This window comes from Triticum aestivum, chromosome 4D (genome assembly GCF_018294505.1).
Source record: "Triticum aestivum cultivar Chinese Spring chromosome 4D, IWGSC CS RefSeq v2.1, whole genome shotgun sequence".
Taxonomy (NCBI): Eukaryota; Viridiplantae; Streptophyta; class Magnoliopsida; order Poales; family Poaceae; genus Triticum; species Triticum aestivum.
This window is the reverse complement of record NC_057805.1, coordinates 141309961-141382049: the sequence shown is the minus strand read 5'-3', so window position 1 is coordinate 141382049 and position 72089 is coordinate 141309961.

Below are 72089 nucleotides of genomic sequence, written 5' to 3'. Positions count from 1 at the left end.
GTGGATCGCCTCCTCCGTTAAGGAGAAGGACATCGCCGAGCTTCGGGAGGCCGGGTATCTGGCGAAAGAGATCGCCCGCCGGCTTCCGGCCAAGCGGCAAGTCGTCCCTACACCGAAGCCCAGTGAGAGGGTGGTGTTCCTCCCTCATTTTGTCCGCGGGTTAGGGTTCCCACTCCACCCTTTCGTCCGCGGAATTATGTTCTACTATGGGCTAGATTTCCATGATCTAGCCCCGAACTCTTTCCTCAACATCTCGGCATTCATTGTCTTGTGTGAGGCTTTCCTCTGCATCCAGCCCCACTTCGGACTGTGGCTCAAGGTCTTCAACGTGAAGCCGAAGGTGGTGGATGGCCAACACGCGGATTGCGGAGGAGCCATGGTGAGCAAGATGCCCAAAGGCACGTTTGTGGAGACTGTCAAGGAGTGGCAGAAGTTGTGGTTCTATATCACAGAGCCCCACGACGCCACCTGGGCCGCGGCTTCCGAATTCACGTCCGGAGATCCAATCCGGCTGACCTCCTGGATGGAGAAGGGCCCAAATTGGTCTTCGTCGGATGAGCTGATGGCGCTGCAAACGCGCATCCAAAGCATGGTGGACAGAAACATCAAGCTCGTCGACGTGATCCAGATGATGCTAGTTCGCTGTATCCCCCTGCCAAAGCCGAACCTCCCCTTTATGGGAATTCGATCCGGAGAAGCACCAGACCTTGGAGAGGCTCTTCGGAACCACTCACAAAGATGCCTGAAAGCTGCTCTTCAAGGGCGACGAGAAGCTGCCGGCCATAGACTCGGACCGTGGGCACGATCTTGCCCATCCCGCCAATGCGGCAAGTCCTTCACATCTCAAGGCGTACCCTCTACTTGCTTGTCCAAGGAGGGTAACTAAACTTTACTAATTTATCCTTTCAGGTATGAACAGAGAAAGCGGAGCGAATTCAATGTTCGGCTCCGCTGCCCAAAGAGCCAGTCATCCCGCTCCTGGCGAAGATGCTGGTCCCGGCGCCCTATCAGCCGCCGGAGAAGAAGGCCAAGGGGGGCCGAGGTGGCCCCCGCCGTAAGGGCGCTTCGGACGTGCTGTCTGAAGACAAGAATCACTCCTCTGCAGCCGAAGATGAGGATGAGGAGGAGGAAAGCAACTCTCCCCCTGATGGGGGAGGAAGAAGAGGGCGGCCTCCGCAAATCTGGAGGCGGAGGTGCCCAAGAGGGGGAAGGGGCCCCTCGCGGATAACTCTACGTGGGACGTTTACAGCAGCCCAGAGCGACCCCCCCCCCCCGAAGCAAGCCCCTGGCCGCCTCGTAAGTACTAAAAAAGCCCAGATGCGTCCCTGTATCCGGCTTCCCCTCTTTATGGTATTAATATGGTTAATCATGTTATTGTTGTCCGGCCCACGACAGCTCCCAGCGATCCTCATCAAGAGGCTCGTTGGATTCAAAGGTGATGGCCAGCGAGTCACCACCGGCAGCTCACTCTCCCTCGGCCAAGGGCGACGCCGAGGTGCTGTCACGAAGGATCTTCCCAGGCCAGGGGGAGTCTCAGGAGGCCGTCAGGGTGGCGCCACAGGGAGAAACCTCGACCGCCGGACACATGGGGGAGCAGATCCCCATGGAGACTGGCGATGGGGGCCATGTTCAGTTTGGCCCCCATCCGGATACGGTTTTAGAGGCCTATACGGCTCCGGAGTCCGGCATGCAGCCTCCTTTGAAAGAAGGAGGTGTGCCTATCCCACGGGTGACCTCTGTCCAACCAGGGGCACTGGACAATCTTCTGGAAGCGCTACGAGACGCTTCCATTGTGGAGGAACACCGTATCCTTATGGGTACGGTGATTGAGGATTCAGTCCGTCAAGAGCGGACTGACCGAAGCCTGCAGCGGCCTGCTGACAGGTATTGAGGTAAGCAACGCAAAAGAGAAAATCCCAATATAGACAGTAGCCCCTGAGACACTGTCCGGTGTTCGGAAAGCAAGGCCGGACAGAGGATCAATTCATTTTGCAGGAAACTAACTAAATGTGTCTTATATGAATGGGCAGGCGTCGTTGTTGGCTGCGACCTCGCACACTGCCGAAGTCTCCGGACTAAAGCAAAGACTGGAATGGGCCGAGGCGGAGCTCAGCCAGGCGAGGAAGTGGCTAGAAGACCAGCAAGGTATGTAATGACTCGCTATATATTCGGAAAGAATAAATGATGTGTATTGACCATAGTGTCAGGTCGAGGCCCTTAAAAAGGCCCTGGCCGAAGCCGAGGAGAAAGCTGCAAAGGAGCAAGCCACCCGTAAGAAGGTCAAGGCCAGGCTTAACGAGGTCCAGCAAGAGCTCCAGGACGCTGTGAAGAAGTGTGAGGCCTTGGAGTGCGATGTTTCGGCTCAAGAGACCGAACTCGCCAAGGCTCGCCAAAGCGGGGAAGAAGCCCGGGTTGAGGCCCAGGGCACCTGTCGACGTTCTAGGAATGGGGGTCCCCGGACTTGCCAGGCTGCGGCCCATGGTGTGGCTGTGCTAGCAGGCCTGTACGACCCATCTTCATCAACAAGGCATTCCAGACCCTCGCGAGGCGGGCGACACAAGACCTCCTCAGGAGTGTCCTCACCAGGTTGGCTCGTGAGGGGCGGAGATATCAAGGCAAGGCAAACCTCGCGAGGTTCTCGTGACATGAGCCATGACGATCAAGATCAGGCGGGCGCCAGCGCACGCACGTCCTTGTTTCCTCTTTGGTGCTAAGGAGGCAAGCGCAGGCGCGGAGTACCGAGGCATCAAGCAAAGGTTTCCATATCAGTGCAACGAGACCAAGACCAGCAGGATGGCAAGGTGGAGGTCACCATGGAGCCCAAGGCGGCGTCACCACCATAGCCTTTTGCAGGCAAAGACCACTTTTGTCAGGATAAGCTGTACTAGCTGTCCCCTTTCAAATTGGCCGTTGTTTGCTCCCTTCCCACTCAATATTTGGGAAGAGGACCAGGGCCTATATAAGTAGAACTAGCCACCACCATAGGAGATAACTCATTCAGAGGCATCTCATCTGATCCTTAGCCACACACCAAGCACAAGAACACCTCAACCTCAGGAGGTTGTTCTTCCCCTTGTACTATTCATCATCCGCCCAAGAGGCAATCCACCACCACCACACTGGAGTAGGGTATTACACCACGACGGTGGCCCGAACCAGTATAAATCTTGTGTCCCTTGTGTTGTGAGTTCGTTGAGTTCCTCTCCGAGATCTTAGCAAGCTAGGGCGTGGATCGGTAGGGGGAAGAACTTCGCGCGCACCCCAGAGTTCGAACCTTAAGGGTTTTGCCGGAACTCGTGATCCGACATTTGGCGCGCCAGGTAGGGGTGCGCCGTAGCCTTCCCTTCACCAATCTACGCTCCGCCGCCACCACGCTCCGCCCTCATGGCAGGCGCCTCGCTACCGGCTCCGATGGCCGGTGCTGACGACGGGGCCAGGGGGCTTCGAGCCCTGGCCCCCGCCTTACGGCGGGTGCAGTGGCCACCCAAGTTCAAGCCAGAGATGCCGCCGCGCTACGACGGCGTGGTGGACTCGACAGCTTTCCTGCTGGCATACGAGGAGGCCGTCCTCAAGGCTGGGGGCGATGACAAGGTCATGGCCAACTGGTTTCCCATGGCCCTCACCGGCGCACCACGCGCCTGGCTGCTCAACCTTCCTGGATCCACGGTGGCATCTTGGGAGGTGTTGCGCGACCTCTTCACTGCACGCTACGCGGCACCAGTGCACCACGCGGTCGCAGCCCTGCTAGGCAGCTCTGAAGCGCCGCCTTCAGATAGCCATGTCAAGCCATTCCTTCGCCAGATCGGCGCTGCCTCCAAGCGCTCAGGGGCTCCGCTGGGCTGGGCTGCGCCCAAAGCCTCACCTTCGACTCAGAAGACCACCCCGTCACCACCGCCGGCTCGGGTATGCTCCCGATGCTCTGCACGCCCACCATCTGCAACGTGACCGTCACCAAGACCCTCATCGACGGCGGCGCCGGCCTCAACGTGCTCTCCATGGAGACCTTCAGCCTTCTTCATGTGTCGCTCGAGCGGCTCAGCCTCAGGAAGCTTTTCTTATGAGTTGGCGGTGGCACCGCCCACTCCTTGGGGCAGATCCGCCTCCCCGTCACCTTCGGCACGCGCGACAACTACCGCACCAAACTGGTCGACTTCGACATCGCCCGCATCAGCCTTCCGTACAACGCCATCCTTAGGTACCCAGCACTGGCCCAGTTCACGGCAGCAACCCATCCGGCCTACAACCTCATGAAGATGCCTGGAAGCAAGGGCGTCCTCACCATCAAGGGGGACACCAAGGAGGCCCTGGCAGCGCTCAAGCTTACCTTCAAGACCGCCGTGGCGGCGCAGCCCGCCGACGCATGCACCTCCGAGCCCAAGGGAGCGGCACCAACCAAGAAGAAGCAACTGTTCACCCAAGACAAGGCGGAAACCAAGCAGGTGTCGGCCGATGAAGACGGATCCTCGGGAGCCACCTTCACCATAGGTGCCGACCTCGACCCAGGCCAAGAGGAAGCGTTGGTGAAGTTCTTGCGTGCAACCAAGGAGATATCCGTGTGGGAGCCCAAGCAGCTGGTGGGGATCCCGAGAGAAGTGATTCAACATCACTTGAGGGTGTGCCCCAATGTGCGCCCGGTGAAGCAGCGGGTGAGACGGCGGTCCACGGAGAAGCAGGCCTTCATCGTCCAAGAAACCTGCAAGTTCGAGGCGGCGGGCACCATTCGCGAGGTTCGGTACCCCGAATGGCTAGCGAACCCCGTTGTAGTGCCGAAGAAAGGCGGGAAGGAGCGAATGTGCGTCGAATTCACCAACCTCAACAAGGCCTGCCCCCAAGATCCGTTCCTGCTCCCACGCATCGACCAGATCGTTGACTCTACCGCCGAGTGCGATCTGCTGTGCTTCCTGGATGCGTTCTCAGGGTATCACCAGATCAAGATGGCGGTAGAAGATGTAGAGAAGACAGCCTTCCTAACCCTGTGTGGGGTGTACTGCTACACCTGCATGCCCTTTGGACTGCGCAACGCGGGCGCGACCTTTTAGCGGTTGATGCACATCGCCTTAGGACAGCAGCCCGGGAGAAATACGGAGGCCTACGTCGATGACATTATGGTGAAGTCTCGGGAGGCAAGAACCCTGATCCAAGACCTGGAGGAGACCTTCGCGAGCCTGCGCCAGGTGAACTTGCGACTTAATCCAGAAAAGTGCGTGTTCGGTATCCCTTCTGGCAAGCTGCTAGGGTTCCTCGTGTCCCATAGAGGGATCAAGGCTAACCCGAAAAAGATCAAGGCCATTGAGGACATGAGCCCACCGCAGACCCTCAAGGAAATGCAGAAGCTGGCTGGTCGGGTAACTATGTTGGGACGCTTCATCTCCAAGCTGGGAGAGCGAGCCCTACCCTTCTTCAAGCTGATGAAGAAGAAGGGCCCATTCGAGTGGACCCCGGAAGCCGACCGAGCTTTTCAAGACCTCAAGAGATACCTGACCAGCCCTCCAGTGATGGTGGCGCCACGACCTCTCGAGCCTCTAGTACTCTATCTAGCCGCCACCCCGTACTCCACCAGCGCGGCGCTGGTGGCGGTTCGGGAGGAACACCAAGCCAAGGGTGTGCCGCGCCAAGCTACGCCGCCAACCGGGATGACGCAAGATCGGGAAGGCGCAGCAAGAGCCGTAGCGGCATCAATAGAAGACCAAGCTCGGTAGGACGACGTCGCCGAGATTCCCGCAAGCGATCAGGCAGCAGGAGTTCCACCACCTCAGGAGACGTCCTAGCTTCCGCAAGACATGAGCCTCACCGACGCGCCAGCCCTCGTCGAGCACCGGGTGTATTTCGTCAGCACGGTGTTGTGGGACGCAAGGGCACGATACCTCATGCCCCAAAAGCTCCTTCTCGCGCTCTTGGTGGCCTCGCGCAAGTTGCGGCACTACTTCCAGGGCCACCCCATCAAGGTCATCTCAGCCTACCCTTTGGAGAGTGTTCTCAGGAGCCCCAACTCTGCTGGAAGGGTCGCTGAGTGGAACATCGAGTTGCAGGCATTCCAGTTGGAGTTCAGCACTACCAGGGTCATCAAGGGAGCTGCACTCGCTGATTTTGTGGCAAAATGGACGGATGCCCCGATGCTGGAAGTAGGAGAGGACCGGTCCACCTCGCCAGGAAGTGAGGCGCCCGACGGCTGGGTCATGTATTTCGATGGGCCCTTCGCGCACCAGGGCGCAGGGGCTAATGCAGTCTCGTCTCGCCCACTCAAGACAAGCTCTACTACGCTGTACAGCTCTGCTTCCAGCAGGGCGAGAAGGTCTCCAACAACATCGCAGAATACGAAGGCCTCATAGCTGGCCTGAAGGCCGCGGCAGCTCTGGGGGTGAAGCGCCTCACCATAAGGGGCGACTCACAGCTCCTCGTCAACTTCTCCAACAAGATATACGAGCCGAAGGACGAGCACATGGAGGCATACCCCGCGGAGGTGCGCAAGATGGAGAAGCAGTTCCTGGGCCTGGAGTTGCAGCACGTGCCCCGGGGCACCAACAAGGAAGCTGACGACATCGCCAAGAGGGCATCCAAGCAGCAGCCCCAAGAGCCCGTCGTCTTCGAGGAGCGGCTCTTCAAGCCGTCAGCAACACCACCACTTTCGAGAACAGCTCAGCCTCGAGAGGAGCTCCCGCAGCCGCCTGCCACAGGAGCCCCAGCCTGTGGCCCGACATCGGGAGCACGCCTACTCTTGGCGCTCGAGCCCCAGGAGGGACGTTGGACCAAGGAATTCAGGGAATATCTGATGCAAGGGGCACTGCTGGAGAAGGAGGAGGACGCAGAGCGCGTGGCCCGGCAAGCCACGGCATACTGCATCCAGGACGGTGAGTTATACAGGAAGCGACCGAATGATGTTTCACTGCATTGCATTTCCAGAGACCATGTGAAGGAGTTGCTAACTGACATACACGGTGGGGACTGCGGGCACCACTTGTCATCACGGACCCTCGTCGGCAAGGTATTCCACAGCGGATTCTACTGGCACACGGCGCTCAACGACGCGGCCGAGCTGGTGACGTCCTGCGAAGCCTGCCAGCTCCAGGCCAAGCAGATCCACCAGCCAGCTCAGGGCCTCCAGACCATCCCGCTCATGTGGCCATTCGCGGTTTGGGGGCTGGATATCTTGGGCCCGTTCCCTCGAGCGCCTGGGGGCTACCGCTACCTCTACGTCGTCGTCGACAAGTTCACCAAGTGGGCGGAGGTGGAAGCCGTCTGCACGATCCCCGCTGGCTCCGCAGTCAAGTTCATCAAGGGTCTCATGAGCCGCTTCGGGGTCCCCAACTGCATCATCACCGACAACGGCTCACAGTTCACTAATAACATCTTCAAAACATATTGTGCTAACCTTGGAACGCAGATCTGCTACGCTTCGGTGGCGCAGCCCAGGAGCAATAGTCAGGCCGAACGCGCCAACGCAGAGGTCCTGAGGGGCCTCAAGACCAGGACCTTCAAGAAGAAGCTCGAGGCCTGCGGTAGGGGCTGGCACGACGAGCTCCAATCCATGTTGTGGTCCATTCGCACCACCGCCACCAAGCCAACGGGCGAGACCCCGTTCTTCCTCATCTACGGAGCCGAAGCGGTCCTCCCTCACGAAGTCAAGCATCGCTTCGCACGGGTCCTGGCGTTTGATGAGACGCAACAGGACGCCACGCGGGGGATGGACCTCGTGCTGGGGGAGGAATGTCGCCGCGAAGCTGCACTGAGGGCGGCAAGGTACCAGCAGGCGCTGCCGCGATACCACTTCCGCAACATCCGCTCCAGGACGCTCGAGGCGGGCGACCTCATCCTGAGGCGGGTCCTCTCCAGGGAAGGGCTGCACAAGCTCTCACCTATGTGGGAGGGCCCGTTCAAGGTCGTCCATGTCTCCAGGACTGGCGCTGCGCGCCTGGAGATGCAGGATGGGGTACCCATCCAGAACGCCTGGAACATCCAGCACCTCCGGAAGTTCTACCCATGAAGCAAGGCCCAGCGCCTGTGAAGAAAGGCCCAGTGCCTGTGAAGAAGGCCCGGTGCCTATGAAGAATCGCCGCCCGTGACACTCTCACATAATAATGAGTGGGGCTGTACACGCCCCGGAGTCTCAGGAGTGCCGCCCTCGGGCCTCGGGGGCTCCCTCCCACGTCTTAGTGGCAGTACTTAGCTCCGCGCTGGTGAGAAGACTTGAAGACTAGACTAGGTGCCGGACGCGGCTTTTTCATTTGCTTTCCGTAGTTGGCTCCCCTTCTTTTAATCAAAGTTTGCTTCTGGTGTTCCTTGCTGATTTGGCTCCGTCGCCTTTTGCCGCTGTTTCCGACTTCAGTTCACTTGCGTTCTCTCTCTTGCATACCTCGCAAGGGGGCTAGGCAGGTGCCCTCACGAGCGCGTTTCCTTCTCTCTGCCTTCCGTCTGCTTTCTCGCGAGGCACCCTCATTCGAGCCCACAAGCAGGTGCATCTCTCCTAATCCGTGCCCCTCGGGTACCGCAATATGAAGCGCTGGATCTAGGCTTGGGTGAACGATAAGTCTCCTAGTGAGCTTCCTAACGAATTTTCTGCAGTTCCTGAGCGACCACTAAGTCAAGACGGGCACGAGGAAACAAGTGCCTCGTGAAGAAGAGGCTGCCCCGAACTCGCCAAGCTAAGTTATCTCTGCACAAAATAACGACACAGCACGGAAACAACAAGCATAGCATAATGATTGAGGAATCATAGTTCGATACACGCCCCTCCGGGCCCATACTGGTTTCATTCTTGATGCAGGATGGAAAAGAAGAACAAAACAAAAGCGGCGCTCGCCCCTGCAGCGGTCCTCGGGGGCAGGCCCTTGGCGACTGCTACCTCTTGAGCACTGCGTTGGTTTTCCCTTGAAGAGGAAAGGGTGATGCAGCAAAGTAGCGTAAGTATTTCCCTCAGTTTTTGAGAACCAAGGTATCAATCCAGTAGGAGGCCACGCATGAGTCCCTCGCACCTACACAAACAAATAAATCCTCGCAACCAACGCGATAAGGGGTTGTCAATCCCTACACGGTCACTTACGAGAGTGAGATCTGATAGATATGATAGGATAATATTTTTGGTATTTTTATGATAAAGATGCAAAGTAAAGAAAGTAAAATAAAAACGGCGCAGGAAATAGCTTGTTGTCGGAAGATTAATATGATGGAAAATAGACCCTGGGGCCATAGGTTTCAGTAGTGGCTTCTCTCAAGAGCATAAGTATTTACGGTGGGTGAACAAATTATTGTTGAGCAATTGACAGAATTGAGCATAGTTATGAGAATATCTAGGTATGATCATGTATATAGGCATCACGTCCGAGACAAGTAGACCGACTCCTGCCTGCATCTACTACTATTACTCCACACATCGACCGCTATCCAGCATGCATCTAGAGTATTAAGTTCATAAGAACAGAGTAACGCTTTAAGCAAGATGACATGATGTAGAGGGATAAACTCATGCAATATGATATAAACCCCATCTTGTTATCCTCGATGGCAACAATACAATACGTGCCTTGCTGCCCCTACTGTCACTGGGAAAGGACACCGCAAGATTGAACCCAAAGCTAAGCACTTCTCCCATTGCAAGAAAGATCAATCTAGTAGGCCAAACCAAACTGATAATTCGAAGAGACTTGCAAAGATAACCAATCATACATAAAAGAATTCAGAAGATTCAAATATTGTTCATAGATAAACTTGATCATAAACCCACAATTCATCGGTCTCAACAAACACACCGCAAAAGAAGATTACATCGAATAGATCTCCACAAGAGAGGGGGAGAACATTGTATTGAGATCCAAAAAGAGAGAAGAAGCCATCTAGCTAATAACTATGGACCCGAAGGTCTGAGGTAAACTACTCACACTTCATCGGAGAGGCTATGGTGTTGATGTAGAAGCCCTCCGTGATCGATGCCCCCTCCGGCGGAGCTCCGGAACAGGCCCCAAGATGGGATCTCACGGGTACAGAAGGTTGCGGCGGTGGAATTAGGTTTTTGGCTCCGTATCTGGTAGTTTGGGGGTACGTAGGTATATATAGGAGGAAGGAGTACGTCGGTGGAGCAACATGGGGCCCACGAGGGTGGAGGGCGCGCCTGGGGGGGTAGGCGCGCCCCCCTACCTCGTGGCCTCCTGGTTGATGTCTTGACGTAGGGTCCAAGTCCTCTGGATCACGTTCGTTCCTAAAATCACGTTCCTGAAGGTTTCATTCCGTTTGGACTCCGTTTGATATTCTTTTTCTGCGAAACTCTGAAATAGGCAAAAAACAGCAATTCTGGGTTGGGCCTCCGGTTAATAGGTTAGTCCCAAAAATAATATAAAAGTGTATAATAAAGCCCAATAATGTCCAAAACAGAATATAATATAGCATGGAACAATCAAAAATTATAGATACGTTGGAGACGTATCAAGCATCCCCAAGCTTAATTCCTGCTCGTCCTCGAGTAGGTAAATGATAAAAACAGAATTTTTGATGTGGAATGCTACTAGGCATAATTTCAATGTAATTCTTCTTAATTGTGGTATGAATATTCAGATCCGAAAGATTCAAGATAAAAGTTCAATATTGACATAAAAATAATAATACTTCAAGCATACTAACTAAGCAATCATGTCCTCTCAAAATAACATGGCCAAAGAAAGTTCATCCCTACAAAATTATATAGTTTAGTCATGCTCCATTTTCTTCACACAAGAATGCTCTCATCATGCACAACCCCGATGACAAGCCAAGCAATTGTTACATAATTTAGTAATCTCAAACTTTTTCAACCTTCACGCAATACATGAGCGTGAGCCATGGATATAGCACTATGGGTGGAATAGAATATAATGATGGGGGTTATGTGGAGAAGACAAAAAGGGGAAAGTCTCACATCAACGAGGCTAATCAATGAGCTATGGAGATGCCCATCGATTGATGTTAATGCAAGGAATAGGGATTGCCATGCAACGGATGCACTAGAGCTATAAATATATGAAAGCTCAACAAAAGAAACTAAGTGGGTGTGCATCCAACTTGCTTGCTCACGAAGACCAAGGGCACTTGAGGAGGCCCATTGTTGGAATATACAAGCCAAGTTCTATAATGAAAAGTCCCCACTAGTATATGAAAGTGACAAAACAAGAGACTCTCTATCATGAAGATTATGGTGCTACTTTGAAGCACAACTGTGGAAAAAAGTATAGTAGCATTGTACCTTCTCTCTTTTTCTCTCATTTTTTGGGCCTTCTCTTTTTTATGGCCTTTCTCTTTTTTTATTTCCTCACTTGGGACAATGCTCTAGAAAATGATGATCATCACACTTCTATTTATTTACAACTCAATGATTACAACTCGATACTAGAACAAAGTATGACTCTATATGAATGCCTCCGGCGGTGTACCGGGATATGCAATGAACCAAGAGTGACATGTATGAAAGAATTATGAATGGTGGCTTTGCCACAAATACTATGTCAACTACATGATCATGCTAAGCAATATGACAATGATGAACGTGTCATGATAAACGGAACGGTGGAAAGTTGCATGGCAATATATCTCGGAATGGCTATGGAAATGCCATAATAGGTAGGTATGGTGGCTGTTTTGAGGAAGATATAAGGAGGTTTATGTGTGAAAGAGTGTATCATATCACGGGGTTTGGATGCACCGGCGAAGTTTGCACCAACTCTCAATGTGAGAAAGGGCAATGCACGGTACCGAAGAGGCTAGCAATGATGGAAGGGTGAGAGTGCGTATAATCCATGGACTCAACATTAGTCATAAAGAACTCACATACTTATTGCAAAAATCTACAAGTCATCAAAAACCAAGCACTACGCGCATGCTCCTAGGGGGATAGATTGGTAGGAAAAGACCATCGCTCGTCCCCGACCGCCACTCATAAGGAGGACAATCAAAGAACACCTCATGTTTCAAATTTGTTACATAACGTTTACCATACGTGCATGCTACGGGACTTGCAAACTTCAACACAAGTATTTCTCAAATTCACAACTACTCAACTAGCACAACTTTGATATCACTACCTCCATGTCTCAAAACAATCATCAAGCATCAAACTTCTCTTAGTATTCAACACACTCATAAGAAAGTTTTTACTAGTCTTGAATACCTAGCATATTAGGATTATTTAAGCAAATTACCATGCTATTTAAGACTCTCAAAATAATCTAAGTGAAGCATGAGAGATCAATAGTTTCTATAAAACAAAAGTTACCACCGTGCTCTAAAAGATATAAGTGAAGTACTAGAGCAAAACTATATAACTCAAAAGATATAAGTGAAGCACATAGAGTATTCTAATAATTTCCGAATCATGTGTGTCTCTCTCAAAAGGTGTGTACAGCAAGGATGATTGTGGTAAACTAAAAAGCAAAGACTCAAATCATACAAGACGCTCCAAGCAAAACACATATCATGTGGTGAATAAAAATAGAGCTCCAAGTAAAGTTACCGATGGAAGTAGACGAAAGAGGGGATGCCTTCCGGGGCATCCCCAAGCTTTGGCTTTTAGGTGTCCTTAGATTATCTTGGGGGTGCCATGAGCATCCCCAAGCTTAGGCTCTTGCCACTCCTTGTTCCATAATCCATCAAATCTTTTACCCAAAACTTGAAAACTTCACAACACAAAACTTAACAGAAAATCTCGTGAGCTCCGTTAGCGAAAGAAAACAAAAGACCACTTCAAGGTACTGTAATGAACTCATTATTTATTTATAATTGTGTTAAACCTACTGTATTCCAACTTCTCTATGGTTTATAAACTAGTTTACTAGCCATAGATTCATCAAAATAAGCAAACAACACACGAAAAACAGAATCTGTCAAAAACAGAACAGTCTGTAGTAATATGTAACTAACGCAAACTTATGGAACTCCCAAAATTCAGCAAACAACTGACGGCCTAGACAATTTTTTTATTAATCAGCAGCAATTGGAATCAATATTTTATCACGTTCTGGTGATTTTTAACAATTATTTTCGTGAACAGAAAGTTTCTGGAATTTTCTGCAAGATCAAATAACTATCATCCAAGAAGATCCTATAGGTTTAACTTGGCACAAACACTAATTAAAACATAAAAAAAATCTAACCAGAGGCTAGATCAAATATTTATTCCTAAACAGAAGCAAAAGGCAAAAAAATAAAAATAAAATTGGGTTGCCTCCCAACAAGCGCTATCGTTTAACGCCCCTAGCTAGGCATAAAAGCAAGGATAGATCTAGGTATTGCCATCTTTGGTAGGCAATCCATAAGTGGCTCTCATAATAGATTCATATGGTAATTTTATTTTCTTTCTAGGGAAGTGTTCCATGCCTTTCTTAATGGAAATTGGAATCTAATATTCCCTTCCTTCATATCAATAATTGCACCAATCGTTCTAAGGAAAGGTCTACCAAGAATAATAGGACATGAAGGATTGCAATCTATGTCAAGAACAATAAAGTCTACGGGCACATAGTTCCTATTTGCAACAATAAGAACATCATTAATTGTTCCCATAGGTTTCTTAATGGTGGAATCCGCAAGGTGCAAGTTTAAAGAGCAATCATCAAAATCACGGAAACCTAGCAAATCGCACAAAGTCTTTGGAATCGTGGAAACACTAGCACCCAAATCACACAAAGCATAGCATTCATGATCTTTAATTTTAATTTTAATAGTAGGTTCCCACTCATCATAGAGTTTTCTAGGGATAGAAACTTCCAACTCAAGTTTTTCTTCATAAGATTGCATCAAAGCATCAACGATATGTTTGGTAAAAGCTTTATTTTGACTATAAGCATGAGGAGAATTTAGCACGGATTGCAACAAGGAAATACAATCTATCAAAGAGCAATTATCATAATTAAATTCCTTGAAATCCAAAATAGTGGGTTCATTAATATCTAGAGTTTTGTTTTCAATCCCACTTTTATCAATTTTAGCATCAAGATCTAAAAACTCCGAATTTCTGGAACGCCTTCTAGGTAAAGGTGGTTCATATTCAGTCCCATCATTATCAAGATTCATATTGCTAAACAAAGATTTAATAGGGGACACATCAATAACTTTTAGATCTTCATCTTTATTTTCAAAGTTTTCCGGCTTAGCGGCCATCTTATTAACTAAGGTGGCTTGCTTATCCGATATTTCAGCTATTAACTTCTCAAGATGAGCAATTTGGGATCTCAAACCATCAAATTCTTTAGACATATCATCGAGCTCTTTATTCATATAACCCATAAAGCTTTTTTGTTCCTTGAGCTCGTTTCTAAAGAAATTATTATGCTCAAATTGCAAGACCATAAAACTCCTGACGTTGCTTTCGATCTCTTCTAACCTTTTAAGGTGAAGATCACAAAATCTAGGTAGAGGCATTGTGACAAGCAAGCAATCCAACACACGAGCAAACAAGAGACGGGCAAAAAGAGGCAAACAGAAAAGAGAGGGCGAATAAAACGGCAACGGTGAAGTGGGGGAGAGGATAACGAGAGGCAAATGGCAGATAATGTAATGCGGGACATAAGGGTTTGTGATGGGTACTTGGTATGTTGACTTTTGCGTGGACTCCCCGGCAACGGCGCCAGAAATCTTTCTTGCTACCTCTTGAGCACTGTGTTGGTTTTCCCTTGAAGAGGAAAGGGTGATGCAGCAAAGTAGCGTAAGTATTTCCCTCAGTTTTTGAGAACCAAGGTATCAATCCAGTAGGAGGCCACGGACGAGTCCCTCGCACCTACACAAACAAATAAATCCTCGCAACCAACGCGATAAGGGGTTGTCAATCCCTACACGATCACTTATGAGAGTGAGATTTGATAGATATGATAGGATAATATTTTTGGTATTTTTATGATAAAGATGCAAAGTAAAGAAAGTAAAATAAAAATGGCGCCAGAAATAGCTTGTTGTCGGAAGATTAATATGATGGAAAAGAAACCTGGGGGCCATAGGTTTCACTAGTGGCTTCTCTCAAGAGCATAAGTATTTACGGTGGGTGAACAAATTACTGTTGAGCAATTGACAGAATTGAGCATAGTTATGAGAATATCTAGGTATGATCATGTATATAGGCATCACGTCCGAGACAAGTAGACCGACTCCTACCTGCATCTACTACTATTACTCCACACATCGACCGCTATCCAGCATGCATCTAGAGTATTAAGTTCATAAGAACAGAGTGACGCTTTAAGCAAGATGACATGATGTAGAGGGACAAACTCATGCAATATGATATAAAGCCCATCTTGTTATCCTCGATGGCAACAATACAATACGTGCCTTTGCTGCCCCTACTGTCACTGGGAAAGGACACCGCAAGATTGAACCCAAAGCTAAGCACTTCTCCCATTGCAAGAAAGATCAATCTAGTAGGCCAAACCAAACTGATAATTCGAAGAGACTTGCAAAGATAACCAATCATACATAAAAGAATTCAGAAGATTCAAATATTGTTCATAGATAAACTTGATCATAAACCCACAATTCATCGGTCTCAACGAACACACCGCAAAAGAAGATTACATCGAATAGATCTCCACAAGAGAGGGGGAGAACATTGCATTGAGATCCAAAAAGAGAGAAGAAGCCATCTAGCTAATAACTATGGACCCGAAGGTCTGAGGTAAACTACTCACACTTCATCGGAGAGGCTATGGTGTTGATGTAGAAGCCCTCCGTGATCGATGCCCCCTCCGGTGGAGCTCCGGAACAGGCCCCAAGATGGGATCTCACGGGTACAGAAGGTTGAGGCGGTGGAATTATGTTTTTGGCTCCGTATCTGGTAGTTTGGGGGTACGTAGGTATATATAGGAGGAAGGAGTACGTCGGTGGAGCAACATGGGGCCCACGAGGGTGGAGGGCACGCCCCCTACCTCGTGGCCTCCTGGTTGAAGTCTTGACGTAGGGTCCAAGTCCTCTGGATCACGTTCGTTCCGAAAATCACGTTCCCAAAGGTTTCATTCCGTTTGGACTCCGTTTGATATTCTTTTTCTGCGAAACTCTGAAATAGGCAAAAAACAGCAATTCTGGGTTGGGCCTCCGGTTAATAGGTTAGTCCCAAAAATAATATAAAAGTGTATAATAAAGCCCAATAATGTCCAAAACAGAATATATTATAGCATGGAACAATCAAAAATTATAGATACGTTGGAGACGTATCTGCGACGTCCCGAGCTTAGCTGGATCCCTCCTCGCACTTCACGGAGGTGCGACGACGAGACGACCCGCTACCACCTTCGAAGCGAGTGCGGCGGCGTGGCGGCTGGTCGTAGCCGCCGCTGCTGGAGCTGTCACCGAGAGAAGAGCCACCATAGCTGGATGAGGCGTGGCCGGCGGGCTCGCCCTCGCCCTCGTCGCGGCTGTCGCCAAGGCCGAGCACCTCCTCGTCGTCGTTCACCTTGGGGTAGCACCCAGCGCGGCAACGATCTTCCCCAAACACCCTCACGTAGAGAGTTGCATTACCGCCATACTTGAAATGGAGGGTGCACCGCCTACCCAGGCCGCGCGCGCGGGCGAACGTCTGCCAGCCGTGGGCCAGAGCTATGTTGCCCGCGACAGAGATCTCGATCACAACCCAAGAAGCCCTGCTGCAGCAACCGTCCCCCTGCAGCCAGAGCCCACCTGGACCGAAGGCCGGCAGCTCATCGGCAAAGAAGCGCAGAAGCTGAAGCCAGTTGCCGGCCGGATCCTCCGACCAGACAACGAACTCCGGTAGCACCTCAGCCGAGTGGAAGCGCGACCGAGGAGGCCGCGCAACCACGGCATGCCTCCCTTCATTGACGAGGCTGCCGCGACCGGAGCGACCCCGGCCACGCGCAGCGGCGCCACCCCGGGAGCGGGAGGCCGCGGCGGGGGTCGCGGTGTGCTTACGGGGACGGCCGCGTCCACGCTTGGGCATAGGGGAGCCAGGCCCCTCGCGGGGGGCCTTCCCCTTCTCCACGGTAGAGAACCTCTTCGACGGCGCCATTTATAGCGGGAGAAGGCCAACCGGTGCCTCCCACGATCACAGGTAATGATGGTTTTCCCTTGCATGTCGCAGGGACTTGTCAAGTCAGGAAGTTGCCGAGGCAGCGTGGGGAAGCGGAGACGCCCACGTCCAATAAACCGCCACGCGTCGACCAAGGCCGCAAGCTTTTGGGGCCCGCGGCGCTCCGCACTTGACCTTTGGCTTCGCTTCGAAGCCAAGCCCGAGCGTGCCTTGGGCCCGGGGGCTACTGTCGGCGTTCTGGGAATGGGGGTCCCCAGACTTGCCTGCCTGCGGCCCACGGCGTGGCTGTGCTAGCAGGCATGTACGGCCCATCTTCATCAACAGGGCATTCCACACCCTCGCGAGGGGCCAAGCCTCATGAGGCGGGCGACACAAGACCTCCTCAGGAGTGGCCTCACCAGGTTGGCTCGTGAGGGGCGGAGAGATCAAGGCAAGGCAAACCTCGCGAGGTTCTCGTGACATGAGCCATGACGATCAAGATCAGGCGGGCGCCAGTGCGCGTAGCGTCCTTGTTTCCTCATTGGTGCTAAGGAGGCAAGCGCAGGCGCGGAGTACCGAGGCATCAAGCAAAGGTTTCCATATCAGTGCAACGAGACCAAGACCAGCAGGACGGCAAGACGGAGGTCACCATGGAGCCCAAGGCCGCCTCACCACTGGAGCCTTTTGCAGGCGAAGGCCGCTTTTGTCAGGATAAGCTGTACTGATTGTCCCCTTTCAAATTGGTCGTTGTTGGCTCCCTTCCTGCTCAATATTTGGGAAGAGGACCAGGGCCTATATAAGTAGAACTAGCCACCACCGTAGGAGATAACTCATTTAGAGGCATCTCATCTGATCCTTAGCCACACACCAAGCACAAGAACACCTCAACCTCAGGAGGCTGTTCTTCCCCTTGTACTATTCATCATCCGCCCAAGAGGCAATCCACCACCACCACACTGGAGTAGGGTATTACACCACAATGGTGGCCCGAACCAGTATAAATCTTGTGTCCCTTGTGTTGTGAGTTCGTTGAGTTCGTCTCCGAGATCTTAGCAAGCTAGGGCGTGGATCGGTAGGGGGGAAGAACTTCGCGCGCACCCCAGAGTTTGAACCTTAAGGGTTTTGCCAGAACCCGTGATCCGACAGCGCCCTCCAGGAGATCCAGGAGGCCAAGAAGATCGTGGCGGGTAAGGCATTTGGTATGCAAAGCAAGTATGTGAAGAAGAAGTATTTCTTACTAACCCGGATTCAGAGTTCCCCAGGGGCGTTTGCGGATCTGTCGCGCAGTGTGTCAGACGCTGCGGAGTTCTTCCGAGCCGAAGAAGGAAGCTCAACGGAGAAGCTGTTCTGGTCGCAATACCTTGTGCCAGAGCATCCGGTGCCCTTCACCGATCAGCTAAAACAGTTGGTCGAGCTGCATAGGGTGGCCGAACTGGCCATGAAGGATTTAGTAATCCGGCTGTGGCCTGCCGAAACTATACCCAGCAGCTACTTCGGCCTCGTGAAGCAGCTGGTGAATGCCTGTCCTCGGCTAGACGTCGTCAAGTGATCGGTCTGCATCAAGGGCGCGCGCATGGCCTTCGCCCACGTCAAGGTCTAGTGGGCGAAGATGGACACCGTCAAGCTTGTGACCGAAGGGCCGCCCGAAGGCAAGGAGCACCGCATGCCCGAGCGGTATTTTGAAGACGTCCTGGAGGGTCTCGCATTGTGGCGATGCAATGTGCGCAAGGCATTATCTTTGCATGAATACATTCATGTCGTCTCTGCCTTGTATGATGAAACAAAGTTGTTATGTAATATAATTTTTGCTATGTTTAGAAAATTTTACCTCCTGTGCGGCCGTGTTGTATGAAATCTGAGAGTTGGCCAGTCGTCGGCTTCTGCCCCCACATAGGTAGTACGGGGGTGTTCGGGATGGAATCTAAACACTATTGATCCAATTGTTTGGTCCTTGAAGGAGGTGTTTAGCGCAACGAACCAAGCAATCGGACTATACGGCTTTAGACTTAGCCATAGGAGTTTGACAATAAAAATGGAGGCGCAACCCCTAATATCTGAACTAGAGTTCTATAAGCGCCTGATCGGGTAAGTACCGATCCCTCGCGTAATGCGGAAAAAATCTCTAACGATTTGAAACCTCCGAAGAGCTGACCGGCTCTCGCCGCATCATGACAGTCAGTTTTCGGCTTTCTCTACTGAGGTGCTCCTTCAGGTAAACCAGGGCACAATCACAGTAGTGCTCCCTTTACTACCTTAGCCGATATAGCGGAACATAAGGTAGTAAGCACAGGAGCCGGGCAACCCAACTATTGACCAAAGACATGATTCGGAGCCAATGCATATAGTGCTCAATTCAGGGTGCCGAACCATACTGTAAAAAGTGTTCGGACTTTGTTGCCATAGTGTGGGGCGCTATGAAGCCCCTGGCGAATTGAAACGTACCATAGTGTACGGGTGCTATCTGATAAGGTTATTAATAGAAAAAGGAAAACAGAAAAGGAGCAAAGGTAATGAGCAGGGGCCTAAAATTTGGGCCGCAAACTGTTTCCATTATAATTTGATAAATACGTCAAAGCGCATTGATACAAATAGTGTGATAAGAAACAGGCTATTTAACATGCCGCAACCAAGGGAGAGCTACGTGTGGGCCTTGAAAACAGGTAGAGTGGTCGTTAAAGAAACCACCTAGAAATTCCCCTCTACGTCCAAGCTGACTGCCGGCTTGGTGTATTTGTCCTTCGAAAGGACCAGCGATCAAGCCATCAGGGAACGCCTGTGGAAAAGAAACCTGAAAAGGAGAAAAGAAACAATGAAAGTATATGTGTCCGGGAGCAGTCGAGTCATATTGTGGATCACAAGCTAGTTATGCCTCCGCCTATGCCCCATGGTATTTTGAGTGCGTAGCTATGTACGCGCGTTGCGAATGCCGCCACTTGATCGGGACTGGGACGAAGGCCAAATTGCTAGACGAGCTCTTGACGAGCCGAGCTGTCCTGCTGCAGAATAGTCCGGGCCCTCTTGATAGTGTCCAGGAGCTCGGCCGCCGAATTAAGGTTCTGCTTGAAAAGGCCGCTCTGTACTTCCGCTGCTAAGGCGACGGTGTGCTCCTTGGTGCGGAGGGAGCATTCCATGTTTCCATTGACTGTTATGACGCCGCGTGGTCCGGGCATCTTGAGCTTGAGATAAGCATAGTGAGGCACCGCATTGAATCAAGCAAATGCGGTTCGTCCGAGCAGTGCATGATAGCCGCTGTGAAAAGGGACGATATCAAAGATTAATTTTTCGCTTCGGAAGTTGTCCGGAGATCCGAAGACGACTTCTAGCGTGATTGAGCCCGTACAGCGAGCCTCTACACCTGGTATGACTCCTTTAAAGGTAGTCTTCGTGGGCTTGATCCATGATGGGTTAATGCCCATTTTGCGCACTGTATCCTAATAGAGCAGATTGAGGCTGCTGCCACCATCCATGAGGACTCGCGTCAGGTAGAATCCATCAATGATTGGGTCGATGACCAGTGCGGCTAAACCGCCATGACGGATACTGGTCGGATGATCCCGACGATCAAAAGTGATCGGGCATGACGACCATGGATTAAATTTTGGGGCGACTGGCTCTATCTCATAGACGTCCCTTAGCGCGCGCTTGCGCTCCCTCTTGGGGATGTGTGTAGCATATATCATGTTCACCGTTTTGACCTGAGGGGGAAACTTCTTTTGTCCCCCTGTGTTCGGTTGCCGAGGCTCCTCGTCATCGTCCTCGCTTTGCGATCCCTTTTCCTTATTCCCGGCATTTAACTTGTCGGCCTGTTTAAAAACCCAACAATCTCTGTTGGTATGATTGGCTGGTTTGTCTGGGGTGCCATGGATCTGGCACGGACGATCGAGTATGCGGTCCAAGCTGGATGGTCCCTGATTGTTTCTTTTATATGGCTTCTTCTGCTGACTGCACTTGGAGCCACTAAATCCGGCGTTGACTGTCGTGTCATCGGTGTTGTTGCCATTGCTTCGGTGTTTGTGTCTGCTGCGCCAGAGCTTGCCGTTGCTATTTTTGGCCTCGGAGGTGCCCATTTCACTTGCTGTGTTTTTGCTACGGGCCAGCCAACTATCCTCACCCGCACAAAAGCGGGTCATGAGTGCCGTGAGGGTTGCCATGGACTTCGGCCTTTCCTGGCCGAGGTGGCGGGCGAGCCATTCATCACGGATGCTATGTTTAAAGGCCGCTAGGGCTTCGGCTTCCAGATAGTCAACGATCTGGTTCTTTTTAGTTAGGAACCTAGTCCAGAATTTCCTGGCTGACTCTCGAGGTTGTTGAACTATGTGACTTAAGTCATCGGCATCTGGTGGCCGGACATATGTACCATGGAAGTTGTCAAGGAAGGCTTCTTCCAAGTCCTCCCAGCTGCCAATGGAATTTTCAGGCAGACTGAACCAGTGACGAGCTGGCCCTTTTAGTTTTAGTGGGAGGTATTTGATGGCGTGCAGATCATCTCCGCGGGCCATATGGATGTGGAGAATGAAATCCTCGATCCATACCGCGGGATCGGTTGTTCCATCGTATGATTCGATATTTACGGGTTTAAACCCTTCTGGGAATTCTTGATCCATTACTTCGTCAGTGAAGCAAAGAGGGTGTGTGGTGCCTCTATATCGGGCCACATCGCGACGTAGCTCCGATGGAGTCCGTCCGCGGTTTTCGGCCCAGGCGTGACTAGGTTTGTCACATCCGAATAGGTAGCCGTCATCGCGCGTCAAGGCACGTCCTCGCGATCCATAGATTGATCTTGTATGTCCTGCTCTACTGTCCAGGTCCTATCGAAGTTCATATGTGTAACCCCGAGCTGTTTTACCGCTGCCTTTATGGTGGGGTGGGGCGGTCTGGTGTTCAGCTTGAGTTGCCGCTTTATCCCGACCGCGTGGTGGCCGGTCAGCCGCATTGCGCGATGATGGTACGGGCTCCGGCGCCTCGTCATCGAACTGAGGTAGCAATTTGCGCTTCGGATAACTTTTGGCTGGGCGCTTAAGGCCGTATTCTTCGGCTGCCAGGACATTAGTCCATCTATCATTGAGCAGATCTTGATCAGCTTGAAGCTGCTGCTGCTTCTTTTTCAGGCTCCTTGCAGTGGCTATTAGCTGGCGCTTAAAGCGCTCTTGCTCGAGAGGTTCCTCAGGCATGATAAAATCCTCGCTGCCAAGGCTCATCTCATCCTCGGAGGGTGGAAGATAAGTGTTGCCCTCCGAGTCGTCGTTTATGGCCTCTTCATCAGGGCTAACTTGCCCATCTTCCCGATCGTCCTGTTCGGCCGTTTGTTCGTCGGGATCTTCTCTGTCTTCAGCACCGTCCGGAGTGTGATCGTCTCCTGTGCTGGTGTTGCTTTCCTTGCTACGGCAGGATTTAGAGCGGCGCCACTGACGCCGGCAGTTTGGTTGTGTCTTAGGAGGCTCATCCTCAACTGGATTTTCCTTGTCCTCGCCGTTATTCTCTTTGGGTGTATCCACCATGTATACGTCGTACGAAGAAGTGGTCGTCCAGCATCCGGTAAACGGCGGGTTTTGGCCGTGCTCCTCATCTGCATCGTCATCCATACTGTCGATGTCTTCGGAGCCATAATCGAGCATGTCGGTTAAGTCCTCGACAGTGGCTATGTAGTGAGTGGCGGGTGGGAAGCGAAATTCCCCGCCGTCGACCTCCAGTTCGAACCGGACATAGTTCAGCTGTGAGTCCCTGGCTAAGGACAGATTTTTTAATGAGTTCAGCACGTCGCCTAAAGGCGAGTGCCGGAAGATGTCCGCGGTGCTAAATTCGGCGATCGATGACCTATCCGGCTCGACATAAGCGGACGCACATGGTTCGGAACTTATCGCCGGAAATGAGTCCGAGGTTCTGGTGACACAGACATTACTCGAGGTTAGGTCTGTGTGCGGCTCCAATGCCGTGGAATCTGCGGCTTCCGTGACGGGGTTGAGCTTCCCGTCCTCGGATGGCGCGGTCTGCTCCGGATCTAAGGCCAGAGCGGTTACCGGTACAATTTCCTGGGTATGGTTCGATGACAGATTTAAGTAATGTTCATCGTGGAGAAGGGGAACGACTGCCATGGTCTCGAATCCGTCGAAGATAAAGTCTCCGCGGATATCCGCGACGTAGTTCAAGCTCCCGAATCTGACCTGACGGCCAAGGGCGTAGCTATCGATCTGCTCCAGATGGCCAAGCGAGTTGGCCCGCAGTGCGAAGCCGCCGAACACGAAGATCTGTCTAGGGAGGAAGACCTCTCCTTGGACAGCATTGTTGTGGATGATTGAAGGGGCCATCAAACATTTTGGGGATGGCACAGTGGAACTCTCAATCAAAGCACCAATGTCGGTGTCAAAACCGGCGGATCTCGGGTAGGGGGTCCCGAACTGTGCGTCAAAGGTAGATGGTAACAGGAGACGGGGGACACAATGTTTACCCAGGTTCGGGCCCTCTCTATGGAGGTAATACCCTACTTCCTGCTTGATTGATCTTGATGAATATGAGTATTACAAGAGTTGATTTACCACGAGATCATAATGGCTAAAACCCTAGAAGTCTAGCCTATATGACTGTATCCGTTTCCGGACTAAGCCCTCCGGTTTATATAGACACCAGAGGGGACTAGGGTTGTACAAAGTCGGTTACAGAGAAAGGAATCTTCATATTTGGTCGCCAAGCTTGCCTTCCACACCAAGGAGAGTCCCATCCGGACACGGGAGAGAGTCTTCGGTCTTGTATCTTCACAGCCCATTAGTCCGGCCCATGTCCAACAGGCCGGACGCCCGAGGACCCCTTAGTCTAGGACTTCCTCACATACCTACTCAAATCATCTGTGAAGGTCGGAAAATAACGATACCCGCCGCGTGCTTCAACACTCATTGGACCGCATACATCGGTATGTATTATTTCCAACAAGTCATTAGCTCGCTCCATTGTTCCGGCGAATGGAGTTTTAGTCATCTTGCCCATGAGGCATGGTTCGCAAGTATCAAATGATTCATAATCAAGTGATTCCAAAAGTCCATCATGGAGTTTCTTCATGCGCTTTATACCAATATGACCTAAACGGCAGTGCCACAAATATGTTGCACTATCATTATCAACTTTGCAACTTTTGGCATCAATATTATGAATATGTGTATCACTAAAATCGAGATTCAACAAGAATAGACCATTCTTCAAGGGTGCATGACCATAAAAGATATTACTCATTTAAATAGAACCACCATTATTCTCTAATTTAAATGAATAACCGTCTCACACTAAACAAGATCCAGATACAGTGTTCATGCTCAACACTGGCACCAAATAACAATTATTCAGGTCTAAAACTAATCCCAAAGGTAGATGTAGAGGTAGCGTGCCAACGGCGATCACATCGACCATGGAACCATTCCTGACGCGCATCGTCACCTCGTCCTTAGCCAATCTTCGTTTAATCCGTAGCTCCGGTTTTGAGTTACAAATATGAGCAATAGAACCAGTATCAAATACCCAGGCGCTACTACGAGCATTAGTAAGGTACACATCAATAACATGTATACCAAATATACCTTTGTTCACTTTGCCATCCTTCTTATCCGCCAAGTATTTGGGGCAGTTCCACTTCCAGTGACCAGTCCCTTTGCAGTAGAAGCACTCAGTTTCAGGCTTGGGTCTAGCTTTGGGCTTCTTCCCGGGAGTGGCAACTTGCTTGCCATTCTTCTTGAACTTCCCTTTCTTTCCCTTGCCCTTTTTCTTGAAACTAATGATCTTGTTAACCATCAACACTTGATGCTCCTTCTTGATTTCTACCATCGCAACCTTAAGAATTGCGAAGAGCTCGGGAATTGTTTTGTTCATCCCTTGCATATTATTGTTCATCACGAAGCCTTTATAGCTTGGTGGCAGTGATTGAAGAACTCTGTAAATAACACAATCAACTAGAAGATTAACTCCCAGCTGAGTCAAGTGATTATAATACCCACACATTTTGAGTATGAGATCACTGACATAACTGTTCTCCTCCATCTTGCAGCTATAGAACTTGTTGGATACTTCATATCTCTCATCCCGGGAATTTGCTTGAAATATTAACTTCAACTCTTGGAACATCTCATATGCTCCATGATGTTCAAAATGTATTTGAAGTCCCGGTTCTAAGCCGTAAATCATGACACACTGAACTATAGATTAGTCATTAGATCGCTTGCCAGATGTTCATAACATCAGCTTCAGCTCCTGCAGCAGGCCTTTCACCTAGCGGTGCATCAAGGAAATAATTCTTCTATGCAGCAATGAGGATGATCCTCAAGTTACGGACCCAGTCCGTGTAGTTGCAACCATCATCTTTGAACTTAGCTTTCTCTAGGAACGCATTAAAATTCAGGGGAACGGTAGCTTGGGCCATTGATCTACAACTGGATATGAAAAACTATAAGACTAAGTTCATGATAAAGTTCAATTAATCAAATTACTAAAGAACAACCACTTAAATAGACATCCCTCAAGTCATCTAAGTGATATGTGATCCAAATCAACTAACCCATGTCCGATCATCACGTGAGATGGGGTAGTCATCAATGGTGAACATCTCCATGTTGATCATATCTACTATAAGACTCGCATTCGACCTTTCGGTCTCCAGTGTTCCGAGACCATGTCTATACATGCTAGGTTCGTCAAGTATAACCCAAGTATTCTGCATGTGTAAAACTTTCTTACACCCGTTGTATGTGAACGTAGAGTCTATCACACCCGATCATCATGTGGTGTATCGAAACGACGAACTGTAGCAACAGTGCATACTCAGAGAGAACACTTTTATCTTGAAATTAAGTGAAGGGATCATCTTATAATACTACCATCATTGTAAGAAAAATAAGATGCATAAAAGATAAACATCACATGCAATCAAAATATGTGACATGATATGGCCATCATCATCTTGTCCTTTTGATCTCCATCTCCAAAGCAACGTCATGATCTCCATTGTCACCGGCTTGACACCTTGATCTCCATCGTAGCGTTAGTGCGTCGAGGTCGTCACGCCATCTAATGCTTCTACAACGATCGCTAACACATAGTGATAAAGTAAAGAAATTACATGGCGCTTTCACTGTTGGGGAACGTAGTAATTCAAAAAAATTCCTACGATCATGCAAGATCTATCTAGGGGATGCACAGCAACGAGACGGGAGAGTGTGTCCACGTACCCTCGTAGACCGAAAGCGGAAATGTTTAGTAATGCGGTTGATGTAGTCGAACGTCTTCACGATCCAATCGATCCAAGTATCGAACCTACGGCACCTCCGTGTTCAGCACACGTTCAGCATGATGACGTCCCTCGAACTCTTGATCTAGCAGAGGGATGAGGGAGTGTTCCATCAGCACCACGGTGTGGCGACGGTGATGATGAAGTTACCGGCGCAGGGCTTCGCCCAAGCACTACGACGATATGACCGAGGTGTTAAACTGTGGAGGGGGGCACCGCACACGGCTAAGAGATTGTCTGTTGTGCTTTGGGGTGCCCCTCCCCCCGTATATAAAGGAGGGGAGGAGGAGGCCGCCAGCCTAGGGGGCGCGCCATGGTGGGGAGTCCTACTAGGACTCCCAAGTCCTAGTAGGATTCCCCTTTCCTTTCCGGAGTAGGAAAGAGGGAAAGGGAGAGGGAGTAGGAAAGGGCAAGGGGGCCACCGCCCCCTTCCCTAGTCCAATTTGGACTCCATGGGGGGGTGCCACCTCCCCTTGGCATGCCTCCTCTTATCCCCTATGGCCCAATAAGGCCCATTACTTCCTCGGGGGGTTCCGGAAACCTCCCGGTACTCCAAAAAATACCCGAATCACTTCGGAACCATTTCGGTGTTTGAATATAACCTTCCAATATATCGATCTTTACCTCTCGACCATTTCGAGACTCATCGTCATGTTCGTGATCTCATTCGGGACTCCGAACAAACTTTGGTCATCAAATCACATAACTCATAATACAAATCGTCATCGAACATTAAGCGTGCGGACCCTAAGGCTTCGAGAACTATGTAGACATGACCGAGACACATCTCTGGTCAATAACCAATAGCAGAACCTGGATGCTCATATTGGCTCCTACATATTCTACGAAGCTCTTTATTGGTCAAACCGCATAACAACATACATCATTCCCTTTGTCATCGGTATGTTACTTGCCCAAGATTCGATCGTCGGTATCTTCATACCTAGTTCAATCTCGTCACCGTCAAGTCTCTTTACTTGTTCCGTAATGCATCATCCCGCAACTAACTCATTAGTCACATTGCTTGCAAGGCTTATAGTGATGTGCATTACCGAGAGGGCCCAGAGATACCTCTCCGATACACGGAGTGACAAATCCTAATCTTGATCTATGCCAACTCAACAAACACCTTCGGAGACACCTGTAGAGCATCTTTATAATCATCCAGTTATGTTGTGACGTTTGATAGCACACAAAGTGTTCCTCCGGTATTCGGGAGTTGCATAATCTCATAGTCAGAGGAATGTATAAGTCATGAAGAAAGCAATAGCAATAAAATTAAACGACCATTATGCTAAGCTAACGGATGGGTCTTGTCCATCACATAATTCTCTAATGATGTGATCCCGTTCATCAAATGACAACACATGTCTATGGTTAGGAAACTTAACCATCTTTGATTAACGAGCAAGTCAAGTAGAGGCATAATAGGGACACTATTTTTGTCTATGTATTTACACATGTACTAAGTTTCCGGTTAATACAATTCTAGCATGAATAATAAACATTTATCGTGATATAAGGAAATATAAATAACAACTTTGTTATTGCCTCTGGGGCATATTTCCTTCAGTCTCCCACTTGCACTAGAGTCAATAATCTTGATTACATAGTAATGATTCTAACACCCATGGAGTCTTGGTGCTGATCATGTTTTGCTCATGGAAGAGGCTTAGTCAACGGGTCTGCAACATTCAGATCGTATGTATTTTGCAAATCTCTATGTCTCCCTCCTTAACTTGATCGTGGATGGAATTAAAGCATCTCTTGATCTGTTTGGTTCTCTTGTGAAATCTGGATTCCTTCGCCAAGGCTATTGCTCCAGTATTTTCACAAAAGATTTTCATTGGACCTGATGCACTAGGTATTACACCTAGATCGGATATGAACTCCTTCATCCAGACTCCTTGATTTGTTGCTTCCGAAGCAGCTAAGTACTCCGCTTCACACGTAGATCCCGCCACGACGCTCTGTTTGGAACTGCACCAACTGACAGCTCCACCATTCAATATAAATACGTATCCGGTTTGTGACTTAGAGTCATCCGGATCAATGCCAAAGCTTGCATCGACGTAACCATTTATGACGAGCTCTTTGTCACCTTCATAAACGAGAAACATATCCTTAGTCCTTTTCAGGTATTTCAGGATGTTCTTGACCGCTATCCAATGATCCACTCCTGAATTACTTTGGTACCTCCGTGCTAAACTAATAGCAAGGAACACATCAGGTCGGGTACACAACATTGCATACATGATAGAACCTATGGCTGAGGCGTAGGTAATAACTTTCATTTTCTCTCTATCTTCTGCAGTGGTCGGGCATTGAGTCTGACTCAACTTCACACCTTGTAACACAGGCAAGAACCCTTTCTATGACTAATCCATTTTGAATTTCTTCAAAACTTTATCAAGGTATGTGCTTTGTGAAAGTCCAATTAAGCGTCTTGATCTATCTCTATAGATCTTGATGCCCAATATATAAGCAGCTTCACCGAGGTCTTCCATAGAAAATTCTTATTCAAGTATCCTTTTATGCTATCCAGAAATTATGTATTATTTCCGATCAACAATATGTCATCCACATATAATATTAGAAATGCTACAGAGCTCCCATTCACTTTCTTGTAAATACAGGCCTCTCCAAAAGTCTGTATAAAACCATATGCTTTGATCACACGATCAAAGCGTATATTCCAACTCCGAGAGGCTTGCACCAGTCCATAAATGGATCGCTGGAGCTTGCACACTTTGTTAGCATCTTTAGGATCGACAAAACCTTCTGGTTGCATCATATACAACTCTTCTTTAAGATATCCATTTAGGAATGTAGTTTTTACCTCCATTTGCCAAATTTCATAATCATAAAATGCGGCAATTGCTAACATGATTCGGACAGACTTATGCATCGCGACGGGTGAGAAGGTCTCATCATAGTCAACTCCTTGAGCTTGTCGAATACCTTTCGCAACAAGTCGAGCTTTGTAGACAGTAACATTACCGTTAGCGTCAGTCTTTTTCTTGTGGATCCATTTATTCTCTATGGCTTGCCGATCATCGAGCAAGTCAACCAAAGTCCATACTTTGTTCTCATACATCTATCCCATTTCGCGGAATCTGGGCTCATCATTGCTTCCTCATAGTTCGTAGGTTCATCATGGTCAAGTAACATGACCTCTAGAACTGGATTACCGTACCACTCTGGTGCGGATCGTACTCTGGTTGACCTACAAGGTCCGGTAGTAACTTGATCTAAAGTTTTATGATCATCATCATTAGCTTCCTCACTGATTGGTGTAGGAATCACTGGAACTGATTTATGTGATGAACTACTTTCCAATTCAGGATAAGGTACAATTACCTCATCAAGTTCTACTTTCCTCCCACTCACTTCTTTAGAGAGAAACTCCTTCTCTAGAAAGGATCCATTCTTAGCAACGAATGTCTTGCCTTCGGATCTGTGATAGAAGGTGTACCCAACAGTCTCTTTTGGGTATCCTATGAAGACACATTTCTCCGAATTAGGTTTGAGCTTATCAGGTTGAAGATTTTTCACATAAGCATCGCAGCCCAAACTTTAAGAAATGACAACTTAGGTTTCTTGCCAAACCACAGTTCATACGGTGTCGTCTCAACGGATTTAGATGGTGCCCTATTTAACGTGAATGCAGTCGTCTCTAAAGCATAACCCCAAAATGATAGCGGTAAAATAGTAAGAGACATCATAGATCGTACCATATCTAATAAAGTACGGTTACGATGTTTGGACACACCATTACGTTGTGGTGTTCCAGGTGGCGTGAGTTGCGAAACTATTCCACATTGTTCAAATGAAGACCAAACTCATAACTCAAATATTCACCTCCACGATCAGATCGTAGAAACTTTATTTTCTTGTTACGATGATTTTCCACTTCACTCAAATTCTTTGAACTTTTCAAATGTTTCAGACTTATGTTTCATTAAGTAGATATACCCATATCTGCTCAAATCATCTCTGAAGGTCAGAAAATAACGATACCCGCCGCGAGCCTCAACACTCATCGGACCGCATACATCAGCATGTATTATTTCCAATAAGTCAGTTGCTCGCTCCATTGTTCCGGAGAACGGAGTTTTAGTCATCTTGCCCATGAGGCATGGTTCGCAAGCATGAGGTGATTCATAATCAAGTGATTCCAAAATCCCATCAGCATGGAGTTTCATCATGTGCTTTACACCAATATGACCTAAACGGCAGTGCCACAAATAAGTTGCACTATCATTATTAACCTTGCATCTTTTGGCTTCAATATTATGAATATGTGTATCACTACAATCGAGATTCAACAAAAATAGACCACTCGTCAAGGGTGCATGATCATAAAAGATATTACTCGTATAAATAGAACAACCATTATTCTCTGATTTAAATGCATAACCGTCTCGCATCAAACAAGATCCTGATATAATGTTCATGCTTAATACTGGCACCAAATAACAATTATTCAGGTCTAAAACTAATCGTGAAGGTAGATGTAGAGGTAGCGTGCCGACGGCGATCACATCGACTTTGGAACCATTTCCCACGCACATCGTCACCTCGTCCTTAGCCAATCTTCATTTAATCCGTAGCCCCTATTTCGAGTTGCAGATATGAGCAACAAAACCAGTATCAAATACCCAGACGCTACTACGAGCATTAGTAAGGTACACATCAATAACATGTATATCATATACCTTTCACTTTGCCATCCTTCTTATCCGCCAAATACTTGGGGCAGTTTTGCTTCCAGTGACCAGTCCCTTTGCAGTAGAAGCACTCAGTCTCAGGCTTAGGTCTAGACTTGGGCTTCTTCACTTGAGCAGCAACTTGCTTGTCGTTCTTCTTGAAGTTCCCCTTCTTCCTTTTGCCCTTTCCCTTGAAACTAGTGGTCTTGTTAACCATCAACACTTGATGCTCCTTCTTGATTTCTACCTCCGCAGCCTTTAGCATCGCGAAGAGCTTGGGAATTGTCTTATCCATCCCTTGCATATTATAGTTCATCATGAAGCTTTTATAGCTTGGTGGCAGTGACTGAAGAACTCTGTCAATGACACTATCATCAGGAAGCACTACTAGGGAAAAGCCTAGCAGCAGCGCGGGTTTTAGACATAGCAGTAGCGCGGGGTCCCGCACTACTGATACGGTGCTACAGCTAACCTGTAGCAGCAGCGCATGTCTGCCCACGCTACTGCTAAACAAGCGTAGCAGCAGCAAGCAATATGGAAGCGCGCTACTGCTAATAGCTCTAGCGCTCTTTACTACACCGCATTACTTCCTGTGGCACGCTGCTGCTAACTTTTCTCCACTCGCTACTGCTAATTTTATTAGTTTTTTTTGCATATTTGTTTTGTATTTGAACAGGCTTTATACAAGAATCTTTAGCACATAGAAATGTCATCATCATACACATACAAATGGCTGTGAGACCACAAATGTAATCATAGCATATACATACAAATAGTCTCATCATAATCATCATCCAACACAAAGTGGTCTCTCGTCATCATCTCGAAAATAGCGATACATGCAAGTCTCGAATACTTGCAACTACAACGTCATCCATCTAAACAATGATATACACGAGAAGTGCTATCACTATGAGTGATAGCGGAACTATGCAGTACATGAGGCGGCGGTTATGAGGCCTCTCTCGCGCTAGCGTGTACCTCAAGTAACTAGCTTGTGCTTCTTGTCTGCTTTTGAAGCCTTTATGGCTGGCGCCCGAGACCCCCTCCACTTGCGCCTGACACTCATACCACTCGTCGTACACTCCCGGAACCTTCCCTTCATACACGAAATAGCACTCCTTCACCATCAAGAATCTAGGTACCTGTTAGAGATGCATCTTCATCAAGAGAATGTATGATCATATGCAACAAAATATACTAGAGCAACACGAAAAAGAAAGGGTCAGCAACTAGATGCAACATATAGTATGCAAAATAATTAACTAGAGGTACTCATGTCATCGTACCCAAACTAACAAAGTAGCGTTATGCAATTTTGGCTGGGACCATGGACATCACAAAGTTTAATCGCTACAGAAAGCATACAAGTTCAACCGACACATATCATCATCATCGGCATCGTAAATCACTAGAAGTTTCGTCCTTCCATATCATCAAGGATGGAACCTAGCTTCTTGAACGGCGTGAGGTCATGTTGTTGCATGCCTATGCGAGTTCAGATGTCAGATCGAGATATAGGGCCGTGGTGGAACATCCCCTTCTCATCGACGACTTCTTTCATGATGATCATCGCAATGTCCCTTTGGATACGAAAGAAGTCATCTCAAAGTTTATAATCCGCTTCTCCATGAGATTCTACCCACTTGCGGATATGATCATCGCTTCTGGTTGTCATACGAAGCTTTTGGTGATCCATGTTGAAATCAATCATGAGATGGAGGAGGTAGAATCCATCTTTCTTGCTTGGTTTTGGGACATGGATGCAGCAGAAGTTAGTTTTATGTGAGAAACCCAACTTCTTGTTCCTTTGTTTCCTGATCTGCAGGTGGCCACCCCTAATGTTGAAGCCTTGGAGAGCATCATCTAGAATATTCATTATGTGGGTGTAGTCCTTCTTCTCGTAGTCTCTGGTAGGGTCGAAATACACGGCGTGGGAGACTCGCGGGTAAAGAACGATAAGGACGGCGCGCCCGTTGCTGCAGGGAAAAGACACCTCAAATTATTCTCCATATGAGCGAGAAGGAATGATTGAAATCTACGAAAGGATTGTCCGGAATTGACTTACTTTGGATGATAAGGCAGGAGGACAATTTCCTGGTCCTTATTTTGTACCATGAAGTTTTGGAGGTAGTCCCTAGCAGTTTCACGCTCAAAGTCGCCGAGACTCAAGAAAGACTCATGCATGTAGTACGGATCCGCCACACAGATTTGCGAGACTTCTTCTCTCTTCATGACGGAGCTCATATGTAGCGCAAAAAGGCGGACGATTGTAAAATCGAGCCTCCTTGTCAGAAACATCTCAAAGATATGGTCAAACTGCAGGAAGAACACCTCCGCGGGTCGTGGGTCGACGTAGCACTTCCCCTCAGGCACACGAGCCGCGTATGTCAGATATCCTGGATCCTTCGAGGCTAGTAGGCTTTTCTTAATCGACAGCACATGGCCGGGCAGTCTCCTGAGATCCCATGATAGTGCCTCCAGCGGTTTCGGCGGTAGCATCGGCTCGCCCGTGAGATGGAACATAGCCGCACCTTTCATGGGTACACGCTCTTCAGAATCCACCGTCTGGCTGCTATGTGCTCTGGCTTGTTTGGAGGCAGGTATCTTCCCCGGTCTCTTCCTCTCCTTTTTCTTGGGCACACCTTCCAGACCCTTCCATAACCCCTGCCCCAGTGTTGCCGGGCTAAACACTGTACAACCCCTGGCTAGTTGAGCCTGTGTTGAGGCGGCATCTTCAGGCACGTTCCTGCCCGGGCAGATCATCCATATCCTCATTAGCATGTTGATAGCCCGATTCGTCATAAGGTTGACTCATCATATCTAAGTCACCCTCATGCGCGTTTGTATTGAGGAAACCCATTTGGTCCTCCGTCTTATCATCCATTCTTGTTCTACGGGACCTATTACATCAGCCAGTACTATTGCACCCCCTTCATCACGTCGTCCGCCGCTCTCACTCCGCACTACATGAGCTGGTAATTGCGTAGGTGGGGTGGTGGTCTCCATACATGCTTGTTGATGTGTGGTTATTGGTGTGCTCTCGGCCGTCTCCAGACAAAGAAGATTCTTCAGCCATGGCAGCACCCAATCCTTACAGCTTCCAATCCGCGGCGGGGTCTCATCATCCTCTTCCCCTAGGCGTAATAGAGGAGGCAAATCATCGTGCCCCGATGTCACACTCGACAAGGTAACCCTGAAGTGCCCGGCGGGCATCGGCTAGTTGTGCAACATGAGATCCAAGGGCTTCGTTATCACCCCCTTTCCCACGTCCACCTTCTAGCCTTTGATCAAGTAGAGTATGGTGCACGGGGTTTCGTCGGCCTGCAAACACATGTCTGCGGTGTAAAACATCCGAAAGGCAACGGAAATGGAATATCATAGATATATATGTTCGTGCGACATGTAATTACCATGAGGGCGTCGAGCTTAGCCAAAGACGAAGGCCCTCCTAGCGCACCAGAGACTGAGGACGGGCTGCTATGAGCGGGTGCGGGTGCGAGAGGAGGCCCGCTTGCGTGAGCAAGTGATGGTGCGGTGGTGTTGTTGTTCACGGAGTTGCTCGCGACGAAACTGGGCAACAAGAAATCATGTACCATCTTGTCTGGATTTTCCTTCGTCCAGTTGATGATAGCCGGCATCAAGTTAGTAGCGAAATAATTTCTGCAGGCAGTTACAGCGGCATTGACTACCTGCTGTAGCAACTCATTTTTCTCCTCGGCTATTTTTTTCGCGTCCTCAGCTGCTTTTTTCTCGAACGCAAGCTTCACCTTCTCATCGATGTCCGCCTGACTAAACTTATTTTTCTGCTTCTTGGCCTCCGGGCCCTCGTTGTAAAACACCTTCCACATGGCACCGTCTCAGGCGCCGTGCACATGACCATATTGCGGCCGCTGGCCCAAAGGGAGTCCCTTAAGTTCGTTCAAGGCCCAGTTGAGAGGGGTGTCCCACTTGGGCCTCATCGGAGAAGTACGGCTTTCGGCTGCTAGCTGGTGTTGCTTCTCCTGCAGAAGGAACGTGAACCGTTTACGAATGTGTAATCGACTAGATCTGGAGCTAAATGTAAGGTGGTAAAAGAATAATTACCAGTAGTCTAATCAATTTCCTCGTGATCTGGTCCATGTAAAAAACCTTCTTTTCCTTGTCCCACTTGTAGCGGGCCCTGATGAAGTCACGCTCCAAGGGGTTGGTGAACTTCGCGAAGGGGTCTGGGAGACCCGCGGCTTCACGTTCCGTGTCCTCCTTATCCCATATGGGCCTTTTACCGAGGTAGCCACGGCTTCCGAGGCGATGCTTCCCCGTGTTCCTTTGCTGAAGGCTCTTGAATTTCGCAGCCTTAGCCTTGGCTACCTCGGTAGAGCAAGTGTCATTGAACTTTTCGAACTCCTCTTCCGTAAGTGTCGGATTTTCCTCCAGAATCTTGGACAGCGGTTCCTCAGCCTCAATAGCTCGTTTCACACTCCCTTTCGAAGATTCCAAATCATTGCTGAACATGCCCATGGCGTGATTGTTAATCTTTTTCATCTTCGGATCATCCCACGGTTGTTCTATGTTATCATCCCGGTCAGGGAACTTGAATCTCTTGTGCAACATCATCAGGAGTAACTGCCTCAAATGTTCTTTACTCCTTAAGTCATCGTCGTTGATGCTCGCGCATTCTTGTAGGATGCATCCGACTTGGTTCCCATAGCACTTGCGAGGTTCTTCCGGCTCTAATGGCTCAAACTTGCCAGGTGCCATCTTTGTGATCACCAGTCATCCAATGCCTAGTTTCTTAGGTTTTCGTATCCTCTGCTTCTTCTGCTCCTTCTTTTCGGTAGCGGCATCAGCGCCGGTACCTTCCCCGTCGGTATCTTCCCCGCCAGTCCCGGCGCCGCCATCGGTGCCGGCGCCGTCGGTGTCGATGTCGGTGTCAGTACCATCATTGAGGCCGACCTGCAAACCTGGACTGTGCTTAGCAGACAAATAGTTGAGGTACTCTTGTTCACCCTCATAATCCATCTTGTCTGCATCTTGGTCAGAAGGCCCGGTTTCTTCGTTGTTCGACATCTTTCCTATGATTAAGTCTCCTCGTTTAATTATAAAACTATGAAAAAAAATGAGAAATGACATAAAAAGATCTATGTTTGCTGGAATGTCCTTTCCCAGCAACTCCTGGCACTCGATATGCCTACTATCTAGCACAAGTCATGCCAAAATTCACGGAAAATTTCGGCATGACCTTTGCTAAAATGAATCAACATTCCGGCGTAAATTCACCGGCGGAAATGAATCAACATTCCGGCGTAACATAGACCACTCGGATCATTTACCCTGCACATAATCATCATTTTCCAGATATGACATGTCCAAAACATCACATGTCCAAATGACATATCCAAATTCCAAATATGACATGTCCAAAACATCAGATGTCCACATATCACATGTCCACTTCAAATTTGCATATAAAAGGAAGAGAAATATAGAACTTGAAGAAAAATGCAAGAACAATATTTGAAAGTAAAATTCAAGTTTGCTTAAACTAATTTGCTTTAACAAGGGATGCTGATTTGGAAAATTGCTTAAACTAATTCTTTTTTTAATACTAATTCAAATTAACTAACTAGCACTATAAAATTTAAATAGCAACACTATAAAATTTAAATAGCAAAAATTACTTAAACTAAAAAACCTAGCTAAATTCATAACTAAATAGATAACCTAATTAACCTACTGCCCTAACTAAAACCAAACTAAATTAACCAAAGAACCCTAGCTAGCAGAGAGAGGAGGAGCGGTGGGGGGCTTACAGAGGGTGCAGGCCCGACGACGGCCGAGGTTGGGAGGGGTCGGGGTCGGGGCCGGGGTCGGAGTCGCTGTCGAGCGCCGGGGCCGGAGCCGGGGTCGGGGTCGCGGTCGGGGCCGAGGCCGGGGCCGGGGGCGAGCGCCGTGGTCGGGGCGAGCACAGGGGCGCGGCGAGGGCACGGCTCCGGCGGCACGACGGGGGAAGAGAGAGTGGGGATTTGGGGGGAAAGAGGCGGGCTGAAGCAGAGAGAGAAGGATTTGGGGGTTAAGTGGACATAGCGGTAGCGCGTTTAAACCAAACGCGCTACTGCTATTACATGTAGCTATAGCGGTTTTATAAAGAAACCGCTGCTGCTACCTTGACTAGTTGTAGCTCTTTTTCAGAAAAGCGCTACTGCTATTACCAGTACCGATAGCAGTTTTCCTATTTGTTTTCTTCTATTTTCTTTTTCCTTTATTTTCTCTCACTTTTCTTTTCTTTTTTCTGAGAGCAGTGAACGAAGGGAAGGTGATATATATTGCATCATTTGACGGTTAAGTATGTATACAAAATAGGAACATATATATTACATCATTGGGCCCATGCATAATGGCTAAGTGTGTATACAAAATAGGAACATGTATATTACATCATTTGACCGATAACATTAGGTTCCTCAACGTTGACGGAACCCCCCGGGGAAGTAATGGGCCTTATTGGGCCATAGGGGATAAGAGGAGGCAGGCCAAGGGGAGGTGGCGCCCCCCCCCCCCCATGGAGTCTGAATTGGACTAGGGGAGGGGGCGGCGCCCCCCTTGCCCTTTCCTACTCCCTCTCCCTTTCCCTCTTTCCTACTCCAGAAAGGAAAGGGGAATCCTACTAGGACTTGGGAGTCCTAGTAGGACTCCCCACCATGGCACGCCCCCTAGGCCGGCGGCCCCCTCCTCCCCTCCTTTATATACGGGGGCAGGGGGGCACCCAAAGCACAACAGACAATCTCTTAGCCGTGTGCGGTGCCCCCCTCCAAAGTTTAACACCTCGGTCATATTGTCGTAATGCTTAGGCGAAGCCCTGCGCCGGTAACTTCATCATCACCATCGCCACGCCATCGTGCTGATGGAACTCTACCTCAAACCTCTGCTGGATCAAGAGTTCGAGGGACGTCATCGTGCGAAACGTGTGCTGAACACGGAGGTGCCGTACATTTGGTACTTGGATTGGTTGGATCATGAAGACGTTCGACTACATCAACCGCGTTACTAAACACTTCCGCTTTCGGTCTATGAGGGTACATGGACACACTCTCCTGTCTCGTTTATATGCATCTCTTAGATAGATCTTGCGTGATCGTAGGAATTTTTTTTGAATTACTATGTTCCCCAACAGTGGTATCCGAGCCAGGTCTATGCGTAGATGATATATGCACGAGTAGAACACAAAGAACTGTGGGCGATAATAGTCATACTGCTTACCACCAACGTCTTACTTTGATTCGGCGGTATTGTTGGATGAAGCAGCCCGGACCGACATTACATGACCGCGTTCATGAGACTGGTTCTACCGACGTGTTTCGCACAGAGGTGGCTGGCGGGTGTCTGTTTATCCAACTTTAGTTGAATTGAGTTTGACTATGGCCGGTCCTTGTTGAAGGTTAAAACATCACACTTGACGAAAAATCGTTGTGGTTTTGATGCGTAGGTAAGAACGGTTCTTGCTAGAAGCCCGTAGCAACCACGTAAAATTTGCAACAACAAAGTAGAGGGCGTCTAACTTGTTTTTGCAGGGCATTTTGTGATGTGATATAGTCAAGACGTGATGAGATATAAATTGTTGTATGAGATGACCATGTTTTGTAAAAGTTATCGGCAACTGGCAGGAGCCTTATGGTTGTCGCTTTATTGTATGAAATGCAATCGCCATGTAATTGCTTTACTTTATCACTAAGCGGTAGCGATAGTCGTAGAAGCAATAGTTGGCGAGACGACAATGATGCTACGATGGAGATCAAGGTGTTAAGCCGATGATGATGGAGATCATGACGGTGCTTTGGAGATGGAGATCAAAGGCACAAGATGATGATGGCCATATCATGTCACATATTTTGATTGCATGTGATGTTTATCCTTTATGCAACTTATTTTGCTTAGTACGACAGTAGAATTATAAGATGATCCCTCACTAAATTTCAAGGTATAAATGTTCTCCCTGAGTATGCACCGTTGCTACAGTTCGTCGTGCCGAGACACCACGTGATGATCGGGTGTGATAAGCTCTACGTTCACATACAACGGGTGCAAGCCAGTTTTGCACGTGCAGAATACTCGGGTTAAACTTGACGAGCCTAGCATATGCAGATATGGCCCCGGAACACTGAGACTGAAAGGTCGAACGTGAATCATATAGTAGATATGATCAATATAGTGATGTTCACCATTGAAAACTACTCCATCTCAAGTGATGATCGGACATGGTTTAGTTGATATGGATCACGTGATCATTTAGATGACTCGAGGAATGTCTATCTAAGTGGGAGTTCTTAAGTAATATGATTAATTGAACTTTAATTTATCATGAACTTAGTACCTGATAGTTTTTGCATGTCTATGTTGTTGTAGATCAATGGCCCGTGCTACCGTTCTTTTGAATTTTAATGCGTTCCTAGAGAAAGCTAAGTTGAAAGATGATGGTAGCAACTACACGGACTGGGTCCATAACTTGAGGATTATCCTCATTGTTGCACATAAGAATTACATCCTGGAAGCACCACTAGGTGCAAGACCCGCTGCAGGAGCAACTGCGGACGTTATGAACGTCTGGCAGAGCAAAGCTGATGACTACTCGATAGTTCAGTGTGCCATGCTTTACGGCTTAGAATCGGGACTTCAAAGATGTTTTGAACGTCATGGAGCATACGAGATGTTCTAGGAGTTGAAGTTAATATTTCAAGCAAATGCCCGAATTGAGAGATATGAAGTCTCAAATAAGTTCTATAGCTACAAAATGGAGGAGAATAGTTCTGACAATGAACATATACTCAGAATGTCTGGGTACCACAACCACTTGACTCAACTGGGAGTTAATCTTCACTACTAGGGAAAACCTTATACACAGAATCTTAGCAGCAACGCGGTACAAAAAGAGGCGCTACTGCTAACATTCAGTAGCGCGTGTAGGGAACAAGCGCTACTGCTACTCAGTTAGTAGTAGCGCGGCCGAGCCGAACCACGCTGCTACTAAAAGCGACCGACAGTACCCACCAACCTATGTTTAGCAGCAGCGCGCTTACGCGACACGCGCTACTGCTAAAGTTGTAGCAGTAGCGCGCTTTTTTTGCTTGTCGCTACTGCTAATTTTGAAACTGGCCGCATGGAGGGCCCCGCTTAGTAGTAGCGCGTGCATGAGAAGCACGCTGCTGCTATTCTCTTAGCAGTAGCGCGCTTACCAGCCCGCGCTACTACTAAGATGCAGCATAATGCCACCTTTTCCCTCCCCCTCCCCCTCCCCCTCCCCCTCCCCATCTCCTCTCTTCCTCACTTTCCCCTACCTCCCACCTCCTCTCTTCCTCAATACTTCTCCCCCCATTACTCTCCCTCTTCTACCTACCTTTCTCTCTCTTTATTACTCCTAGCTAACTACACCACCTCCATTAATGCATCTCCTTTCTCTTTTTCCTCCCCCCTCCACTACTTGAAGTTGTCTCCTCCCAAATTAGCTAGCTAGGTAGATGTAGCATTTAGTGAAGTGACCTATGTGCCCCCTAACTAGATCTAGCTTTGTCAAGAAGAGCCTTGTCCACTTTTGATCTCCCTATTACATCATCATCTCTCCACCGTGTGCTCGATCTCGAGATAGGTGTGTGATTAAAAATTCATGCTTTTGCAAGAATGGAAATATGTGTATGTGTGGCGATATGATGGAAATTGTGTGTGTGGCGTGAGTTGACGCTGAATTGTGCTTGTGAGTTGCCTATGTTTTGCCGAAATGTCGATTTATTTCCATTTCGGCGAATTCCGGGCAAACTCTAGATCTATATGTCCTATTTTTAGGGAAGGTCATGCCAAATTTTTGTATGACTCTGATGCATGCACGCATTTTTATAATCAATTTGTTTATTATTACCGTGCAGGCGTTCATGATGGTCAGTGGAACGATGGTGGACTGGTGGTTGCGGTCGGCGGTGCAGGACATGAAAGAAAATAACCTGACAGAGGTTTTATGTCCGTGTCGAAGATGCAAAGGAATAGTTTGGCTCGACCCCTATGACGAAGGTCGTGTCGAAGCGCACCTGCTCATGACTGGTTTCATGGATGGCTATACTCGGTGGATAATTGAAGATGAGGATGATGATGTTGAGGACGCCGACGACAGGGCAGGCAATGATGACACGAGGCAAGATGAAGAGATGATCGATAATGGAGGCGGTGAAGAAGCCGGACATGGCGGCGGAGAGAATGTGGACTCCACACCGCAGAGTTCGTCGGTACTAAGTTCAATCGTGCGGGACCCTCATGTTCAAGCACTGCTTCACAAGGAGACGAGTACTGAGAGAGCTGCTTCTAGAGAGGAGGCTAAGCTGCGGCAACTCGTGGTAGACTCGAACACTCCATTGTATGATGGTTGCAATCCTGAGGTGACCCGCTTGAGTTTCATGCTCCAACTCCTGAAGACGAAGGCTAAAAACAAATGGACCGACACTAGCCTCGATGAGCATCTGAAGTACCTAAAGGATGTTCTTCCCGCGGGGAATCTATGTCCTACTAGTGTGGATGAGGCCAAGAAGATTGTGTGCCCTCTTGATCTGCCGCACGTTAGATACCATGGATGCATCAACGATTGCATAATTTTTCAGAAGGAGCAGCGGAAAAAACAAGCTGTCCGGTGTGCAATGCTGCTCGATACAAGAAGGTCGGGAAGAAATGTCCCCAGAAAGTTGTATGGTACTTACCGATCGCTCCCCGTCTCCAGCGGTATTTCGTAGATACCATGGAAGCAAAGCTCATGCGCTGGCACGCAGAGAGGAAGAAGCCCGACGATGGAGATGATCCGAAGCTAAGACACGTCAAGGATGTAAGCCAGTGGAGAGCGTTGAACGGCTTCTATCGGTATTTCGAATGTGATGCAAGGAACATCGTGCTCGGCGCGTGTACCGATGGCATGAATCCGTTTGGCAACCAGAACACCAACCATAGCACATGGTCGTGTTTGTATGGATGTACAACCTCCCCCTGGTTGTGCATGAAGTCGAAGTACATTCACATGAGCATGCTGATTCAAGGGCCGAAACAACCAGGAAATAATATTAAACTGTATCTGGGGCTACTTCAAGAGGAGTTAGACACGTTATGGAAAACACCGGCCAAGACATGGGATGCCAGCAAAGGCGAGTATTTCTACATGAGAGCCGCGCTGATCACGACGGTGCATGACTATCTTGGTTACGGATATGTCGTAGGCCAGGTGTGCCATGGATATTGCGGATGCACACGGTGCATGGACGATACGACGTCTCAGCAGCTACCGTCAAGGAAAGATGGCGGGTCTGGGAAAATCATGTACATGGGGCATCGAAGATGGCTCGATCCGGACGACTCGTGGAGAAACCGTGGAGATCTATTCAATGGTCACGCTGAGCATCGAGGACCTCCACGTAAGAGGAGCGGCGCCGAAATCGATGAGCTGTTGAAAAACTGGGAACAGTGCCCCGCGCCGGGAAAGACGATGAAAAAGGCGCGGGAGCCGCTCCTGAAGGTATGGAAGACGAGGTCTGTGTTCTAGGACTTGGAGTACTGGCACAAACTCGACACACCTCATTGCCTTGATCAAATGCATATTTGTAAGAATGTCCTTGAGAGCTTGCTCGCGACACTGATGAACATGCCAGATAAGACCAAGGATGGGCCGAAGGCAAGAAAAGGCTTGCAAGATTTCAATATCAGCGAAGATCTGCACATGCCGCCCTGTAAAAAGACAGAAGACACAGAGATGGAGAAAGAAGCGCGGGAGAAGAAGGGAAAGAAAGTAAAGGAAGAGGATTATTGCCCCCCTTCTTGCTTCACCTTAAGTCAGGCTGAGATCGATCAATTCTTTAAGTGCCTTACCGGAGTCAAAGTTAGTTCCGGTTACTGTGGCAAGATAAGCAGATGTCTAGACACGGACAAGAAAAGGTTCAGCGGGATGAAGTCCCATGACTGTCATGTGATGATGACGCACATACTACCTGTTGCCCTTAGAGGGATAATGGACAAGCACGTCCGTGACATGCTTATTGGTCTCTGCAACTTTTTCGACATCATCTCTCGAAAGTCGATCAGTGTGAAGCAGCTTCGAAGGCTACAGGAAGAGATCGTTGTGATACTGAATGAGCTTGAGATGTACTTCCCGCCCGCGTTCTTTGACGCCATGGTGCATCTGTGTGTCCATATTGTGGACGACATAATAGATCTGGGGTCGTCATTCCTGCACAACATGATGCCGTTTGAGAGGATGAATGGGATCATCAAAGGATTCGTTCGTAACATGTCCTGTCTGGATGGAAGCATTGTCCAGGGCTATCTGACACAAGAGTGCATCTCTTTCTGCAAGAATTTTCTATATGGCACAGACCAGCCGCCTAGTGTTGGTGTTGGTTTGCCCGTTAACAAGCATGATGGGAGGCTCGAAGGAGAAGGTCACTCCAACGGTCGCAGGGAACTGCACGTGGCATACTCAGATCGATGCAACGACTTTGACAGAGCACACTTGGTAGTGCTACAACACCTGGAGGAGGTAGATCCTTTCGTGGCACTGCACAAAGAAATTATTGCAAAGAAGTATCGTGACTGGGGGGTATGCAGGACGGACGCCGAAGTTACTAGAGAGCACAACTCCACTTTTCTGCATTGGTTCAAAGAGCAAATTATTGCTAATCTCTCGGAGGAGGGCTCTAAGGATGGATTGCTCATATACGCCTTAGCACATGGCCCCTCGCCCAACCTCGTCACCTATCAGGCATACGATATTAACGGATACACGTTCTACACGGAGGCCAAAGATATGAACAGTGATAATCAGAACTCAGGTGTGACGATGGAATGCATGACCGGCAACGACAACGGCACAACTGAGAGATTTTACGGAAGGGTCGAGGAGATCTGGGAGCTTGACTACTATGGACTACACAACACGACGATGTTCCGTGTCAGATGGGCTAAGAATGTCGAAAGAGAAAACCGGTATTTCACTACCATGACTATACCCGATGCCAAGAGCGCTACCGTGAACGCTATCGCAAAAAACGAGCCATGGGTACACAGCACATGACACAATGCTTCTTCATAACCGACCGGCGCAATCCCAGCCGTGTTGTCATGAGGAGAGGCAAAAGGAACATCATTGGAATGGATGCAGTCGCCAACGAGGAAGACTACGATCAGTACGGTAACCCAATGAGGGAAGATGACGATGACGATGAAGTATACGTCAAATGAAGAATCAATACTACATTACCTAAGAAAAATCATACTCCATGGATACGGAAAAGTCACAATGAGGGGCTCAATTATTCTTCAATGAACAAGAAGGGAAACAAGCTCACTCAAAAATGAAAACGGTAACATCCCGGTACTCCGAAAAATACTCGAATCACTCCGGAACAATTCCGCTATCCGAATATAACCTTCCAATATATCAATCTTTACCTCTTGAACATTTTGAGATTCCTCGTCATGTCCGTGATCTCATTCGAGATTCCGAACAAACTTCGGTCATCAAATCACATAACTCATAATACAAATCGTCATCGAACGTTAAGCGTGCGGACCCTACGGGTTCGAGAACTATGTAGACATGACCGAGACACATCTTCGGTCAATAACCAATAGCGGAACCTGGATGCTCATATTGGCTCCTACATATTCTACGAAGATATTTATCGGTCAAACCGCATAACAACATACATCATTCCCTTTGTCATCGGTATGTTACTTGCCCGAGATTTGATCATCGGTATCCTCATACCTAGTTCAATCTCGTTACCGGCAAGTCTCTTTACTCGTTTCGTAATGCATCATCCCGCAACTAACTCATTAGTCACATTGCTTGCAAGGCTTATAGTGATGTGCAGGGCCCAGAGATACCTCTCCGATACACTGAGGGACAAATCCTAATCTTGATCTATGCCAAATCAACAAACACCTTCGGAGATACCTGTAGAGCATCTTTATAATCACCCAGTTACGTTGTGACGTTTGATAGCACACAAAGTGTTCCTCCGGTATTCGGGAGTTGCATAATCTCATAGTCAGAGGAATATGTATAAGTCATGAAGAAAGCAATAGCAATAAAACTAAACGATCATTATGCTAAGCTAACGGATGGGTCTTGTCCATCGCATCATTCTCTAATGATGTGATCCCGTTCATCAAATGACAACACATGTCTATGGTTAGGAAACTTAACCATCTTTAATTAACGAGCTAGTCAAGTAGAGGCATACTAGGGACACTCTATTTGTCTATGTATTTACACATGTACTAAGTTTCCGGTTAATACAGTTCTAGCATGAATAATGAACATTTATCATGATATAAGGAAATATAAATAACAACTTTATTATTGCCTCTAGGGCTTATTTACTTCATGCACTTCATACAATAAAGAGACAACCCTAAGGCTCCTGCCGATTGTCGATATTACAAAACATGATCATCTCATACATCAACATATATCATATCATATCTTGACCATATCACATCACAACATGCTTTGCAAAACATGTTAGACGTCCTCTACTTTGTTGTTGCAAGTTTTATGTGGCTGCTACGGGCTTCTAGCAAGAACTGTTCTTACCTACACAAAAACCACAATGGTGTTTCATCAAGTTTGTTGTTTTAACCTTCTTCAAGGACTGGCGGTAGTCAAATTCAATTCAACTAAAGTAGGAGAAATAGACACCCGCCAGCCACCTTTATGCAAAACTAGTTGTATGTCTGTCAGTGGAACCGGTCTCATGTGCATGGACATATGTAAGGTTGGTCAGGGCCACTTCATCCCACAATACCGCCGGATCAAAATAAGACGTTGGTTGTAAGCAGTATGACTATCACTGTCCACAACTCTTTGTGTTCTACTCGTGCATATCATCTACGCATAGACCTGGCTCATGATGGCACTGTTGGGAAAGGTTGCATGGAAAACAAAAAAAATTATATGCACATGCAAGATCTATCAAGGAGATGCATAGAAACAAGAGGGGAGAGTGTGTCTACGCACCCTCGTAGACCATATGCGGAAGCGTTTCACAACGCGGTTGATGTAGTCGAACTTTCTTCACGAGCCAACCGATGTAATACCGAACGTACGGCACCTCCGCGTTCTGCACACGTTCAGCTCGGTGACGTCCTCCGCCTTCTTGATCCAGCAAGATGGTGAGGTAGTAGATGAGTTCTGGCAGCACGACGGCATGGTGACACTGATGGTGATGTGATCTCCGCAGGGCTTCGCCTAAACACTATGAAAATATGACTGAGGGAGTAAACGGTGGACGGGGGCGCCGCACACGGCTAAGACAATGTTTGTGTCCTTGTGTGGCGCCCCTTCCCCATGTATATATAGGTGGGAGGGGAGAGGGGGGATGCCAGGGTAGCTAGGGCGCGCCGCCGTCGGACCTATGGCTCCTGCCCTCCTGCACCCCCCCCCCCTTCCTTGTATGGACAAGGGGGAAAGGAAAGAGGGGTGGAGAGGGAAGGACGTGGGAGTCCAAATCCTCACTTTCCTTTCCTCCTCCCCTTTCCTTTCCCTCCCCTTAGGACGGCCCTATAGAGGGTGCACCAGCCCCTTGTGGGCTAGTGTGTTCCCTCACTTGGCCCATAAGGCCCGTATCTTTGTCGGGGATGCCCGAAACTCCTTCCGGTCACCCGGTACCCTCTGAAACACTTCCGGTGTCCGAATACCATCATCCTATATATCTGTAACGCCCATGATGCGGCTATATCTCCCACGTGTCGAGGCACGACTTAGAGGCATAACCGCATTGTGGCTTTGTCGCAAGAAGGGTCATCTTCACACAATCCCATGTAATGAACAAGAATGGGATAAAGAGTTGGCTTACAATCGCCACTTCACACAATACATAAATATAATTCATACATCATCCAAAATACACACATAGACCGACTACGGTCAAGATCCAAATGAAAATAAGATAACCCCAAATGCTAGATCCCCGATCGTCCCAACTGGGCTCCACTACTGATCATCAGGAAAAGGCACATAGTAACGACCACGTTCCTCATCGAACTCCCACTTGAGATCGATCCCATCATCTGCACTGGCATCGTCGGCACCTGCAACTGTTTGGTAGAATCTGTGAGTCACGAGGACTGAGCAATCTCACACCCGCGAGATCAAGACTATTTAAGCTTATAGGAAAGGATGGTGTAAAGAGGTGGAGCTGCAGCGGCAATAAGCATATATGGTGGCTAACTTGCGCAAATGAGAGCGAGAAGAGAAGCAACGGAACGGTCGTCATCTAGCAATGACCAAGAAGTGATCCTGAACTCCTACTTACGTCATACATAACTCAGACCGTGTTCACTTCCCGGACTCCGCCGAGAAGAGACCATCACGGCTACTCACACAGTTGATGTATTTTAGTTGAGTCAAGTGACAGGTTCTCTACAACCGGACATTAACAAATTCCCATCTGCCTCATAATCGCGGGCACGGCTTTCGAAAGATAATACCCTGCAGGGGTGTCCCAACTTAGCCCATCATAAGCTCTCACGGTCAACGAAGGATAAACCTTCTCCCGGAAAAACCCGATCAGTCTCGGAATCCCGGTTTACAAGACATTTCGACAATGGTAAAACAAGACCAGCAAAGCCGCCCGAATGTGCCGACAAATCCCGATCGGAGCTGCACATATCTCGTTCCCAGGGCACACCGGATGAACACTACGTATAGCTAAAACCAATCCTCGAGTTTCCCCAAGGTGGCGCTGCAAGTGGCTCTAGTTTGGACCAGCACTCAGAGGAACACTGGCCCGGGGGTTTAAATAAAGATGACCCTCGGGCTCGCGAAAACCCAGGGGAAAAGGCTTAGGCGGCAAATGGTAAAACCAAAGTTGGGCCTTGCTGGAGGAGTTTTATTCAAGGCGAACTGTCAAGGGGGGTCCCATAAATCACCCGACCGCGTAAGGAACGCAAACTCAAGGAACATAATACCGGTATAACAGAAACTAGGGCGGCAAGAGTGGAACAAAACACCAGGCATAAGGCCGAGCCTTCCACCCTTTACCAAATATATAGATGCATTAATTAAATAAGAGATATTGTGATATCCCAACATATCCACGTTCCGACATGGAACAAACTTCAACTTCACCTGCAACTAGCAACGCTATAAGAGGGGCTGAGCAAAATCGGTATCATAGCCAAACAACGGTTTGCTAGGAAAGGATGGTTAGGGGCTGACATGGCAATATGGAAGACATGATATAGCAAGTGATAGGTAGCGCAGCATGGCAATAGAGCGAACAACTAGCAAAGCAAAGATAGAAGTGATTTCAAGGGGTGGTCATCTTGCCTGCAAGGTTCTCAGAGTTGTCGAAAGCTTGATCCTCGTAAGCGTACTCAACATGTTCCTCGTTCACGAACTTGTCTCCCGGCTCTACCCAAGACAAGAACACAAACAAACGGAACCACAATCAATCACGAGAAATGCACAAGCAACATGATGCAAAACATGTATGATATGCGAGATATGATATGCGATGCATATGCGTGCTCCGGAAGGAAAATAATGAACAAGGCAGTAACTTGGCAAACCAAGCATGCCACTGGAAAGATGAGATGATTTCGGTCGAAATCGATATAAAGATCACCGGAAACGGATGCACGGTTTGCAAATGGCAAGCAAAACAAGAATGACACGAATCTGCGATTAACAGCATGATAGCACTTAAAATGCAACAAGCAACAATGCTACAGCACTCCAACATAGCAACAAAGCATATGACAGTAATCTACAGGAGATGCTTGACAAAAGATGAACACTGAGCTACGGCTAGATTAGAACATAACAAGCTCAAACAAGCATGGCAAAAGTGCAAAAGATAACAGGTTCACAGACTTGGTGAAATTACTGGACATGGCAGAAAACAGCATCAGGTAGCAATGTTCAGAGCATGAAATCAACATGCTACAGGAACTTAACATAGAAAAACAAGGCATGGAAGTGTTCTACTAAATTCATATGACAAAAGTCCCTTACTGACCATAAGCCAAAAAGGACCAGAAAATATGATGACAAGCAGGTAAACATAGCAAGTTTCGTTCTCAGGTTTCAGACTTTGCAAAAAAACAGAGCATGGCAGAAATAATAATATGAAGGCCTCTTTGTGAGCTTGATGCACTCACCACAAGGCAGTACATGACAAAACAAGCATACCTACACCAAGATGGCATGTTTATGAAGCTATCCATGGCAAGAACAAAAGCATAGCATGTATGGATCAACTACAACAAGCTTGGCAAAATTGCATGTCATGTTAAGAATCTGCCAGAAATATTTTATAGCAAAAGTAGAGCAAGATTGAGTCATGCTATAGCACTCCATAATTTCAAACAAGGGTAGGAATAGATCCATTACGACAATATCTACAAAACATCCTTAATGAACATCTCCAAAATATGCATGGATCTCTCTGTAGCATCAAGTTTACATGGCAATAAAATAACAGCAGACAGACGAGAATTTACCAAGTCCCTAAAATCAGAAACATTACGGGGCCTAGTTTGCATGCTTGTGCTAGTCACCACAGAGACCACAAAAATACATGGCATACACCCTTGGAAAGATGGCATGGCATACAACAAAACACATGTAGAGCTCATGCCCATAAGATGCACATATTACATGATACAAAAATAACAAATCTCCAAGTTCTGATAAGAACCAGCAGATAACAGCAACTAGCACTCTTGCAACAGAGATTTGGGCATCAAGATGGCCTCTAATGAACATGGTGCCATTTAATAAAATGAAGAGCATCACGAGGCGAACAATTTGACATATTACACGCGCGAAACGGAGCTACATGCAGAGAGTTATGGTGCTATGAACAGGGGTATATGCTGAGAGAAAAAATGACTTGGAAGAAATCTTCGGGGGAGGAGAGGAGAAAGTCAACGCGCGGCTCACCAGATCCGATCGGGCTCGATGGAGCTCGAGCTCGTCGCCGGCGATGGAGGGCGGCGTCGGAGCAGAGGAGGGAGGCGGTGGCCGGCCGGAGGGGACGCGCGGCGGCGGAGGAGAGTGGCGGCGCGGCGAGCGCGGCGCGGCACGGTGGCGATGCGGCGCACGGCGGCGGCGCGGGCAGGCGGCGAGGCGGCGAGGCAGCGGCGGCGCGGGCAGGCAGCGAGGAGGCGGCGCGGGCAGGCGGCAGCGCGGGGCGCGGAGGCGGGCGGCGGCTCGGGCCCGGGAGGGCCGCGGACGGGCCCGTGGGCTTCGGCGGCGGCGGCGTACGGAGGGCCACGTGGCAGCGCGCCACTGGTCCGGGGCGGCGGCGCGATGCGTCCGTCGCGGCGCGAGGGAAGTTGCTAGGTTTTCGGACTGCGAACGTTTTCGGGAGGGGATGCATATAAATAGGTAGAGGGAGCTAGGAGAGTCCAAATGAGGTGCGGTTTTCGCCCACACGATCGTGATCGAACGACCTACAGCATGGAAGAGAGTTTGGTGGGTTTTGGGCTGGTTTTGAGGGGGGTTTGCTGGAACACACAGAAGGCATCTGCGGTTACCCGGTTAACCGTTGGAGTACCAAACGACCTCCAAATGGAACGAAACTTGACCGGTGGTCTACCGGTGGTATACCAAGGCCACTTGACACACCTCGGTCCATTCCGAGAATGTTTGAGCACCGGAGGAGATGGGAGCGCCGGATTGCAAAACGGACAACGGGGAAAATGCTCGGATGCAAGAGACGAACACGTATGCAAATGCAATGCACATGATGACATGATATGAAAAGCATGACATGAACAAAATGCAAAACGAAAGACAAAACCCGACCACGGAGGGAATATCATAGCACATAGCCGAAAATGGCAAGAGTTGGAGTTACAAATATGGAAAGTTACATGCGGGGTGTTACAATATCAATCATTACCTCTCGACCATTTCGAGACTCCTCGTCATGTATGTGATCTCATCCGGGACTCCGAACAACATTCGGTCACCAAATCATATAACTCATATAACACTACACTACTGCAGGAGACTGCTAACGTGACACTACGATCAGAGACCCTTTGCCGAAACTGTGTGCGATGCAATAATCACAAACGGTGGTGTAAAAAACCGTCAAAAAAGGTGCAAAACATTTGCGATGATGGCTGCATCAAACACGGTTAAGATTTTAGTTGCGTGTGCAATGTAGGGCATACGGTTAATCCATTCAAACTGTCTGCAATGAGGCAGAACAACAGAAACGGGCAGCCATAACAATGTGTGTGTGATGCAGGACACACGGTTAATTCATTCGAACTGTTTGCGATGAGGTAGAACAACAGAAACGGGCAGCCATATCAATGTGTGTGCGATATATGGCATACGGTTAACTTGGACGAACTGTTTTCGATTAGGGAACACAACAGAAACGGTTCAAGTTAACAAGATGTGTGTGATATGCAGCATACAGTTCACATGGATGAACTGTTTGCGATGAGCCAAAAGAACACAAACGAGTCATGTAAACAAGATGTGTGTGATACGTGGCAAACAGCCGACTCGGATGAACTGTTTGCGATGAGAAATTACAACACAAACGGTCAATACAGTTACTTCATGTGTGATTCTGTGTGTACAAAAAACTTTGAAAAATGCAAACTAGTTGCTTGTGGTGGCTAGGCGCACACGATGCGTCTACGAGTACTCGTGTGCGATGATTAGTATTTACACATACGTTTCCTTATGTGAACATGTGTGTGAATTTGCAATATGGACGGTTCACTACAGGAATCAGCTATTTTGCCGTTGCCACGGCGGACGGCAAAGGCATGAACGGCGGACGGCAAAAGGCTCCGGCAAAGTAGGCTACGGTAAAGAGCTACTTTGTCGTCTGCTTCCTGGCGGCTGACGGCAAAGGCCCTTTGCCGTCCGCCGCGGACGGCAAAGAGAGCGGACGGCAATAATTGCGCTGTCAGTCCGTTAAGTGGCTAACGGCAGGCCTTTGCCGTCCGCGGCAGACGGCAAACTTTCTAGTGTCTTTGCCGTCCGCCGTATGATGTCATCTACACGTCACTACATGGCAGGCCTTTGCCGTCCGCCGCTGACGGCAAAATCGTTTACTCTTTGCCGTCTGCCACTGTAGGCAAACTGACCAAATGGGTCAGCTCCCAGGAAGCACAGCTGGATGCCACGTGGCTTCTTTGCCGTCCGCGGCAGACGGCAAAGAGCCCGTTGCCGTCGGTGGCAGACGGCAAAGAGCCTGCATATTGGCTCTTTTTTCTGTTTTCTATTAAATCCAACAATTTTCACAGCAAATATATATGACATATATAGATATATTTCACAGGCATTCATATCACATATATCCAGCACATAAGTTCCATACATTCATACATAAGCAAGTTCAATCCATTAATACATAAGCAAGTTCCATCCATACATATTACATAAGCAAGTTCCATCCATCAATTCATACATAAACAAGTTCCATCCATACATAAACAAGCACTCCATAGCTAAGGTGACTAGAATAAGAAGACTAGAACAAGAAGAGTAGAACAAGCACTCCATCCAGCACATAATGAAATCTGCAAAATGGCAAAATAAGAAAGTTAGAAATAGGTGACTAGAATAAGAAGACTAGAACAAGAAGAGTAGAACAAGAAGAAGACTAGAACAAGAAGAGTATGTCATTTATGAGCTAACTTACGTGAAATGGATCATATATGAGCTAACTAAGTTGAAATGGGTCGTTTATGAGCTAGCTAAGGTGAAATGGATCATTTATGAGCTAACTTAGTTGAAATGGGTCGTTTATGAGCTAACTAAGGTCAAATGGATCGTTTCTGAGGTAACTAAGGTGAAATGGATCGTTTTTTAGCTAACTTAGGTGAAATGGATCATTTATGAGCTAACTTAGTTGAAATGGATCGTTTTTCAGCTAACTTAGGTGAAATGGATCATTTATGAGCTAATTTAGTTGAAATGGATCTTTTTGAGCTAACTTAGGTGAAATGGATCATTTAAGAGCTAATTTAGGTGAAATGGATTGTTTTTGAGCTAACTTGGTGAAATGGATCGTTTATGAGCTAAATTAGTTGAAATGGATCGTTTATGAGATAACCTAGGTAAGATGGGTCATTTTGGAGTTAACCTAGGTGAAATGGGTCATTTTAAAGCTAACGTAGGTAAAATGGATCATTTAGGAGCTAATCTAGGTAAAATGGGTCATTTTTGAGCTAACTTGGATGAACTGGATCATTTATAAGCTAACCAAGGTAAAATGGGTCATTTTAGAGCTAACTTAGGTAAAATGGATGGTTTTGGAGGTCAGTAAGCTTATTAAGTCATTTTGGAGGAGAAGAAGCTAAGTCTAGGTCATTATGGTAAGCATTGGAGGAAATAAAGCTAAGTCTAGGTCTTTATGCATGTGTTAAGCAAAACGCTAGATAAACTTACCATGATCCAGGAGGTGTAGGAGCGGGCTGGCTCGTGTCGGTAGCTGGAGAAGGATCATGCGATGTTTGTCTGGAGCTACGCTGCACCAAAGATCATTTCCAATGTCTTGTTAGCATGATGACACTCAAACGTTAAGACTAGCAAGTAATCTCCATTCAAATTAAACTCACCGTGGTCCCAGGAGCAATCACTGGCATCGGCGGAGCGGTCTGACCGGTCTTCTCGCACACAGACTGCACATTTGGTTTTGACGACTCAGTCATACTAGTTAGTAATGAGACAAACACTACATGAATGTTTTGGCTAATCTGCAGAAGAAACTTACCACAAGGAGCTCGTACATGGCCCTTGCCTGCATGTCATTCCGTGCCCTCTCCTCCTCCATCATCTTTGTCGTCCTCTCCTCCAACTCCCGCTGCCTCTCCGCTGCCTCCGCCAGAAGTTTCTCCGTTCTATCTCTCTCACTCTGTATAGCAGCCTGCAACACCACTCACATGACCATTTGTAATCATTGATGGAAGCGCACACAATGTAATGGAGAAAGATAGCTGAGTACGTATCACTAACCTTGATGGCGAGTTGCACTGGCCGTTCACGAGGCCTTATCTCAGGAACGGAGCTCGACTGGCGCGCCTTGATCTCCGGGAGAGTGCTAGGACAACGGATAAGTCCATCTCCAATGGCTATGGAGCCATGGGACCTCCCGCCACCAGATATCATCACCAGCTCTGGATCAATGGGACCCTGGCTCGGGTTAAAGTCCTCCCCTTTCCTCTCCTTCCCCTCATCTCTATATCTCACGAGCTTGTTGTGGGAGGAGATGTTGGTGAAGTTGTTTGCATCATCGAGGTCAGACTGAGAGAAGTCGCCAGAAGAAGAAAAAAGAAGATAGCTCAGTAAATGGCATTCAAGTAAAGTCGAGAAAGAGGCCTTGCTTTCGCACAGGAAGGAAAGAATTAGCCTTGACTTTCTTGAAAGAGGCAGTGTGGGCCATGGCATACAGGTGGTACACCTCTGGCACCTTATCCACCTTATTGTGGCATGCCTGAAAGAGAGAAACAATGTAAATTAGTAATTAAAGGGCTCAACCTAGCATGATGAATGAATTGCATGAATCATGAAGCAAACCACATACCCAGTTCCGCCCGAACTGATATAAGTTGGAGCTGCCTTGATGGTGTGGCACACCTTCCATTTGGGCACGTTTGTCCTTGGCCTCGTTGTGGAGGGCTAGCCATTCCTTTGAGCACCACTCATTAACCAACACCTCCCAACAATCCATTCGATCCGCACACCATCTCGGAGGCGCCTAAGTTAGCAAATAGAAACTTGAGCGCTACGGCTAAGAATTACTAAATGAAGGAACTTAAGTAGAAGGCCTTAAGAATTACCTTCATGTACTGCTCCTTACTCAGGAACTTATCGCGGCACGCCGGCTTGGTCTTCTTGATACCACGCATGGCGTAGTAGTCTCGAACAGCCTGCACCCGAGCCTCGTGCCGTAAGTTCTGTAGTAGGCGCTTGCAGACGTTCTCGATAACATGTGCCGCGTCCTCCTCGTATCCCTCCTCACACCTGTAGAATGTCTGCAATCAAATGAGACAATATTGATTAGTACAATTAATAACTAGCTAGTTGAAGATTTTTAAATGTGTAAAGGAGAAATTACCCAAAACTTTCTGATCACCATGTCTGCCCTCGTGACGCACACGACACCGTCAATAATCTCATCCGGCGGGGCCGGGGCAGCCACGTAGTGCTCCCAGCTCAATCCAAGCTCTGGAAGCCGACCCTCACCAGGCAACGTGACAAACCCCGGGAAGTTTTGCTGGCAAAGAACTCCAAGGACGGAGTTGGGCCGGCGGACACTATGATGGTGGTCCCAACCCCTGCAGCATGACAAGGCCAACGCATTAGTTATTTGAAAAAACGTGAATGCAGAAGGTACAAAAATATTAAATGCACTTACATACCTCTCCCCATCAGGGAAAATCAACCACCTCTGCTCGCGGGTCGCCGGCACGGACGGGAGCCGTGTAGCACCACGCTGGTAGACGGTGCCCCCCCTCCTCCTCAATATCAGTCGGCTCCCCGCCATCATCAGCATGGCCACTCCGCTCCTTGGGTTGATCCGGCCAGGTACCCCATCCAGACATGTGCTCCTCCGGGGTCTCGTGGGCCGAACTCTCATGGGCCGAAGGCCAGTCGACCCGAGGCTCGTGGGCCCAAGACCCATGGACCGGAGGCTCGTGGACCGGAGTCCGTGTAGCCTCCTCCTCGGACGAGTCCACCCTAGCAGTCACGTGCTCGGGTGAAACAGCTGGGGGTGGCGGCGAGGAAGGCGATGTAGCAGTCACCCTACCTCCTCTCCCGCGACCACGTGCCCCACCTCCTCTCTTCCTACCTCGTCCCCTGCTGGGCACCGCGGTCGACGAAGAAGGGCCCGGCGGTGTCGCCATACTGTCCAGCAACGCTCGGCGGAGAGGTGCATCTGGAATGGAAGACCTCAGACCACGCGCCGACGAAGAAGGGGCCTTGGCGCACTCCCGACCAGCGCCCACCATCTTTCAACACCTGCCATGACAAACAGTAAACGAAATTCGTACAACATTAAAAAAAGACCGACATGAATAATAATATGTGTATCACTTAAGTGTATCATCATCAAGTACAACATAAAAAATTTAATACCTGACACTACTAATAATCTCGATCAGTATCATCAATAAATGCATAATCATCATCATCACTATAATCAATGACGGGCTCATAGGGTTCAGTGGCATCAACATGTGGAAGGCCACCTTGACGTAATCGGTCAAGCAATGACAGGTCATCCGCAGCAGTAACCTCTTCTTGTTCCGGCTCTTCTTGTTCCTCCTCTGGGGTGATGTCGGATTCACTGTCGCTGTCTACTTCAATGTTTTGGGGTGAAGTATAGCGGTTCTTGAAATGCTTTTTGGAAAGACGTCTCTCTTGGAAGAATTCTCCTTCATATGTGTCTGGGTTAATGTGAGGTTCATAATCCTCTTCCTTTGGGGGAGATAGTCTAGCACGTGGCGGCACTTCATAAACGACATCCCAACCTTTCATATTTGGATTAGTTTGGCAGGCCCACGGTAGATAGAATACTTGGGTCGCCTGTTGAGCCGTAATATAGACATCAGGAACATCTAAATGGGTGCTTTGGTTGATTTCAACTAGCCCTATATGTTCATGAGTCCTTCTAGTCTCCTTTGGCTGAAACCAATAACATTTGAAGACTACGACATTCGGTGGGTTTTCACCATAGAATAGAAGTTCATAAATTGCTTCAACTCTCCCATAATACTCGGTACCTCCTTCGCCGATAGCAGATACACAACAATTTGTAGACTTTCGGTCGGCCATAGATAGCTCTTTGCCATAGGTACGAAAGCGATACCCGTTGATGTCGTATTTGTCAAATGAACGGACCTTATAGTCAAAACCATTAGCGACTTGTCTCAATTCGGCGTCCATAGACTCTGAATTAGCCTACAAGTTTAATATGAAAGGATTGTTGCATTACGCACAAATTAGCGAATGAAATGAAATTGTCTAATAGAAATTACCGTTTGTTTGAACCAAGAGATGAAACCGGGATAGCCGCCTCCTTGCTTTGCGAGAAGCTCATACTCTTCGACAGAATCCTTTTGGATCACCGCTCCATACGAGAATAAGGCGACGTATCGACTATATGAAATATCCAGGAATAAGAGCAGTTCAAAGGAAATAGAAGTTGCGAAACTATGTACCGAGAACTTACTCGATGTACGGCCGCACTTCTATCAGGTTGTTGAAGATATACAACGAAATGGTCCGCCATTGTTCGTTATCCAAAGATACTGGATTTGAAACACTGGCTGGTGCGAGATTCCCTTTGAATAGGCTGAGGTTGGATCCACCCTTTTTAGGGTCGTCAGCATTGTACCGAGGCTTCGGATTATGCAAATGACGATTTTTGGCTTCGTAGTGTGCTGTCACGAAGTTTGCCGCCTCCTCAGTGATGAATGCCTCAGCCATCGATGCTTCAATTCTATGTTTATTTTTACATTTTTGTCGAAGCGTCTTCTGCATCCTCTCAGTTGGGTAGCACCAACGATTTTGCACGGGCCCCCCCAATCTTGCCTCGGTCGGGAGATGCAAAATCAAATGTTGCATTGGATTAAAGAAGCCCGGTGGAAAGATCTTCTCTAACTTGCAGATCAACTCTGGCGCCAACTCTTCCATTTCTTCTAGCACGCCAGGCGATAGTTCTTTCGCACAAAGAACACAGAAGAAATAGCTGAGTTCTGCCAGTACTAGCCATTCATCCTCAGGGATGAAGCCACGCAACATCACCGGCATTACCCGCTCAATCCATATGTGCCAATCATGACTCTTGAGACCAAATATCTTCAATTTATCAAGACTGGCTCCCCTCTTTAGATTCGCTGCATACCCATCGGGGAACATCAACTGCATTTTCACCCACAAGATAATTTCCCTCATAGCTGGCCTTCCAAGATTGAACCATGCCTTTGGCTTCGTCCAGTTCTGCTTTCCTTTCGGTTCTTTCATGTTTTGTAACGGCCTATCACATAGCGCCTCCAGATCGACTCTAGCCTTAGTATTATCCTTTGACTTCCCATCTATGCCGAACAATGTACCAAAAAGTGCCTCGGCGATATTCTTCTCAGTGTGCATCACGTCGATGTTGTGTGGGCAAAGGAGGTCTTTGAAGTAAGGCAGATCCCATAAGCATGTTTTGTGAGTCCAGGCGTGCTTAGAATTATACCCCTTGAAGTACCCTGGACGCTCTGGATCTGGCTCGAGAGCGTTTAACTGATCCAGGGTCTGTTGGCCTGTCAATGCAGGTGGTGCAGAGTTTTTGACAACTCTACCTCTGATGAAGTTCTTCTTGTCTTTCCTGAACTTATGGCGAGGATTCAGGAACTGTCTATGCATGTCGAAGCAAGAAAACTTGCGACCGGCCTGAAGCCAACGAAACTCAAGAGCTCCCTTGCATGTGGGGCACGGGAACCTTCCATGCACACACCAGCCAACGAATAGCGCATACGCCGGCAAGTCATGCGTCGAGTACATGTACCAGACACGCATTATGAAGTTCCGTTTGCTATAGGCGTCGTATGTCTTGAACCCATTATCCCAGGCTTCTTGCAATTCGTCCTTAAGCGGCTGCATGTACACATTCATATTTTTCCCCGGATAGTTGGGCCCTGGAATTATCAACGTCAGGAAAATGTTCTTTCTTTGCATAATCTGTCCGGGGGGAGATTGAGTGGAAAGACAAATACGGGCCAACAACTGTATTGGGCTGCCGTCATACCAAACACACTGAACCCATCCGTGCTGATGCCGACTCGAGGATGCCTCGGATCTGCCGCTTTGTCACCATGTAATTCATCAAACTTTTTCCACGCAACACCATCCGATGTGTGTACAATCATCAGATTCCCATCTGCATCTAGTTCGGTTCTTTTGCCCGTTTTGTGCCATGTCATCTGTCTGGCCGTCTCTTCGACCATGAAAAGACGTTGAAGTCTTGGTACGATTGGCATATACCGAAGAACACTAACGGGGATTTTGGTCTGTGTCTTCTCACCCATACCGTTGTCTACCACAACATACCTGGAAGACTTGCAAATGGGACAATAGTTCAAGTCCGCATAGTCAAGCCTAAACAAGACACATCCTTTCTCACAGGCATGTATCTTATCATAGGGCATCTTCAGTGCACGGAGGATTTTGTCCGACTGGTACAGGTTTGCAGGCATTACATGGCCTTTGGGTAGAAAGCGTCCAAATACTGTCATCATTGCATCGTAGCATTCTCTGCCCAAGTTGAACTGAGCCTTCAGAGCCATTACTTGCGAGATGGCATCCAACTGACAAAGCTCAGTGTGCTCATGGAGCGGACGTTTTGAAGACTCCAACATTTCATTGAAGGCCTTTGCAGATTCCTCCATCTCCTCGTCCGAATCCCGAGCATCATCGAAGTCTTGCACCATGTTTTCCATCCCGGTACCATGCTCGTCGGTGCGACGACGATCCACCTCAGCTCGGTCACGTTGGGCAGACTCACCATGAAATGTCCACACCGTATAATCGGGCGTAAAACCACTCTTCTGCAGGTGTTTGCCCATTTCAGCCTCTGTCCTCTTTTCCCAATTGCCGCACCGTAAACAGGGGCACCAGGTTTTCCTCTGGCCATTTGCAAATGCGGCTCGCACAAACCCCTTGGTTTTTGTGAACCATTCAGTGCTCCATTTGTTCTGACCAGTGTGACCGGTGTACATCCACGCACGATCACTCATCTTGACTTTCAGAGCTACTAGACACACAACAAATATATATATATATATATATATATATATAAATTCACCATGTATATATTCATCAGTTGATCTACTTTGTCAATTTTATTACGTCCATGCAACCTACACTCTAATAGGTAATGATAGGTCCTAATCCCACCCGAGTATGTTTAGATTGGGTTCATTTTCCCATGCTATGCTCCGGATCCTACGCAAAATTTCGGCAGCACCTCCCCGCTGTTCTCCTGATACACGTCTCTGCAATAAACAGAGAGGATGTGTACCCGGAGAACAACAGGGGAGGCACTGACGAAATTTATGCGTCGGATCCGGAGCAAAGCATATGGGAAAACGAACCCAATCTAAACATACTCGGGCTGTCCATGGATAGCGTTGGACAATTCGAAAGAATCAAGGTTATAAATATGCAAATGCATGCATATTTATAACTATGACGCTTTCGAACGGGAGACACATATTGGTTACGCATACTGATGATTCAAGACACATATATAGCTAGCTATCAAGTTTCATCGGAATAGATCAAATAATTAATGGGGGAGGAGGACATGTCATTTGTGCTCACCCACGAACGAAGGGGCGGAGCTCGTCAAACGCACGGCGAGGTCGTCGAACACCAAACCTCGCAGCGATGAAACAACTGCACATTTAAAACTACCCGATCAACACAATTATATATGATGTTTTTCATAACAAAATCGAAAAATATATGACCTAACTAATAATTCACAAATATATGACCCCGTCGGCCTCTCGAAGGCCAAAGAACACCTTTTCGGGAGGTTTCGCGGGTCGGGGTGTCGTGTCGGTGTCGGGGTGCCGTGTCGGGGTCGGGGTCTCGGGGTCGGGGTGCCGGGTCGGGGTCGGGGTGCCATGTCGGGGTCGGGGTGTTGGGTCAGGCTCGGGGTCGGGGTGCCGGGGTCGGGGTCTAGGGGTCGGGGTGTCGTGTCGGGGTGCCGAGTCGGGTCAGGGTTTTTTCCTCTTTTTTCCTTTTCTTCTTCTTCCTCTTCTTCCTTTTCTTCCTTTTCTTCCTTTTTTTCCTTCTTCTTCTTCTTCTTCCTCCTTTCCTTTTTCCTCTTCTTCTTCTCCTCCTCTCCTCTTTTTTCTTCTTCTTCTTCCTCTTCTTCTTTTTTCTTCTCCTCCTCCTCTTCTTCTTCTTCATTTCCTTTTTCCTCTTCTTCCTCTCCTCCTCTCCTCTTTTTTTCTTCTTCTTCTTCTTCTTTCCTCAAACTAAACTAAACCTAAAACTAAACCTAAATCTAAAACTAAAACTAAAACTAAATCTAAACTAAACATAAACCTAAAACTAAAAAACAGAAAAAAAAGGAAAAAACTAAATCTAAACCTAAAACTAAACTAAAACTAAAACTAAACCTAAAACTAAAACTAAAACTAAATCTAAACTTAACATAAACCTAAAACTAAAAAAACAGAAGAAAAAAAAAGGAAAAAAGAGGAGGTAGAGCTCACCTGGGGCAGGGCCGGTGGAGGAGGTGGCCGGTGGAGGAGGGGGCCGGGGCGGTGGAGGAGGTGGCCGGTGGAGGAGGGGGCGGGGCGGCGGCGCCGGGCCCGGGGCGGTGGGGCGCGGGGGGGGGCGGGGCGGTGGGGGGCGGGGGGCCGGGGCGGTGGGGCGCGGGGGGCCGGGGCGGCGGGGGCGACGGGGCGGGGGGGCGGTGGGGCGCCGGGTGGTGGGGCGACGGCGCCGGGCGGCAGTGGCGACGGGGCGGGGGGCCGGTGGGGCGGCGGGGTGGTGGGGCGACCGGGCGGCGGCGAGTGGTGGGGGCGGCGGCGCGCGTGTGAAGAGCAGTGAGAGAAACAGGGCGGGGTGGGGCGCGGCCGTTAGATATGTTAAATCTTTGCCGTCCGCCCCCTTTGCCGTCCGCTTTTTTGCTCTTTGCCGTCTGCTAGCAGACGGCAAAGAGGGGGGCCGTTAAGTTTTTTTTAAGCAGCTCGTCAGTGGGGCCCCCTCCCTCTTTGCCGTCTGCTAGTAGACGGCAAAGAATCTTTGCCGTCAGCTAGCGGACGGCAAAGAACTGGCTGATGGCAAAGAAAGTCGTTGCCATCAGCCAGTTCTTTGCCGTCAGCTTTTGGGTAGCTGATGGCAAAGAGCTTCTTTGCCGTCTGCTAGCTGACGGCAAAGAGCTGGCAGATGGAAAAGTAGCTGATTCCAGTAGTGGTTGATATGCAAATGCCTTCTGGACATCGGGCACACACTTAAACTCAATGAACTGTGTACGATACTAATACTTTCCATGAAAATTTATGAACTTGGGTAATAGCATTTGAGTAACATATATATAGCGGTTACACTATTCGACAAAAGGAGGATCTTCGTAACACGGTTTTGACAACCATATGGTCCATATCTACATACTTAACATAGTAACAACTATCACATTTTAAGAGGCTAAGGGCCAACAACCATATGGTCCATATCTACATACTTAACATATATAGTAACAGCTAGCACATTTTAAGAGGCTGAGGGCCAACAACCACAACTATCCACTGGAAGCAGCTTGATCACGGCGACTCAGCATCTCGTCAATGAAAAGGCAGAGCCCTCCTGTGCCTTGGTAGAGCAGGAGTAGAACAGTGTCTCCAATTTTCCAATATGGATGCATTGCCACGAGAAGCGAGAACTTGTTAATTTGAATGGTTCCATTTTTGCGGGAAATGCGGTACCTTGCAATCACTTTGGCGTTATTAGCAGGCACAAGTGTAATTCGACCACGCCGAGAAATCAATCCAGGAACGGCTACAGGGGCAATTTCTGTTGACATGTAGAATAAAAAACAATTGTAACATGTCGTTGAAGATATATATAGTTTATGAGCATCAACATTAAAATAAGACTTTTTACAACGCTTTGTGCACACAATTGGTCTTGTTCAGTGTGTGCAACATAGGACTAGTTAATCCCATCCAAAATCCAGCGTTCATACGCTGTGCTATCTCTGTCAGATTATCAACAAAGTTTATGACATGCTTCAAGTCCTTCTAGTGAAATTTGGTACGCTTAGTAACATACAGATCATTCACTATGCATCCAACATATCTTGCTTAAAAGATGGAAAGGTATTATTTATTCAGAACATGGCAGAAGAATATATAGTGCGCATAAATTGGTAAACAGAATTTGTTACTGCCTAGGAACGGAGTCAGAATATGATATCACAATTGGTTGCTTAAATAGTGATCAATTGGTTGCTTAAATAGTAATATGACAGCATGAAGACAGTTGAAAGGACACTAACCTCGATCAGACTTTGATCGGCTGATGACGTTGGGGAAGTAAACATCCATGTTAATTAGACCAGGCTGTGGTGCATGCACTAGAATTTTATTGCCAACTTTCAGTTCATAACACTTAGACATTTTTCTCCAAAGGTCCGCATTAAAATAGAAGTGACCATCTTTATCAAGTTTTACGCTAACCGTCATTGTAAATCCACGTTGCGTTGTCAATATGACATCCTGGGAGTCATCAGCAAAGTAAAGCCCAAGATTTCCTTCTACTCCTGTTCTTGCAAAGCAAGGGATGTACTGCTTGAAATGAAAATTAAGATCGTAAATTAGATATATTGAAATAACCGAGCAAGATGCAAATATGGGAGTAACTGATAGAACATATCCATATACAGATGCAAGCAAAGTACAAAAATATAAAATTAAAAATAGATAATGTAACAAAGATTTCATGCAAATATATAGATAATGTAGCAACAGACGATATATGTTCACAAATTTAGGCCATGCCGACCGTGGTAGGTTGAGATTGAACATACCGAGTGCTCCCTGAAGTCATCCGGAATGGTGAGATAGAACTTCGTTTCCGACTGGCCACGACCACATTTGCCCGATTTGTGCTTGCACTATGCACACATGAATGAACACCCATGAATCAGCTAGAACAAAGATGATTCCACGACGATTTCCCCCGGTTGATTAATAGCGACGGACGGACTGCGATAAGAGATGAGTGAATATTTCGCTAATTAAGTTGATTACCTTCTCCATGAGAAAAATCCCCGGCCCAATCCCACAGAAAACCCCAGTCGACCAGAGTCTAGAATGTCGGTGCAGATAGGCGGCGGAAAGCGGTGGACGCGAAATCCGGTGCCGTTTGGAGCGCGACCTACGCCCGCCGCCAACAGCCGTCGAGCTTAGGGTGCAGAGTTGCGGAGGACTCCGCGGCGAGTGAGTGGGGACGAAGTGGGCGAGGGTTTTCTTTTCCTTTTGCATGTGTGAGTGAACACACACGGTCCGCAGAGGCGACGGAGATGAATCGTGTGCAATAGTAAATCACCGAGATTGAATGGGAATCCATATTTCCTTTGTCCTTCATCCATGAGTTTTTTTCTATGATGAACATAAACCCTGCTAATCACCGTATTCAAATTTGACACTTTTCCGGGTTCATTTACAATATTTAGGGGATTATGTGCATTTTGTAGGCATTAATGCACATAATTCAAATTCAAACAATTGGTGCATGAAAGGGTGCACAAGAACAGTCTGGAAAAACCATACTCGTGGTATTTAGTAATTTCTCAAGCCTTTTACAAGGAATGGGCAGATATTTCAAGGAAATGTGTGGCAATAGTCAACCATGAACGCGTCGTTTACTCGGTTAACAACTATACAAAAAATGAAACACATGGTTGGAAAACATGACGCCTGGCGTGGTGCCATGGTATGGCCTCACCATGCCCTGGTAAAAATTGGAGAATGTTTTCCTTATGTCGTGATGCGCGCCTTTCATAAATCGAACCATCATTGAGGAAGTTTCATGGTTTCAAGGGGGAAATCACCAAGATTGAAGGGGATCCAAATTTCCTTTGCCCTTTGTCCACGAGTTTTTTTCTATGATGAGCATACAACCTGCAAATCACCGTGTTCAAATTTGGCACTTTTCCGGGTTCATTTGCCATATTTAGGGGATTATGTGCATTTCCTAGGCATTAATGCACACAATTCCAGTTCAAAAAACAGATGCATGAAAGGGTCCACAAGAACGGCCTAGAAAACCATGCTCGTGCCATTTAGTACATTCTCATGCCTTTTACAAGGAATGGACAGATATTTCGATGAAATGTGTGGCAATAGTCAACCACAAATGTCTGTTTGTTGGGTTTTCAACTAAAGAAAAAATGAAATAAATGCTTAAAAAACATGATGCCTGGCATGGTGCAATGGTATGACCTCACCATGCCCTAGTAAAAATTTGAGAAGGTTTGGCTTATGTTGTCATGCACGCCCTTCATAAATCGAACCATCATCGAGGAAGTTCCATGATTTTGAGAGGGAAAATCCCCAAGATTGAAGGGGAATCCTAATTCTCGTCCTAGTTTTTCATTCAGTTTTTTCCAACGATCAACATACCGCCTCAAATGCAACGTGTTCAAATTTGACATTTTCCCGGGCTCATTTACCATATTTAGGGGATTATGTGCATTTTCTAGGCATTAATGGACATAATTCAAATTCGAACAATCGGTGCATGAAAAGGTGCACAAGAACGGTCTGGAAAACCATGCTCGTGTTATTTAGCACATTCTCATGCCTTCTACAAGGAATGGGCAGATATTTCAAGGAAATGTGTGGCAATAGTCAACCATAAACACGTCGTTTACGTGGTTAACAACTATACAAAAAATGAAACACATGGTTGGAAAACATGACGCCTGGCGTGGTGCCATGGTATGGCCTCACCATGCCCTGGTAAAAATTGGAAAATGTTTTCCTTATGTCGTGATGCGCGCCTTTCATAAATCGAACCATCACTGAGGAAGTTTCATGGTTCCGAGGGGGAAATCACCAAGATTGAAGGGGGATCCAAATTTCCTTTGTCCTTTGTCCACGAGTTTTATTTCTATGATGAGCATACAACCTGCAAATCACCCTGTTCAAATTTGGCACTTTTCCGGGTTCATTTGCCATATTTAGGGATTATGTGCATTTCCTAGGCATTAATGCGCACAATTCCAGTTCAAACAATCGATGCATGAAAGGGTCCACAAGAACGGCCTAGAAAACCATGCTCGTGCCATTTAGTAAATTCTCATGCCTTTTACAAGGAATGGACAGATATTTCGATGAAATGTGTGGCAATAGTCAACCCTAAATGTCTGTTTGTTGGGTTTTCAACTATAGAAAAAGTGAAATAAATGCTTAAAAAACATGACGCCTGGCATGGTGCCATGGTATGACCTCACCTTGCCTTGGTAAAAATTTGAGAAGGTTTGGCTTATGTTGTCATGCACGCCCTTCATTAATCGAACCATCACCAAGGAAGTTCCATGCTTTCGAAAGGGAAATCCTCAAGATTGAAGGGGAATGCAAATTTTCTTCGTTCTTTGCCCTGGAGTTTTTTTCTGCGACGAACATACACCTTGCAAATCACCGTGTTCAAATTTGGCACTTTTCCGGGCTCATTTACCATATTTAGGGGATTATGTGCATTTTCTAGGCATTTAGCGCATATAAATCCAATCCAGCTACAGGTGCACGGGTGTGATGTGAGGGACGTGGATTGCCGTTCGATCGCGGCGCATCCAACGGTGCATACGCGCGATCCGCGTGGCTGGGGTTCCGGCCAATCATAACGCAACACACAAATAGGCTCAACGCACACTATTTCCGAAAGCGACGGAGATGAACCGTGTGCGATAATGAACGAGCAAAATTGTAAGGGAAGCCAAATTTCTGTTGTAGTTTGTGGTTGAGCTCTTGAATACCACCGCACTGTACGGCTGCCCACCCCCCCCCCCCCGTCCCAGAGCTCTCTCCAGGCATCGTCCATGGCACCGCGGCGCACAGTAATTGGTAAGGAAGCGATGGCATCCCGCCGCGCCGCGTTCCTCGCCGCCCGCGACCGCACACATGGTAAGGAAGCGATGGCATCTCACCGCGCCGAGTTCATCGCCGCCGCCGGCCAGACAGTTACATGGGCGGACTTTGAGGCTGCCATGGCCGAATGGGTGGTGGATCTACAAGCGGCCAAAGCCGCACAGAAGGAGCGGAAAAAGGCAGAAAGTAGTCAAGAAAAGAGAGTTCCACCGCTGCAAGAAAAAAGAGGCCGCACGCTGTGGTGAGGAGAGCTTGGCGGAGATCGAAGCGCGGTGGGCTGCCGCCTACAAGGCCGGGAAGGAGAACGCTGGCGTCTAGCCAGCATGCCCTGATGGCAGCATGTGAGAAGTAGTTAAGTTTGTAGTATTAGAGCAAATTACCAGTAGTACTTTAAGTTTGTAGTATTAACGTACAATGTCGGTACGAGCATCCTTTGAGGGCTTTGAGCGTTGATTAGTATGTGTGCCCGTGTGCGTTTTTTGCGTTAATCATTAGAAGATCACAAAACACACGGTTTCTATGCCGTACCCGTCTGCGTTTTTTGCGTTAATGACCCATAAGTCAGTTACCTGTGCGATATTTCCTAATAAACCAGGCGTATCATTGACCGAAAAAATCAAGTACACATGTACATTTTTTGGAGACGGGATCTGCCAACTTTCTTTTTTCTCGCACACGAGTATTTTACGTGCTTCATCTGTGTTGTGTGTTTCCCCCGCCCAAGTTTCAAATTTCGCACCGAAATTTTCATTATGCGCGCGATTTCAGAATTTATTCCTCCAACCACATCCCCTTCCCTTCAGTATCCCCCCTCCCTCGCGCCTCCCCCTACCGGCATCTCAAACCGCCACCGCCGCAACCACAGCTTCAACCACACTACGTTCTGCTCGGATCCAGTCAGGTAACTCAGTGATCTCTATCACGTCCCCGGCCTGATTGCTTAAATGGCGCCTGCGAAACATCCTCATGCCTCCAAATCCCCCCCCCCCCGCCGCCAGGAGCTGATGGCGGTCCATGGCGCGATGGCCGTTGTGCGTGTTGACCCGGAGGAACACCTCGCCTCCGCCGCCGCCGCCGACATGGTGCAGGCTCTGGCCCAGATGAAGTCCCCCAGCAAGTACCCCCAGGACTTAACAGGTAAGATCTGACCAGCTAAATCTTACCAATACCACTTGCAACGGCTATTATTTGTACGGTTGATGTATTAAGCATGTCCATGCCTTGTTTATTTCAGTACTACACACTATGTGATGTTCAAATATTACCGTGTCCAGCTCAATTTCACCAATACCAGCAACAAACTTACAATACATGACTCTAATATCACTAGAGATGCTGCCCATTTGCTATTTTTAGTGGATGCTAACCCTATTGCACTTAACATGCCTGTCCATGTAATTACGCAGGGTCATAACGGCCGATGCTTTTGTTTGCCGTTGAGGTGAGCTGCATCCCATGTCTTACAATATTTCACATAATTTGTGCAATTGCAATTTAACTTCTACCCATTTACTGGTTGCCTGTAGGTACACATGTCAGTGGCACTAATCCACGCTTCGACCCGGAGGAACAGCTCGCCTCCGCCGTCGCTGACTTTGGGCGAGCTCTGGCCAAGATGAAGTGCCCCAGCAACTACCTCTCAGGACATACCAAGTATGTACTCACCAGTTCAATCTTACCAATACCAGTTGCAATTAATGGCTATGTTCTGTACGGTCGATGTATTAAGCATGTTCTAGTAAACATGCCTAACACGTTTTTGCTACTTTCCCTACCTTTTTATAGACATCTGGGCCATTCTCTACTCTGGCAGCACCTGCCTTGTGATGTTTAACTATGCCAATTGCATTTTTATCAGTACCGGTTTCAATGTTTATTAAGCCTGTTACAATTAACAGTTAAATCCATTTTTAAACAGTTGCATTTCAATGGCTACAAACTTACAAAACATGACTTAGGATGTTGTTAAGCCCGTTGCAATTAACAGTTGTATCCATTTTTTTAATCTGTCCATTTGCTACCATGCTACTCTCCGCAATGAAGATATACTAGAGATGCTGCCCCATTTGCTTTTTTTGGTGGATGCTAACCCTGTTGTACTTAACATGCTTGTCCATGTACTTACGCAGGGTCATAACGGTGTTGCCGATGCTGTTGTTTGCCGTCAAGGTTAGCTGCATCCCATGTCTTACAGTATTTCACATCATTTGTGCAATTGCAGTTTAACTTCTACCATTTACTGGTTGCCTGTAGGTACACATGTCAGTGGCACTGATCCACGCTTCGACCCGGAGGAACAGCTCGCCTCCGCCGCCATTGACTTTGGGCGGGCTCTGGCCAAGATGAAGTGCCCCAGCAACTACCTCTCAGGACTTACCAAGTATGTACCCACCAGTTCAATCTTACCAATACCAGTTGCAATTAATGGCTATGTTTTGTACTGTCGATGTATTAAGCATGTTGTAGTAAACATGCCTAACACCTTTGAGCTATTTTCCCTACCTTTTTATAGACAACTAGGCCATTATCTGCTCGGCAGCACCTGCCCTGTGATATTTAACCCTGCCAATTGCATTTTTATCAGTACCGGTTTCAATGGCCATTAAGCCTGTTGCAATTAACAGTTGTATCCATTTTTAAAGAGTTGTATTTCAATGGCTACAAACTTACAAAACATAAATTAGGATGTTGTTAAGCCTGTTGCAATTAACAATTGTATCCATTTTTTAATCCGTCCCTTTGCTACCGTGCTACTCTTTCGAAATGATGATATCACTACAGATGCTGCCGTTTTATTACCGTTTGCTATTTTTGGTGGATGTTAACCCTGTTGTAGTTAACATTGGCTTTCCATGTACTTACACAGGGCTACAATGGGCGATGTTGTTGTTTGCCATCGAGGTTAGCTGCATCCCATGTCTTATACACCATCTATTCCCAAATATAAGTATTTTTAGAGATTCCAATATAGACTACATAAGGAGCAAAATGAGTGAATCTAGATTCTAATCTAAACTATATCTATAATTCTATATACATCTGTATGTAGTTCATATTGAAATCTCAAAAAAAGACTTGTACTTAGGAACATAGGTAGTTGTATTTTACATCATTTGTGCAATCACAGTTTAGCTTCTAACATTTACTGGTTGCTTGTAGGTACATATATGAGGGGTACTGATCCACGCTTTGATCCCTTTTGCGTACGGGGCAATGAGATATTCATGAACAAGCGTTAAGTGAGGAAACTAAGAAAGATTGTTAGGCGAAAGAAACGGGTGATTGGAATTAAGCTCTTTATTTACACTTTGTCGAAGAAAACAGTGAACTTTAGGATGGTAAGTAATGCGTTGCCTTTTCCCCCTGCCCACAACAAGTTACTCTATTAGACCTCAGTATCTGATATTTTTCTCTTTTCAGTGGTTTCCGAAGCTATTTACCGATGATTACCTTGCAAACTACATGAACGGAGTGGAGGCAACTAAGGTTAAAGTATATAATTCATGCTACCATGATAATGCTCTTGAAGTCTTCCTGAAGGCGGTGACGGATGGGCGGGCGATCGTAACAAGGGGTTGGACAAAAGTGGTTCGTGCCTATGGCATGCAGGAAGGCACATTATGGGCATTCCGCTTCTTCAACACCGCCGGCAGTCAAAATGATTTACACTTGTCTCTTCACCTTTAGCGCCTTTAAATATTGCGGTTCATCATAGTTAATTGTTGCCTAATCCTGTAATTACTGAACATATTGTACTGGAAATTTTATTTATGGATTCGTTGTTGAACCATTGTGCTGAGAATTTGAATTGCACATTTCATATTTCAAAACTTCCAATTAGAATAATAAATTACAGGCAAAAATAAAAATAGAACAGACGGTCATGGACCTTTGCAAATGGTTCTAGCAGTAAAAGCGCTTGCGATGGATAGCCTAATGCCACACAGTTTTCTACATCAAATCATGTGTGATGTAGTTAATGAAAGCAAACAGTTAACCAAGGAAGAGGTTGTGTGATAGTTACACCTTTCACACACGAGCGTATACATAAAACCATGTGGGATGTACATCCGAACAGAAACATTTTCCCTGGATTGACTGTGTCGGATGTACATAAGAACGGAAATGTATTCCTTGGATTGACTGTGTGTGATATACATACGAACGAAAATGATTTTCTGGGATTCACCGTGTGGGATGTACATACCTACGAAAATGATTTCTGGGATTTACCGTGTGGGATGTACATACCTACGGAAATGATTTCTGGGATTCACCGTGTGGGATGTACATATCTATAGAAATGATTGGGTTTCGATGCCTTGCCCGATCGCACACGGCCCCAGCCTGGGTCCCAGGAGGGCCTATCCCCGATGATTTCTAGGTCGTGTGGGAAGGACACCCTATCGCACGCACTCACTTGGCGACGGTTCCAGATGCCGTCGTGGAAAGGGGTAAAAAACCGTTTGTTTAGGACCGACGCGCACCAGTGCTATATCGTCGATGAACGTTAAGCGTGCGGACCCTACGGGTTCGAGAACTATGTAGACATGACCGAGACACATCCCCAGTCAATAACCAATAGCGGAACCTGGATGCCCATATTGGTTCCTACATATTCTACGAAGATTTTTATCGGTCGAACCGTTATGACAACATACGCAATTCCCTTTGTCAATCGGTATGTTACTTGCCCGAGATTCGATCGTCTGTTTCTTCATACCTATTTCAATCTTGTTACCGGCAAGTCTCTTTACTCATTCTGTAATACATCACCTCATGACTAACTCCTTAGTAATTTGCTTGCAAGCTTATGATGTGTATTACCAAGAGGGCCTAGAGATACCTCTCCGATACACGTAGTGACAAATCCTAATCTCGATCCATGACAACTCAACAAACACCTTCAGAGATACCTGTAGAGCATCTGTATGATCACCCAGTTACGTTGTGACGTTTGATAGCACACAAGCTATTCCTCTGGTATCCGGGAGTTGCATAATCTCATAGTCGGAGGAATATGTATTTGACATCAAGAAAGCAATAGTAATAAAACAGAACGATCATTATGCTAAGCTAACGGATGGGTCTTGTCCATCACATCATTCTCCTAATGATGTGATCCCGTTATCAAATGACAACACATGTCCATGGTTAGGAAACTTTAACCATCTTTGATCAACGAGCTAGTCTAGTAGAGGCTCACTAGGGACATGGTATTTGTTTATGTATTCACACATGTATTTAAGTTTCCGATCAATACAATTCTAGCATGAATAATAAACCTTTATCATGAATAAGGAAATATAAAATAACAACTTTATTATTGCCTCTAGGGCATATTTCCTTCAACGTGTACGGGTCTGACCCGTCAGACAGAGCTCGGTCACTTGGGTTTTTTATCGACGCTGCAAGGACGGACTGGAGCATAGACGTCGTGTCATGCCTTCTCATGTAACGACCCGAGGGGGAATACCCGGCGCGCGGCGCCCACGGTGGCGAAGCACCAAAA